The sequence below is a fragment of the Malus sylvestris genome, chromosome 3 (assembly GCF_916048215.2).
Source record: "Malus sylvestris chromosome 3, drMalSylv7.2, whole genome shotgun sequence".
NCBI classification, from domain to species: domain Eukaryota; kingdom Viridiplantae; phylum Streptophyta; class Magnoliopsida; order Rosales; family Rosaceae; genus Malus; species Malus sylvestris.
The window spans coordinates 9160842-9227139 of record NC_062262.1 but is presented as its reverse complement, the minus strand read 5'-3'; the positions used below and the strand labels follow the sequence as shown (position 1 = coordinate 9227139).

General features: G+C 38.7%; 4 protein-coding genes and 3 pseudogenes across 6 annotated transcripts in view; 5 read left to right on the top strand and 2 right to left on the bottom strand.

Annotated features, from left to right (window-relative positions):
- The window catches only part of LOC126617276 (kinesin-like protein KIN-5D), a 6473-nt gene extending 4525 nt beyond the window's left edge, over window positions 1–1948 (bottom strand). For 2 of the 3 annotated variants that reach the window (XM_050285301.1, XM_050285302.1), the window contains exons 1-5: window positions 1770–1948; window positions 1255–1447; window positions 1049–1178; window positions 640–795; window positions 69–545 (exon numbers count right to left, since the gene is read on the bottom strand). In XM_050285301.1, the coding sequence (XP_050141258.1) occupies window positions 69–545; window positions 640–795; window positions 1049–1178; window positions 1255–1427 (936 nt within the window). In that variant the 5' untranslated portion in view covers window positions 1428–1447; window positions 1770–1948. Of the gene's footprint in view, window positions 1–68; window positions 546–639; window positions 806–1048; window positions 1185–1254; window positions 1448–1769 lie in introns of those variants that run through there. The other variant, XM_050285303.1, reaches the window with a different exon arrangement.
- Window positions 1949–14410: 12462 nt separating this feature from the next.
- On the top strand, window positions 14411–15554 carry LOC126616160 (chitinase 2-like). The gene has a single exon (XM_050284169.1). It carries the CDS (start codon window positions 14440–14442, stop codon window positions 15349–15351), a length of 912 nt encoding a protein of 303 aa, XP_050140126.1. The 5' UTR covers window positions 14411–14439; the 3' UTR covers window positions 15352–15554.
- A 15420-nt stretch (window positions 15555–30974) lies between these two features.
- On the top strand, window positions 30975–34250 carry LOC126614384 (zinc finger protein CO3-like). The gene is made up of 3 exons (XM_050282040.1): window positions 30975–31476; window positions 32014–32235; window positions 33829–34250. The coding sequence occupies exons 1-3, from the start codon at window positions 31138–31140 to the stop codon at window positions 34018–34020; spliced, it is 753 nt and encodes a 250-aa protein (XP_050137997.1). The 5' UTR covers window positions 30975–31137; the 3' UTR covers window positions 34021–34250.
- A 13799-nt stretch (window positions 34251–48049) lies between these two features.
- Window positions 48050–50339, bottom strand: LOC126617459 (uncharacterized; annotated as a pseudogene).
- A 1039-nt stretch (window positions 50340–51378) lies between these two features.
- LOC126617461 (histone H4-like) lies at window positions 51379–52181 on the top strand. The gene is made up of 2 exons (XM_050285514.1): window positions 51379–51529; window positions 51628–52181. The coding sequence occupies exon 2, from the start codon at window positions 51654–51656 to the stop codon at window positions 51963–51965; it is 312 nt and encodes a 103-aa protein (XP_050141471.1). The 5' UTR covers window positions 51379–51529; window positions 51628–51653; the 3' UTR covers window positions 51966–52181.
- Window positions 52182–52814: 633 nt separating this feature from the next.
- Window positions 52815–58265, top strand: LOC126616387 (pentatricopeptide repeat-containing protein At1g12300, mitochondrial-like; annotated as a pseudogene).
- A 5568-nt stretch (window positions 58266–63833) lies between these two features.
- On the top strand, window positions 63834–66009 carry LOC126617256 (putative pentatricopeptide repeat-containing protein At1g12700, mitochondrial; annotated as a pseudogene).
- Window positions 66010–66298: the final 289 nt, after the last annotated feature.

The window sequence follows — 66298 nt, the reverse complement described above, 5'->3', positions numbered from 1 at the left end:
AAGGAACTCACCATATGCATGTGCTTTACATTATTATATTGATTTAGACAATTAATTTTGTGCCATACCTCTCTTGCACCAGAGCGTGAAATGTTCTCAGACCCAGCGAGGTCTACAAGATTCAGCTTCCCACACTTAATCATTTCTTCGGCCTCTGGAGTGCATTCCTTAATGTGAATTGTGATGGAAAATATTGAGTGCGAACGGCTGCTTTGTTTGTTGAGAAGTGTCTCAGCTGTACGCCTTTTTGCCGATCCCTTCTCCAAGATTTTATAAATTTCATTTGCTGTGCACACTATCTCTTCTTCCAAACCTCTTACAAAAACACCACCCTTTCCATCTTCCATGAGAGCTATGGGTTTCTTTGATTTGTCATCTACAAACTTCATGTTCTCATCAGGGGCCAAAAGATCACTTATCTCCTCATTGTACAGCTCTAAAAATGTGACTTTCATGCTATACTCAGCAACCTGAGCTTCTAAAATGTCAAAAATTTGTTTAACAGCTCTTGGGATAACACCCGCATCACTTGGAAACTCCCCATTCTACAAAAATCACAAAATCCAATTAGGATATTATGAAAAAGAATATCATAACGTAACATACAGAGTGCCGACTATTCTAAAGTCACAAACCAACCTTCTTTCTTGCTCCTCCTTCCATAGTGTATGTTTTTCCCGTCCCTGTCTGACCATAGGCAAAGATAGTGCAGTTATATCCCTCAAGAACTTCATTTACGATAGGCGCCACAGCTTGATCATACAGTTCCTTCTGTTGGGATGCCGGACCAAAGACCTAAACAACACTATCCAACTTTCTGATCACTTACCAGCGCAAAGAAAGAATATAACAAGTAGCATAACAACAGGAAACATATACCAATTGCGCTTAACTAAAATTTAGGATAAATCCTTATTTATATTTCGGAACTTTGGGAACCCAAAATCGATCAAAATCCATGAATTCCTTCATCTAATAAGACCCTAGTGCATAATTAGAAGGAGAAGACACACAAGAAATTTAAGTTTCACTATTCCAAGCCACAAACCTTGTCAAACGCAAAAGTTCTATCAATCTGCTTGTTAGCTATATTCTGAATTGCAGCAACTTCTCTTCTACTCTCATTGCAAGAAATCACGACCGGCGTATGCACTCTCATTTCATCTTCACTCAATGGCCTACAAACGCAAACTAATAGATTAACTCACTCACTCAGACAACATCTCACTGAACTCAACTCAAAATCCGACTCACCTGCAACGCACAAGGACCTGCACATTGACACCCTTTTCCTTCTCATGCCTGTTTGTCGAATTCGAATCCCCGGATCGCAGATCTCGCACCGACTTGTCGCTCGACCTTGGCGTCTGCGAGGGTGATAGTGACACCAATCCTCCTCTTCTCTGTTGGGACTGTGAGGAATCCATAGCTCTGTTGCTCTCTGAATCTGAAAACCTTCACTCATCAGTACCAGTGTACATACGTACATATACACACAGATATATATACACACACACACACATATATATAATCACTCAAGATGAGTCCATATTAATAGGATAATTTGAATTTCCTATCTTTGAGTCAACGATCGATCGCCAAACAAATTCGAGCAATGCAATTCTGAATTCACCCAATATACAGATTCGAATCGGAAAATGATCGAAAACGGAGGACCGAAACCAAAATGTGCGCGATTCAACCGAAGAAATCAGAAAACACAAACAAAAAAGCAGAATTAATGAAGAAAAAATGAAGAAGAAACTTACAGTGAAATCGAAATGCCGGCCGGACTGCAAGTCCAGAGAGGTCCTTGAAGCAATGGCGATGGCGGTCCCTAGAGAGAGAAAGTCGTAGTCGTAGAGTATAGAGAGAGAGAGAGAGCTGTGAGAAACAAGAAAGACTACGAGGGACTGTGTTTTGAGGGTTTCCTAATTTTGTGTTTGGAGCTCAAAAATAAAATAATAATATCTTAATTAAAAATATAAATTAGGCTAATTTTCAAGAGACGTTAACGGGAGCGTGTGAAATTCTGAGGACGGCATTGACGCGTCTATTTAACGCCGTCAACTAAAATAAATATCCGTTTGCAGAGATGGTTTAATTCCCGACCGTTATGAATCGACAAAGAGTCCTCACCTCGCTGATCTTTTAAAATAATTTGAAACGGAACCCGGTTTAAATTATTGCCCCTATTGTTACCAGATATTACGGATATATCCTTCCTTGTTTCTATTAACCTGGGTTTAATTAGTGTCGTTTTTTTAATTAGGTCAAATTTCAATTAATCTGCGCATTTAAACTAATTATGGGTAAATCTGGGGCCCCCCCAATTAAATATGATGGGCCCACTCAAATATTTGTCACTGTGAAGTGTATAATTTTGGGTTTTGATTACAAAATCAAGAAGAAAAATGACAAATGACGTATTTAGGAGTTGTTTAATTTTGAAATTTTGAATTTTGAAGACAAATAATTTGGCCTTTAAGAAAGTTGGTTCCAGTTTGATGGAGACTCCGGAAATCTGAGATGTTCACGGTTAGGTTTGTGCTGTAGTAGTCACCATTTGTAAACATATTAAATTTTGGTTAAACATTCAATGTATATCATATGGGTAACAAAAGCAAGTAATTAGGGATAAATTATAAACCCGTATTTCACGGGGTACGTTTTGGATTCAACTCAGGGGAGTCATTCTACCTTCGGAAGGGAAGACTGCCGTGGTGAAGCCATCAACTAGTCATTTTAAAATAAAATAAAAATCATATGGGTAATTTGGTTGAGGGCACAAAATGTTACTAGAAATAAAATTGGATCGATCAATATTTTGTGTTTTTAAGTAGAGGTCAATAAATTTTTTTAACAGGGTGTAATGACCTTAGAGGAAAGTTGTATATACTAATGGTGTGTTTACCAAACTGGAATTGAAATAAAGGAATCGGAATTGCATTGTTTCCAAGTCATTCCGTTGTTTACTAAAATGGTAGGGAATCAAAAACACATGGGGCCGATCTAAAATCCGGAATCACACTCCGGAAATTCTCGGATTTGGATTCCCAGAAGAGACCTGGTATTTGGATTCCTGGAGAAACTCTTCATCCGGATTCTAACTTTTATACCGAAACGACCCTCATGATTTTTGGCTAATCCGAAAGTACCCCAACAACTTCACCTTTCCAAACCATCACAGAGTCCTGCAATTTCGTCTTTATCAACTCACGGCGAGCTCCAACGGCGATGGCGGTGCAAACAAATACAAAACCACATACAATGATACAAATCAAAACAATCATGAGAATCAAGTTTCTAACAAAACCCAGAATGAGAGAGATATGGGTTCCTTCGCACCTTTGTTTTGAGAACCAAAGAGGACGGAGAACATTTTTTTTTAACCCCTGAGGACGGAGACCGTCCTATTTTGAGAACCAAAGAGGGTTCTGACCTCTTTTCTTCTTACTACTTATTGCAATTTATTTTTGTCTTTAATAAATTACTTTTATGAAATGTTTTTTTTCTTCTTAAAATCAAATAGAGATAGATGTGCTTCTACAGGGTAATAAAATGTAAAAACATTTGTTAAATGTTTGCCCTTCGATCTTAACTCCTAACTAAAATGTTATTAAAAATAAATATAGGATAAAATAAAACAAAAAACAATAAAGGCATTTCAGTAATCTTATTGATTTATATTCCGATTCATCTAAATTAGTAAACAACTTATATGAACTAAAGCGTTCATTCATACTCCGATTTCAGAACATTTAAGTAAACGGCTTCAACAGTAATCCGATTGTGACTCCTTCTCAATCCAATTCATTCTCAATTCAATTCCTCCTCAATCCAATTCCTCTATTTTGATTACGGTTACGTAAACACGCCATAAGTGGTAATGGGAATAAATGGTGTCAAACTCGTCATATACGATATTCGAATCTAAGATCTATTAGGTTACAAAGTGGCAGTTTTAATATTTTATGTTAGGGGAGGGAGATGAACCTAAAACTTCAAACTATTTGCAGCTATTAAAAAATTTATGCATTATACCTAAATCCATTATCTTAGCACGAGAATGAGAGGGTAAGAAAATAATGGGTGCTTAATTTTTTTTGTTAAATTATCAAAATAATCTTATTAACAAGTCAAAAACAGGTCGTGCAAGAGTTGCACATGAACACGTAAATAACCTAATTCAATGAGGCATGTTTGCAGAGCTGATATGTCGTAAATGAAGAAACCAATTTAATTTGTTGTTGAATAAAAGTGTCTAACAAAGTTCAAGTTTGTCAAATTTTCACCAACCATTTGATTTGGTAATTTATGCAATTGGTGGAATTGTTTAATAGTGATTAGTCAAGCGGAATACATGGTGATGAAACTGTGACAAGATTTGGGACAGGAAGGGAAAGCACAATTGAAGATGACGAAAAGGAAGACAAAGTGGGTATGTCTGTACGTGTATGGTGGCAAAGTTGCCCCACGTGATAAAGAGTGATGTGTGGAGGCACATGGTGTTGGTGCCAAATACATTCCTCGCGACTTAAAAAAAAAATAGAAATAAAAACAAATAAACTTTTGAAAAATGTAGGAGCGTTTTGAACGAGGGGTTTCGTTTTTCAATTTCGTTAATAAAACATTTGTTTCTTTTAATAATTTAATTAATGTTGTGGTCTATTTTTATCTGACAGAGAGACTAGGGCCGGCGGCAGAGAGAGAGAGAGAGGAGAGAGATGTGTGTTTGTAGAATTGTAGGGGAATGTGTGTGTTGTTATCCCTCCTACATTATGCCTTTATTTATAGTAGTAAAGGGAGAGAAGATATTCATTCTCCTCCAAGTAATACAAGTTGTAATAGGAAAGGATAACTAGAATCAAATCTAATCTAGGATTTACACAATCATACTTATTCTAGGAATGTTTACAATATTCCCCCTTGAGTGTGCAAATACTTAAGATAGATTCAGTATCATGCAGAAGTTGAGGAAGTCGACTCGTCGGTACTGATTCCAAGGAACAACGCTTATTCTCAATGAGGTAGGAACTTGCATAAGTAGTAAGTCTCACTAAAAAACCCTAAGGCTATGGCAAAAACCCAAGTAGGGACAAAATCCATAGTCTAAGGAAAAATGCGTGAGAAATGCAAAGTCAAAAGAAATGTCTACAGGACGTCATCAGGGATATGACCAACCCAAGGTGGGTGCCTCGTTAAAACCTAGTTAGGTAGCAAAAACCCAGTGGGAAAAATGCTCCTAATCGTAGGGAAAAAGAGTACATTAAGATCAAGCAAGTATCCAGAAGATACTCCCCCTTAGTTTGACATAATTCCAAAGAGAAATAGCAAAGTTACAACTCAGAAAGTTTACGCATACCAATTCCATGAACAAGCTTCTGAAACGTCGCCTTCGGTAGTGATTTGGTGAAGATGTCAGCCAGATTGTCTTGTGATCGGATTTGCGTGACTTCAATCTTCTGATGCTCTTGCTGTTGATGTGTAAAGAAGAACTTTGGTGCAATATGCTTGGTGTTGTCTCCTTTGATGTAACCCTTCTTGAGCTGTTCGATGCAAGCTGCGTTGTCTTCAAAAATCGTCGTCGGGGCATTAACGGCGGGATGAAGATCACAGGAGCTTCGAATATGGCCCATTATTGCTCTCAACCAATAGCATTTCCGAGTTGCTTCATGTAAGGCGAGAATTTCAGCATGGTTAGACGAAGTGGCAACTAAGGTCTGTTTAGTTGACCTCCAAGATATTGCGGTGCCTCCAACGGTAAAGACATAACCCGTTTGAGAACGCGCCTTGTGCGGATCAGATAAGTATCCAGCGTCGGCATAACCAACAAGGCGAGAATCAACCCGATTAGCATAGGGTGCAGCATCACTCGAGGATTCGTAGGGATAGAATAAGCCCAAATCCGTAGTACCCTTAAGGTAACGGAAGATGTCTTTCACGCCAGTCCAATGTTTGCGTGTTGGTGCATTGCTGTATCTTGCCAAAAGATTAACAGCGAAGGAGATGTCGGGTCTAGTGCATTGAGCTAAGTACAATAAAGCGCCTATCGCACTTAGATAAGGAACTTCAGGCTCCAAAATCTCTTCATCATCCTCCTTCGGACGGAAGAGATCTCGCTTTGCATCTAGCGTACGAACGACCATAGGAGTACTCGAAGACTTCGCTTTATCCTCATTAAAACGGCGCAACACCTTCTGGGTGTAGTTCGATTGATGTACTAAGATTTCATCCGAACAATGCTCTATCTCGAGACCGAGACAGTATCGAGTCTTTCCTAGATCTTTCATCTCAAATTCCGACTTCAGGTGCGAAGCAGTTCTCGCGAGCTCTTCAGGAGTTCCGATGAGATTCATGTCATCGACATATACTGCAACAATCGCAAATCCGGAATGTGACTTCTTAATGAACACACAAGGGCATAGTTCGTTGTTCACATATCCCTGACTAGTCAAATACTCACTCAGACGGTTATACCACATTCTTCCGGATTGTTTCAAACAGTATAGTGAACGCCTCAGCCGAATTGAGAGCGTGTTCCGGGGTTTGGAAATATTTGAACCAGTCAATGTAAGTCCTTCGGGAACTTTCATATAAATTTTCGTATCAAGATCCCCATAGAGATACGCGGTTACTACGTCCATTAACTGCATATCCAGTTTTTCGGAAACTACCAAACTGATAAGGTATCGAAAAGTAATCACATCCATAACAGGTGAGTAAGTTTCGTCATAGTCAATCCCGGGGCGTTGTGAGAAACCTTGTGCTACAAGACGAGCTTTGTAACGCACAATTTCGTTCTTCTCATTACGCTTCCGAACGAAAACCCACTTGTAGCCAACGGGCTTCACATGTGGAGGAGTAGGAACTACAAGTCCAAACACCTTACGTTTCGCAAATGAATCAAGTTCGACTTAGATTGCTTGTTTCCAGTTTGACCAATCAGCTCTACGTCGACATTCATCAACGGAACGCGGTTCAATGTCATCGCTCAACATGATCTCAGTAGCTACTGCAAATGCTAATGCATCGTCGACAATCATCTCATTTCTACGCCACACATCATCTAAGCTAGCATAATAGACCGAAATCTCACGATTCTAGGGAGGAGGATTCGTCTCTTCAAGGACGCTTCCATAATCTAGAATTTCCTCATGAGTTGGGTAAAATGAGTAAGCGATAGTCAGATTTACGGTAGGCTCTTCAGGACCTTGTGCCATGGTTTTCCTCTTCCGGGGGTGTGAATCCTTTGAACCAAGGGGTCTGCCACGCTTTTGTGTAGGGGCAGATGATTGGCTAGCCGCTAATGTACGTGGATCACCAGAATTGGCGTCCCGGGCTTCCAGGAGGGTAGTCCGTCGTACATTTGGTACATCTATCTTTGCAGGCGTATTCGCAGCTGGAATATGTGATCTTGTCACGCGCGCTAGATCGGTGAAAGCATATGGCATGCTCTGAGCTATGCTCTGGAGATTTAATATGCGCTACACTTTAGCTTCAGACTGAGTGGTGCGGGGATCTAAATGAGACAAAGTGGGAGTCGTCCACGATAATTCGCGTCGTTCATTAGGAACGTTGAGGTTCTTATCTCCCCCTAATGGCGGGAAAACTGTCTCATAGAAGTGACAATCCACGAAACGAGCGGTAAACAGATCGCATGTCAAAGGTTCTAAGTAACGAATAATCGAAGGAGAATCATATCCGACATAGATTCCCATCCTTCGCTGAGGCCCCATTTTTGTACGTAAGGGCGGTGAAATCGGCACATAGACCGCACAACCAAAAACGCGCAGATGCGATATGTCGGGTTCGCATCCGGTGACCAACTGAAGGGCACTAAATGGTTGTGTCGCAACAGGCCTCAGGCGAACCAACTTTTCTGCGTGCAATATTGCATGGCCCCAAGCAGCGATTAGGAGCTTGGTACGTATGACCAACGATCGAGCAATCATTTGTAAACGCTTAATGAAAGCCTCTGCCAGGCCGTTCTGGGTGTGAACATGGGGTACAGGATGTTCAACTTCAACCCCAACCGACATGCAATAGTCATTAAAAGTTGTAGATGTGAATTCTCCAGCATTATCCAATCGAATAGATTTGATCGGATAATCAGGATGGTGAGCCCTGAACTTGATAACCTGAGCCAATAGTTTGGAGAATGCAGCGTTCCTTGTGGACAACAAGCACACGTGTGACCAACGTGTAGAAGCGTCAACCAAAACCATAAAATATCTAAATGGTCCGCAGGGAGGTTGAATCTGTCCACAAATGTCCCCCTGAATTCGTTGTAGAAAAATGGGAGGATTCGAACGAATCTTGTCATAAGAAGGTTTAGTAATAAGCTTTCCCATAGAACATGTTTGACATGTGATTTCATGAATCGAACCTAAGCTTCGGGTTAGTGGATGCCCGTGTGAAGTTTTGAGGATACGGCGCATCGCTATTCGTCCAGGATGTCCCAAACGATCATGCCAAAGTGTAATTTCGTGCGCGGTCCCTGTGGTAGGGCTGGCCACATAGTGGCATTCGATGGGGCGTATGGTCGTAGTATACAGACCACTCGGGTTACGCTCCATCTTCTCTAGAATACGCTTCTGGCCATATTCGTAGGAAGTTACGCACAGAAATTCAACTCCGTTTTATACGTGGGTTTCAGCGTGGTAATTGTTATCTCTAATGTCCTTGAAACTTAGTAACGTTCTTCCGGAACGTGGAGAATAGAGTGCCTCAGCAATGGTCAAGATTGTACCATTGGACAACATTATACATGCCTTACCGTATCCTTCTATCAGGTTGCATGGGCCTGAGAGGGTTGTCAAAGGTGCATTCTTAGGTACGAAGTTAGTGAAATAGATGCGTTCACGCAAAACAGTATGCGTGGTTGCACTATCTACCAGACAACTAACTTTCCCACTAGTCATACCTAGAATGAAAAATTAATTTGAAATGGTCACATGCATAAAAGTTTATAAAAACAAGTATCAATTCTAAATAATTTCATTTATTCAAGGATTAAAACTGAATATCCAAAATAAATCGCCAACTAATAATCCAAAACATAAAGGAAAATTGTTCAAAATCAACCAAAAACAAGGTGGGGTGCGGCCACTAGGTGGAATTCGGCCCCAATTGTCTTATTTTAATTGAAAAATAAGTCTATGTCTAAGATTCTAATCTTCCATAGGAGTGGTATCCTCCTGAAAGTCAGAAACCTCCATCTTTGTAGTCTCTGGTTCGTCCACTTGCATGAAGTTTGTTTCAAACTTCTTACGACGAGAATGATATTCATCTACAACCTTCTTGGGAGCACGGCAAATACAGGACCAATGGTCCTTTGAACCACAACGATAGCACATATCGTCATTCATTGTGGCAGGTGTTTTGCCCTTATTCTTGAAGTTCGGGGCCTTGGGAGCGAGGTTTGGGCGCTTTTGGGCTTTGTTTCCTCCCTTGGATGAGCCTTGACTCTGTTGACCTTGGTGGGATGGCTTCTGGCCGCCCTTACCACGCCTCTTTTGGTGTTTTGGGTGCTGATTAGTGCTATAATGTGCTTCAGGCACAGCAATAGCCCCAGTAGGTCGAGCTTGATGATTCTTCATCAACAGCTGGTTCTGCTTTTCAGCAAGAAGTAAAACAGAGATCAAATCCGAGAACTTAGTGAACTTCTGAGCTCTATATTGTTGCTGCAGGACAATATTAGAAGCAGATAAGGTCGAGTAGGTCTTCTCCAGGAGATCCTCTTCAGTCAAAGTTTCATTGCAAAACTTGAGAAGTGATCGGATTCGACAAACTTCAGAATTATATTCATTCACGGACTTAAAGTCTTGGAAGCGCAAGTGCTGCTAGTCGTGTCTTGCTTCAGGCAAGAATATGTCCTTTTGGTGATCGAAACGATCAGCCAAAGCGACCCATAATGCACGTGGATCCTCCTCAGCAAGGTACTCAGTTTGCAGAGCGTCATGAATATGTCTTCGGATGAAGATCATAGCAGTGACTTTTTCAGCTTTGCCAACAGGTTTATCTGTTGCTTCTTCAATAGCAGGACGCAAGTTCTTTGCAGTGAGGTGGAGCTTCACATCTTGAACCCACTTGAGGTAGTTCCTTCCAGAGACCTCCAAAGCGGTGAAGTCGAGTTTGTTCAAATTCGACATGTTCCTATCACAAATAGATGGACAAGATGTGGTTAGTGTCATGGAGAAAAATCAATCCATTCACATAGGAGTAGAACATACAGGTTCTAATAGACATGTATTGGTTTAATTTTGCATGAAAAACTTCGGGTTTTCATGGGTGATATGTTTTAAGAGAAAACTTCAGGTTTTCAAACAAGGCATGTTTATAAGAAACTTCGGGTTTCAAAGTAATTATGAACTTCAGGTTCATATATTCCTGCAGGCAAACGCAAATATATATGCAAACAAATATGCAACAAGTATATGCAAGAAATATAACTTTTAGGTGTATAATTATAATTGAATGAATTTATTTGGACTTCGGGCCAAATTAAGATGTGGGGAAAATATGAAAACCCAAATTATTTAAAAAAAATTAAATAATAAAATCTCGGGGGCCTAAAGTATGGGCAAAGCCCACGGGTGGCTCATGGGTGAGCTGCAGGCTCACGGGGTGGGCTGCATTAACCAAACTCAGAAAAAAAAAACTTTTTTTTTCGCTCGGGCCACTTCAGGCTGGCCCCAAAAAAAATGTTTTTTTTTCCTTTTTTTTCGTATGGGCCGAGGAACAGGAGCCCACTAGGGCTCGAGTTTGAGGCAAAATAAACGTCCCAGCCGTAGCTGGGTGTGTGCACCGGGGAAGAACACCGGAAATTGTGGACGGCGTCGTGTCAAACGATCGGCGTCGGGACAAGGGTGCTTAATGGGTTGCCAAAACAAACCTTAAAATAAGAATGGAGATTTGAAAAAAAATCTCGACATTCGTAGTGAAATCCTAGAGTTTCGAATAGGATTTTCGACAAAATCCCCACGAGATTCAAGTGAATCTCGGCTCAATTTTCGACATGGGACGACTTCAGGTTGTCAGGGACATGAAACAAAGGTTCATGGTAGTGGCCGCAGGCCATGCCGTGGTCGGAGACACCATGAAAGGTGTCGGGATTCTGGGTTTTCTGGGTAGGAAAAGAGCTGCATGCCCTCGGCTTGGGGGTTTCGATGCAGGCTTCAGGCCTAGCTAAGGAGAAAGGCTGGGCCATCGCAAGCTGCGGGCCTGGTGGCTTGCGGCCTTGCAATATGCAAAGGCTTGGGTTCGAAAGAACCCTAATTTTTTCCGATTCCAATTTTTTTCAATTTTTTTCAATTAGATGCATATATAATTCAATGAATCACATATTTACTTTGATGCATATGCAAATAATAGTTTCAATGCATGTACATATGTAAGATTCAATTCATGAAAAATATCAAATTCACATAATTGTAGCAATTTTGCTGATGAAGCATACACAATTTATGTAGAATCTAAAATACGTTAAACGTAAAGTTGGGTCATGCATCATGGTGAATGTTCATGCTATCAGGGCTTGCAAAATATCGAGTTAAAAACCGTTGTTTGGAAAGAACATGATTGCGTGATGATATGGATGAACTGGTTTGATGCAGAAAAAAAATCTCCAACGTCAGATTCCTAAGCGCAGCGGTAGGAGCGTGTTGATAATGTGTTGTGGTCTATTTTTATCTGACAGAGAGACTAGGGCCGGCGGCAGAGAGAGAGAGGAGAGAGATGTGTGTTTGTAGAATTGTAGGGGAATGTGTGTGTTGTTATCCCTCCTACATTGTGCCTTTATTTATAGTAGTAAAGGGAGAGAAGATATTCCTTCTCCTCCAAGTAATACAAGTTGTAATAGGAAATGATAACTAGAATCAAATCTAATCTAGGATTTACACAATCATACTTATTCTAGGAATGTTTACAACAATTAAGTATATTTTCTACAATTTTTTTAGGAGTACGTTTGATTATACTGGTACGTTGGATTACCTCTAATATGAGTACATTTAATTTTGTCTTACATTTGGATTTCTAATACATTTAGCTTCTTGGCACATTTAAAATCCAAACGTACAAAAAATCGGTACGTTTATTTTCAAATACACCATAAGTCTTAAATACATTTTTTTATATAATTATACGTAAAATTTTAACAAATTAAAGCAAACCTAAGACCTGTCGTTTACAAGTAAAAAATAATATCATCAGATCGTAGTACTAAGTGGCAGTGATAATGAGCAAGTAGTTAAATTAATATTTTTAATAAAGCCACAAATTTAAAATTTCTAAATTGTAGATTTTTTTATTAGGTAGGAAATTAGTTGTTAGCTAGCTTAAGTGAATATATATTTATATATATATATATATATATATATATATATATATATATTAAATAAATAGAAAATTGCTAAGTTGACAATTGATTAAAGCATCTTAATCAAATTTTGTAAAGTAATATATGTTTAGTCTATACAAGTAGGAAAAAAATGTAAGAAATTCTAATTATTCCAAAAATGTAAAATGCTTAGGTTTTTTTATGTGTAATAAGTCATTTTGCTCTAGTGATAAAATAAGTTTTGAATACGTCCTTATAATATTTTGTAATTATAACGAGATATATTTGTACATGCATCAAACTGTAATTTACGATGAATGAGAAATTGTATAACCCTAAAAATTATTGTAGTCGCTCCCATTTTCCTAACTTGATCCTCCCTCTTCAAAGCTCCCAAGTCCCAAGTAGAAGTTGTTGTGCGTACGATTATTTGTCATTGTTTGCATTATAGAATTAAAGGAGCTTTCATGAAAAGAGTTTGAACTAAGTTTATTTTAATAAAAAAATCATGCTATAATTTTATTTAATTAAAAAGATTTAAATTTTAATGAAAAACTCTTAAATTTTAATAAAAAGGACAAAAGAACTTAAATGTTAATGAAAAAGACATAATTTTAATAAAAATGACAAAAAATCAGACGCGCGGACTCACGGTACACTGTTTATGAAATTTAGTACACTATTTATGAAACTTATAACATGTTCATGAAACTTACGACACTGTTTATGAAATTTACTACATTGTTTATAAAACTTAACGGTACTACATTGTTTATAAAATTTAACGGTGCTACACTATTTAGGAATTCTACAATGTGAGAAAGGTTTGGTGCAAGAGGCAGTCTCTATCATTCAAGGCCTCTGTAATAAACAAAACTGCCCCAGTTACGGGTTCTACAAAAACGTAATCTCAAGCTTGTGTCGCAAAGGAAACACGTTTCTTTCGTTTCAGATATTGTATGAAATGACCAAGCACGGTTTCACTCCAGATTCTTATACATATTCATCTCAAATCAAAGTGTTGTGTTTGGAGGGTGTGCTTGATGAGGCAATGGAGATTTTCAAGGTAATGGAAGAAAACAACCTTAGGCCTGATACCGACAATTTCAATGCGAATGGTGGAGATAATGTCTTAAAGACAATATAGGGATGCGAATGATGGGGTCCATCTCTTCAGATCAATCTGACGAGTAGGAAGATCATCATCGTCGTCGTCACGGTGGCAGATCACGTATTGACACAGATGTATGGAAATTGCAGGCTTTGTTGATCTTCAACTTCATTTGCTTGAATCAATAGGACTTTAAGGTCCGTTTGGATGTTCGAAAATTGGAGATTGAAACAAAGTTGAATTTTGAGAGATTTGAAGAGAGATGGACCTTTGATTGGAAAAAGATTACTGACTGATGGTTTGCAAAAATCCTTCCTCATATTGTTCTTCTCTGTAAGTGGTGGACCACGTATTGACAAAGGTGCAAGGTTTTAAATACCTTTTCATTAGTTTTCCTTAGAATTAAGGGAACTTTAATGAAAAGCTCCGGTATTGCTCTTTTCATTAGTTTTCCTTATAATTAATTGGTTGGTGCAACTGTGGTTGGTGATTTTTTAATTGACTTGTAGAATGACGCCATGGAATTACTTACTTTCAACATTTGTTACTTCAAACCTTATCAAATGATGTCACTAAATATATAAGCCATAAATATGAAATTTTTCAATGTGCTGGGAACACGATTTGGTACACTAAGTGTAATAATACAATAAGTTGTAAACTTGAAAAAAAATTCAACCAAATGTATTATTACACTTAATGTACCATACTTATGAATACAAAACTATAAATATTATACTGATATACACAATCTAGATGACTACCACAATTTTGTCTTTTGCAATTCCGCCGAGACAGAGCTCAACACAAAAACACAACTACTGCAACGGCACTGCACACGCTGCCTGATTAATCATCCGGTTTAATTTCCACATAATCCGTCTCACATTGAGTAATTAATGCACTATAAAACTGGAACATAACAAGATTCAATGTCACTCATCGCCACACACAAAACATCTAGCACTACTCTTCACTATTAACAATGGCAGTTCCAAAGCTTAAGCTCGTCATCGCCCTTTTCTTCCTTCAAGCCCTCCTCACATCCCATACCCAAGCCGGTCCGGCAAACTCCGATCTCTTTCGAGAATACATAGGAGCCGAATTCAACAACGTCAAGTTTTCGGATGTCCCCATAAACCCTAATGTCGAACTCCACTTCATCCTCTCCTTTGCCATAGACTATGACCCCTCAGGCTCCTCTCCCACCAACGGCAAATTCAATGTCTTTTGGGACTCCGACAACCTTAGCCCTTCCCAAGTTTCCTCCATAAAAAACCAACATTCTAACGTTAAAGTGGCCTTGAGCTTAGGAGGAGACAGTGTCGGCAGTGGCTCTGCCTACTTCAACCCTTCCTCGATTGATTCCTGGGTTTCAAATGCTGTTTCTTCACTCACAAGCATCATCCAGCAGTACAACTTGGACGGAATCGACATTGATTACGAGCACTTTCAAGCGGACCCCGATACATTTTCCGAGTGCATTGGAAGGCTTATAACAACCCTAAAGAACAATGGAGTCATCTCATTTGCTTCCATTGCTCCGTTTGATGATGATCAAGTTCAGAGCCACTACTTGGCCTTGTGGAAGAGCTATGGCCATTTGATTGACTATGTCAACTTCCAATTTTATGCATACGATCAGGGCACCACGGTGTCTCAGTTCATCAATTATTTCAACACTCAGAGCTCCAATTACAACGGCGGACAGGTCTTGGCAAGCTTTATCAGTGACGGGAGCGGCGGATTGTCCCCGGAGAACGGTTTTTTTAAAGCCTGCCATAGGCTCAAGAGTGAGGGCAAACTTGGTGGTATCTTTGTTTGGTCTGCTGATGATTCCATGAAACTTGGTTTCCGCTACGAAAAGCAATCGCAAGCTCTCTTGGCCAATAACTAGTACTATATATCGTTAGATCGATCTTATGTTTGCGTTGTATATGAGTGTGATTAAGAAGTAGGCTCTGGAATCGGATTCCAGAGTATTATGTTACTACTTATTATATACTGTACTATGTACTAGAGTTTATTTTACACATATTTCAGGTTGTCTTTGTTGAATCCCACATCATCCATATTAAAAGATAAGTAATAGTTTAAATATCCTAACTCCACTCTAACTAACACCGAAGCTTTTTGTGATAAAATCCCACAACTTACGGATTGTGCAGGTGGTAATTACCAAGTTGAGAACAATATCAGTGTTGTTGGAAATGGGCCATAAGGCCCGTCTCTCTAATAATTCTACATGGTATCAAAGACAGGGAGCTGGCTCGTACTGTACTACCAAGTTGGGGACAATATCGGTGTTGTTGGAAGTGGGCCGTAAGGCCCGTCTTTCTAATAATTCTACATGGTATCAGAGACAAGGAGCTGACCCGTACTGTACCACCACATGATGGGTGGGCCCCCTTGGCCCCACACAATGATGGTGGATCCCTTGGCCCCATGTGTAAGGTGAGTCCCCTTGGCTCCACTTTTGAGCCGTTTTCGAGCCAAACTACAACGAGGTAGCTATTATGGGTCGAATTTGGTTATGAAACGATTGAGTTACGAAGCTTTGAAAATTGTCCAAACTTCCAGCCAAGAGTTTCGGGACACTTAACGGAATGACCAAAATGATGGATGGTGGACAATCTTAGGGACCACTTTTATCGATTTGAAATGTTAGGGATCAAAGTGATGAGTTATGCAAATCTCAGGGATCATTTTGGCTATTTAGCCTAGTTTAAATATCCTAACTCCACTCTAACTAACATTGCGGCCTTTTGTGATAAAACCTCACACCTGACGGATTGTGCAGGTGGTAATTACCAAGTTAGGGACAATATCGGTATTGTTGGAAGTGGGGCGTATGGTCCGTCTCTCTAATAATTCTACAGTCTTATATATGTCAGAGAGCTACATTTTATAAAAATTTGCTTGTTTTCAATGAGAGAATTTTTAGTGTGCCTGAAACATGGAGCTGTACACCATATGTTATATATAAGTGGAGGAAAATTTTCGGACACATTGAAAATTTTCGTTTTCAACATGTGGATTTCTTGTTTTACATGCTAACTACTCTAGCATTGGCCTTTAAACTTTAATTACATAATTCAACTTTCTTCTTTTCATGTACTCTCACATCAAGATGGACTTTGAATCCGCAATACTCAAACCTACGTTTTTTGTTTTATCCAACGAGTGAGAGATATGAACAAAATAAAGAGTAAATGTCACTGGATCAAATGATATCAATGTTTGTTCGGCATTTTATCTGGTGGAACAAAATGAGAGATATTGTTTGACAGAAGGTGTAAGCCAAGTGAACATGGGAATCAAGCTCAAACGCAGCTTTTCAAGTGTGGTGATACCAACCCGAAAGAACAAATTTAAAGCAGCTTTTCAAATATGTTATAAACTTTTATCTGTATATATTTTCATCGGTCTAAGACGTACGCAGTGGGGCAAAATACATTTCATTGCTCTAAAACCCCACAATATAAATTTATTTGATCTATATTTTGTAGGGTAGGGCTCCTTCTTGGCTTGATTAGTCAATAATCTTCAAGTTTTCGTGCTTCCATGTGTAGAAGTACTCGATATATTTTGTCATGGCACTCTAACTAATTGAAACACAATTTGGGGTTTGATGATGGAAAGCATACATGGTTGGACCTTTTTATATATTTATTTATTCGTGGAGAGTTAAAGATGTCCTTTACTAGCTATTGAGCTTTGAGAAGACTAACCTGAGTATTAACTACTTTTTTTTTTCATTATAAACAAGTGTAGTAATGAGAATTGAACTCCAAGGTCTCGTTCTATAGAGATGATTAACTTGGATATGACTATTCACTATATCTAAGTATTTTAAAAGGGAGAAATAGATGACAATTTTCTTGTTTTGTCTAAGTTGAAGATTACTCGTGGAAGAAGTCTCTTTTAATCCTACCATTTTTGCAAGGACTAGTAGGGAAGTCTTGGTAGCCTTCAACTTGGACAAAACATGAAAGTTTCTCATCCGTTTCTTCCTTCAAATGCCTTAAAGTAGTTAATAGTCAAACAGAGCATGCTTCTAATGGGCTTACCTCATTATGAATCCCCAAAGATATAACCGAACTAACTGACATTATGGTTCAGTTTTGACCAATACCATCATTTGAAATTGATCAAATTAAATCATTGTGGTTCAATTCATTTAAGCCTATTGCAACACATAAATAAAAATGCGTTCAACATTTCAAGAGTTTTACTCTTCTAAATATCCTCACATTTCACACAATCCAATTTGATCAAAATAATGTTTTTTGGAACATAAAAATTCATCCAATCAAATAGAACTGAGTTTCAGTTAAATGAAATCTCATGCTAGCAAACGATTTATTATTTACAACCTCACATAAACATTAAGTACATATAAATATTATAATGCTCATTACAACTTATAATATGTTGAGACTTATAATATACGTATGGTAAGACCTCTAAATAATCTATAATATATATGTTGACATGTGTAAATTAAATGAACTAATAATTAAAGGATACATGATCGGTTTGGTTTGGTTTGTTTCAGTTGGTTTTCAAAAATATTAAAACCGAACCAAACTAAATGAAAAATAAATATCTCAAATTTGTTTTAATTAAATTGTTTTACTTTAATTTTTTCCTTGGTTGAAACCAAACGCAACCGATCAATACGATTTGAGACGATCCATTTGGTTCGGTAGGCTTGATGTCTACACCTAAAGACAACGACCTAGTAATTGGCTGTTTCTATTTGCTATGTTACTACCAAACCCTATTATTCTCATACACTGATTAACATTTGATCACCATATATTTTTTATCCAACAATAGTCTACTATAAATGAATTAAGTTACTATACTATATGTCATCTTTATCTATTTGAGTTGGACTGAGATTTCTCAATCATAAACAAAGAGAAATACATAGTACTACTTGATCTTACCAAACTTAAACCCAACAGTTCTTTTCCTCTTCACTAAAGAGATACAAACATCTTTTTAACAAAATTCAACAAATTGAAAATTGAAGATTTGATATAGAATATCTTATCATACTCGAAGCTCCTTACAAGGGGTTTCGCTAATATGGTGAATGTTGAACCCTTCGACTGGTCTTTGGTTTAACAATGGAAACCTCTCCAAATCATAGTGAAAGTGGTTTTCATTTGATGGGCAAAAAGACCTGACCAACTATATTAAGAAAAGTAATCTGCGAGTTGACCTTTGCTCTTCAATTTTCAAGGCCAAGAAAGTCCTCTACACTAATCCAACGTAGCCGATCATTACTTGGACACATAGATCGACTTGGTTGTTGTTCCTCTTGCATGAAAAGGACCATAATGCATGCCTTATCCTAACATTCTCTTTCTTTTGTCGTAATGATCAACTGTGACACTAAACCTCTGAAGACTTTTGAGTGAAGTGTAAACATAATTGACGTTGATGTGGAAACTCGACGCGGTATAAGTAGTTAAAAGTGCTATTCTTGTTTAGAAGTATGATTAATTTTTGCCAACTATATCAATCTCAGCAGTCTCAGTGTTGATCATTGCTCAAATGTGTTCTTAAGTTTAGGGTTTAAAGAACTCTCGACATAGTCATGTTGAAGAATAAGGATCTCACGTCCAGCATATGATTGCTATATGGAAGTTTCTATACCTAATATCTTTGAGGCATTTTGTAATCAAATTCAACACTTAATAATAGATGATTAAGTTAAGATAGTATCGATGATGTTGGGTATTGAACCATGCTAGTCCTAAAAAGTCTATCAGACTCATCCATTTCAAGTCATTATATCGACTTGGTTGTTGTTCCTCTGGACCATAATGCATGCTTTATCCTAACTTCTCTTTCTCTTATGGTAATGGCCAACTGTGCCACCAAACCTCTGAAGACTTTTTAGTGAAGTGTTAATATAATTGACGTTGATGTGGAAACTCGACGCGGCTTAAGTAGTTAAAAGTGCTATTCTTGTTAGAAGTGTGACTGATTTTTGCCAGCTAGGTCAACTATATCAATCTCTCAGCCTCAGTGTTGATCATTGCTCAAATGTGTTTGTAAGTTTAGGGTTTAAAGAAGGGAGTTTTAACGAAAAACCCACGGTACTGTTCACTTTAACAAAAAACCACATTTTTACACTAAAAAGTCAAACCTGCTACTATTCACTTTACCCTTTATTTTGTCCTTATCGTTAAACTCAAAGTTTTCAAGCCCTTTTCATTAGTTTTCCTTTTAAAGAATTGTTGAAGAATAGATCTTGCATCGGTTGTATGATAATATAATAAACAATTAATATAAGAGAGTTTTCATCTCTAATATTACCGAGAACTTTTGTGAAAAAATCTAACACATATGGTAATATATAGGTGGTTAAGTCCAGACAATACCGATGATGTTGATGGTGGCACATGTTAAGCCTAAAAAGTTTATCATGGTACCAAAGCAAGCTATTCTCTAGACGTCTTGGGCTCGAATTTGTCTCCTTAAGTTGGGGTTTCGAAAAGCTATGCTAGTTCTAGCTTAAGGATATTGAATGACTAGGCATTTAGAAAGTTGCGTTGGCTCTAGAGAATGAATGTTGACCGGATCTCGAAAAGTTGCGTTAGCTCCGGTGTACAAACTTGACTATTTCTCCACATGGGAATGAATTAAATATTGAAACATTTTCGTAAAAGAGTTTCACAAAGACTCTCATTTTTTCGTCAATTTTTTTTTCTTTTGTTATTATTAGATGGCTCAAACATTTTCAGTTTGGCTAATATTCAAAAATAAGAATCAAATATATAAATTGTTTTGGAATGAATTCATATGTTGCAAGAATAATCTATGAATGAAGAGTTAAAAGTAAATAGTTTAGATCATTGTAAAGAACGCATAATATGTTTCAAAACGAGTTTTTCACCCAAAAAATAAAAAAGAAATCCATTTCCTTATGATGAGGCGGTATTATACCATATATTTTACCCTAATCTTAGTATTAATTTTTTGGTTATTTTGGTAGAATTTTGATACTTTGTTATGTATTTACAATATAGGACATTCAACTTCCTCTAGAGCAAAAAGTGATCAAATAGATGAATTTTGGAGTGATTCCAATTGGAGGATGTTCATGTGCCTTTCAAGATGATTGTATCAAAATTCCATATTTTCTACTTAGCCGTTTGACCGTGGCGATGAAATAAAGGCCCAGAGTGCAGCTTTCCCAGATTGACGTTTCTAGATGTTTTGGGTATTTTGGAGGTCAATATGGTATATTTTGAGGAAGATTCATTCTGAGGATTTGTAGTGGACGTCTTCAGCTTTCAATGGTACCAAATCGGAGTTGATTTGGTCGGTCAAAAGTCTTCTTTTCTGAGAACTCCGAATTCTAGTTCAAATAGGAAACCTTTTATTTTCTATTTTATTATGTTTCCAGGTTTTATTCTAAGACCTTTTACTAGGAGGATTTTAATTAGAGTAGTATAAATAAGGTTTTTTAGCCATTAGGGTTGGAGAGAAGAAAGGGTTGGGGGGGGGGGAGAACGCACGCATTTTGGCTTTAGAGAGCTTTTGGATACAAATTTATTTTCAAGGTGTTTTCTCTCCATATTTTTAATAATATTGTTTTTTATGATTATTCATAACTAGTTTCGTTTGCTAGGGCAAAGCCACTAACCTTAGCAAGAATATGTAGTTTCTTTTCAATCTGCTTATGATATTATGCATGCAAGTTTTGAATTATTAATCACTGTGCTTTAAACTATCTAATTGTCTTGATGATTGGCCACCATTAGTATATTTAGAAATGTAATTTGATGCAATTTTGGCTTAGGGTTGTCCCTGAAATTGGCACTGGCTTCTTGTGGTTAATATGTGTAACTTCTTAGGATGGACGGCACGTCTTAAGGGTTATATGGTTTTTCAAAAGGATTTCACAAAACTTAATGAGTCTTGCATGTTCACATTCAATTTGGACGTCACGGACGGGTTGCATATTAGATATACATTCTATGTTGAAGGTTCCAAGTAGGATATACTTTAGGAAAACCTAATCTTCAAAATATGCATGTGTAATTCATAAGTAATTGGGAGAATTGCTTAGAATTGTTAAGGTGACGGCGGAACCCTAGTGCTCAAATTTATTTTTAAAACTATTTTCTTTTGGTTTTCTTTACTTTCTCAATTTATTTAATTGTTTTTAATTAAATTCGTTTTTAATATTTTAGGTCATTAAATCACCTTCTTCTAAACTTTGTTTTCAAATAATTAATTAAGCTTTGATTTTAATATAAATTATTCATTCAATCACTACGGAAAACGACCTTACTTGAGCTGCTATACTACGGTGCCGTTGCCGGGGATCGAACCTGGGTCACCCGCATGACAGGCAGGAATACTTACCACTATCTGGGAATAACCCAATTGGTTTTACAGTGAAACCTCAACTTTTTATGGTACAATTAGGAAAAACTAACCAAACCAGCTATTTTGGTTTGATTTAAATACTTTCTGAACTGAACATGTTCTAGTTCAATTTGGATTCGATACTTGTCTTCTGACGGTTCTGCTTCCAACCGAACTGAACACTTCGGCTCTGATATAAAATCAACATTTATTTTCCAAAAACCCTAGCTGTATCATTAAAGCAATCATGAGAGCTTCATTGACTAACCAAAATAATAACTCCCAAAAAAAATAAAACGACTAACCAAAATAAAGCGTAATATATCTGCAAGCCTACCAAAACCCTCACTATTATTATCCGACTTATGAATGTCAATGAAAATTGACAGAATGTCGTTCATTTTATTTTTTTAATGAACAATACTCTTTTATTAGTAATTCATAAAAAATTGTATTAAACGGATAATTTATTTTTTAAACACATAAACATTTATTAGACAAATAACCTCATTAAAATTAGCTAGTAATTGCAATGGAGAATCCCTTTACTTGAGGCTGATAACAATCACATGGTCTCAGAATCACTCGTGCTAGTGGGGAAACTGTTCTAATTTCTTGTTGACCCCATTGGATCACAAACCCACAACAAGCTACCTAATTTCGTTATCTAGAAGAAACCCCACCTGCATGTTCCAAAGGTCCACCACATGAATAAGAGCACAATTGCCTACTAGGTTATAGGCATGCATTATTTCGCTCTCATAGCCTAGCAGAACTTGGATACTGAAGATTCTTTTCTTTTCTTTTCTTTGCAAGTATATTCGAAATAAAAGGTGAAAAAAAAAAAAGAAAGCCAGAAGAAAATAATAGAAAAATTAGCAAGTCAATTAGCAACTTTGGTTTCTTAGAGTATAGATTTTGATATATTATTAGGGTTTTTTTTAGTAGAATGAAGACTATGATCGCTTTCATGTTTGTTGCAAGGTTTTAAGATTGCTTTCGTGAAATTTGTGTCAGTATTAGGTTTATTGATACAGTTCTTGTAATTTCACCATGTTATATCTGAGTCTGCGTGCGGCTTTAATATAAGTGCGATGCATTGTGTTATGATGAGTCTCACCCGATTGGTATCAAGGTCCCGCAAGAGTACTCGAAGAAAAACATCAAGATCCCTCTCATGTATTACAAATACATAATGCAAATTAATACCTGCAAACGTACGCCATTTATTATAAATTTTTTTTTAATGTTTTAGCAGTATAAATAAAATTCGAGGCCATGCATGCAGTTCTCTCATAATATTTGAGGCCAGCATGCATGCTTCTATGGAAATTAAAGTATTACCTAGACACACACACACACATAGATACAATTTGAGTATTGCACGGACTATATATATTATGCATATAAGCAAGTAATAATAGGAAAAAGGAAAATAAATCAGCGACATATGGGACAAGTACATCATGCAAGTTGGTAGAATAGTTCGATCCAATTGGCTTGGAATGGCTTCAACCTAGTTATTGACCAACCGAGGAACGAAACGTCTTGTTGTATAAGCCCTGCCCTGGCCAGTTGGTTACTTTGTGAACTGTGTATAGAGAAAAAGGACCTTGGATGCAATTGATTTGTTGTGACTCAGTTTTCTGAATAATAGATACTCCTTTTTGAAGTGATATGGATGATTCTCATGGACCTACGTTTCATTATATAGAAGATGCTAAAGAGGTCCCCTCTCTCTCGTATGGTCAATGTACATCTAAATTGATTACCTTGGGAAAGTTTTCAAAGTTTACATCATCATAAGAGATTTAAGTCAAGCATGCAATATCTCTGTTCCCTAGATTTCAAGAACATTGATCGGAGACAGAAATTTTAGTAAACTCATGCCAATTAAGCTTAGTGGTGATTAGGAATTACTGATTAGTTATGAAAGAATATGGTGGTGGTCTAGATCGATAATACTAAGTTTGGTATTAAGTTACACCAGAAATCTATTCAGAGAATGTCCTTTTCCTTATGCGAATAAAGTTAGACCTGTAGAACATAACTGGTTCATGCAGATCAAAACACCATAAGAAACAAACTTGTGAAGTCATCCTTGACGGCACAGTGAAGACGAACAGCAGCAAGAACTCGAGCTAGGGCTTCTGTACACTCACCACCACTGTATAACTCAGTGGCGGAGGCAGTTAAGGACTATAATAGTCCTAGGCCTACTCTCACTTAAAAAATAAGATTAGTCTACTACACCTATTTCTATTGCTTTGCAGCCCTTCTCAACAACTAAAACAAATTCAATCATTATCTCTTTTTCATCTCATAGATACCATCCCAAAAATAAGTATATATTTTAAATGGTCATTTATCACAAAGAGTAGTGCTATCTGCATAAATTTTTTTACCTTTAACACACTCTTGTTAATTTATGTCATTCGATATTCAATTCATTCAATCAGATGATCGCAAATTGAGAGGGTGTATGGAAAGCAAAAAGAGGTGTGTGGATAGCACAACCCTCTCACAAATCAATAAGATTAAATTAAAACCCATCATTCACTTTTAATTAAAATAAAATCGTCTTTCACTTATGCATGGGGAGAGTTTTTACCTTTTCTTATTGAATTTCATATATTTAGCCATTCTAAATCCCAAATTTATTGAATAAAGAACAAAAAGGTTTGTAATACTCTATTATTCACTATAAAACATTTGTTTCTATTCTATCCCACCTCTTACTTGAGTTTTAGGGTTTGCAAAGATTTTCATACTTCTCTCTATTCAGTTTAATAATTATTTAAATACTGTAGATGACGTTATGCAACTGTTTCATTGCAATTTGTCAAGAATAATTTTGATTACTATGGATAGATAAAATTATCTATGCATATGTTAATTTTGACTACTTAATTATTTGGATATGGAGTAATTAGGTTTTCATCCTTATTTTTACTACTCTATTGATTAAAACCTTATTACTTTTCAATTTTTGATCAAGGTCCTTTGTATTAATAATATCATTAATTATTTCAATAATAAAATATTTTTTATTTCTAAATATATTCATTTAATATTAAAAATATTACAATTAGTATATTTATATTTATGGCTAAATTTTTTATCATATATTTTTATTTTTAGTTTGTACCCATTTTTAATTTGCAACCCTTTTTTAATTTGTACCAATTTTCCTTTCAGTTTTAATTTGTACCCATATATTAATTTCTTTTTGTGCCCATATTTTTTAAAGTTTTATTTGTATTGTACCCATATTTTTTTATTTATTTGTACCCATTTTTATTTTTGCTAAATGTACCCATTTTGAAGAATGTACCCATGTTTTGATACAATAATTTTTTGGTTATTTTTTATGAATGTACCCATGTTTACACACACACACACAATAGTATATTTATATTTTAATATTTTTAATCCCAAAAATTATGGTTTTTTATTTAAAATCTCATTACTATAAACAACTATAAATTTTAATTTTTAATTTAAAAAATATAGTAACGTACATAGAAATAAATTATCAATTAATTTCAGGGACTTGGATCAAAAATTGAAAACCAACAAGGTTTCAGTCAAAGACTATTCATAACTAGGGACCGCATCCAAAGTCTCCCTAAATATTATGATGTTTTGCATTAGTAATTTTATAACCACTATTCGTTTTTTCTTCTTCTATACTTGTTTGAGGCCCCTCCTCACAAGAAATCTTGGCTCCGCCACTGGTATAACTTGAACCTATCCTCAGTATTTATACTGACTTAACACTAATGAACCTTCCAATAATGATATCATTAGGATTCTTCGCAGTCAAGGATTTGATCCACCTAATCTCATTCCAAATATGATAGAATCAGGAGCCCCTTATTCTCCAAGGAAAACCGGAATATTAACTGTACTTGAGGTATAAGCTATAACTATTAACTAAACCCTAACCTTACTTATACTCCATGGAAATCCTTAGTAACTGTCTAAACCTATTAGCCGTTGGAGGGTCTAAGTCCAACAAGACTAAGAAGACTGAAGGAAGTTTGAAGGGGTTCAGTTTGTTAGAGTGAGAGAATTCAACTAAAAAACAATTGGTAATAGGTGAAGAGGTCAGACAAGCACTTAATTTAGAATTTATCATCAACATGAAATATTCTCGTTTGTTTCAAAATCAAACTGCCCTTTGAACTATTTCAAAGTAAAGTCAAGTTGATATATATACTCTGATGTTAATTGTTAGTCTTGGCATTATTCGTGTCGCAAAGTGCATTTAATTTTAAGGCCTAGCATTTAATTTTTTTTAAACCAAACTTCAAATAATACTGATTTCTCTAAAGCATGCTTTTGAAAAATTTCTTCTTCTGCACATTTTAATTATGTAATATTTGACAGTCACGTAATTTTCAAACTTCAAAAGTATTTACAAAAGCACTTCCGATAGGAGTAGAGAAATGCGTTCACTGCAGAACATTGAAATAAATTTCTACTTTCAGTGGCAGGCACGAGGGATCCAAGTGAAAAAAAAATCAGGTATATTTGTAATATGTTTTTCCAATAGTGATTATTTACAAGGAAGACAATGATACTTCGATGATCATAGTTAACAGGATCTTAACTATATATGTGATATCCTTCCTAGCTAACAAGAGGGTTGGTGCTTATGGGCTTGTTTGTAAGTGCTTTTAAAATGACTGAAAATGCTTTTGGTATATATTTTTGGAACCAATACTTAGTAAAAATACAAGTGAACCCTAGAAAAGCACTTAAAAGTTTTTCTTGGAAGAGGTAGAAAGCATTTCAAGTGTTTTTGGAACCCAATTTTTTTTTTATTTAAAAACACTTTCAATCATTTCAAAAGCACTTCAAAAAGAACCCTATGTTTTTAGAATATAACTAGCTATGGATCATAGCATTTTCCTGTCATAAAATCCTAATACAATGTTTTGTGTCCAAAATTTCCACTATACTTCAATATTCATATGATTGGGAGTACTTTATGCTCCTCACATGGAGCTAGATGTGTTAAATAACTCTCTCACTCTGTAGCTCTCATGTGGATCCAAGTAGTGGTGGGGTTATTTATTTATTTGTTGTCAAATGCAAGTTGGGTAAAGATTTTCTAGATTTCTCACAGGAAATGTCTTGGACTAAACAGGGAGGGGAGTATATATGTGTGTGTGTGTGTGTATTTAGGACCAGTTTGAAAAAGTTCTGCCCAACTCTTGCCTTGCTACTTGCTTGCTACTACACTGTTTGACCGAATGTTCCAATTGGTTCATGCATTCACAAATTCATGAGAAAATATTGCAAAATATTTTTTCAAAGGCCTTGTCTCCAAAGTTCAGGTCAAGAAATATAATTAAAAGTACGGACCTCTAAAGTGAATATTATCTTTAGCCAAAAATATCATAAATATACAAAGGCTTTTTAGTTAAAATGGTCACTGAGATTGAAAATCAATAGAAATGGTCCCTGAGATTGTCCACCATCCATTATTTTGGTCATTCCATTAAAAACTCTGTTAAGTGTCCTGGAGATCTTGACAGGAAGTTTAGGCAATTTTCAAAGCTTCATAACTCAATTGTTTCTTAATCAAATTCGACCCATAATATATCAAAATAAAGATAAGAAAGTGTAGAACAAGATTATACCTATTTGAAAGCCCAATGGTTGCTGGAGATGGCCAAAAAATAGCCTGAAAGGTGACTGGTCCGTAGGAAAACTGGAAAACTGGCCGGAAACTGGATAAACTTTAAACGTTCAAAACTTCTTCAATACTTAACGGAATCGAGTGATTCAAAAATGAAAATCATACTTCTCAACGAGATGAAGAGCTTGGTACCTTTCTAGATGGCTAGTTAGCCGTGGTTTGGCCGGAAAATGGTTCGAAAGTGGCTAACTTGAGACCAAGACAACCACTTTCGAGCCTTTTTTTGGCCAAACCACGTCGATTTAGCCATCAAGAAAGTTACCATTCTCTTTGTCTCATCGAGAAGTATGATTTTTATATTTGAATCACTCGATTTCATTGAGTTTTTAAGAAATTATGAATGTTTAAAATTTACCCAGTTTCCGGCGAGTTTTCCAATTTTCCCGTCGATCAGTCACCTTTCAGGCTATTTTCCGGCTATCTACGGCAATCATTGGGCTTCAAAATAGATATAATCTTGTTCTACACTTTCCTATCTTCATTTTGATATATTATGGGTCAAATTTGGTTAAGAAACGATAGAGTTACAAAGTTTTGAAAATTGCCCAAACTTTCAGCCAAGAGCTCCGGGACACTTAACGGAATTTTTAACGGAATGACCAAAATAATGGATGGTGGACAATCTCAGAGACCATTTCTATTGATTTTCAATCTCAGGGACCAAAGTAATGTGTTTTGCAAATCTCATGGATCATTTCGGCTAAAAAGCCATATACAAATGTGGGGGAGAGGGAGAGAGAGAGAGAGAGTCAAATGTAGGCTAGAAAAATTGATAGCAACCTGGATAAAATTGGCAGACCATCTGTATCGACGATTGACAGATATATAGAGAGAAGGCAGGTGAAAGTTTTTGACAGCTAAAATGTAATTAAGTGATCATTATTGCATGCTATATGGTGCTTGTCCTTTTAATTCCTGTATGTTTAGAAGTCTTGACAAGTAAGTATCCAACACAACCAGGCCAACAACCTAAAAATATCTAGCCAAGCAATTGAGTAACTAAGCACATCATACATGGATCCGCTATTAATAATTGGATGGCAATAAATCAATACCAAAACATTGGTAGGAAGTAGATTGATGAGTCGATATTGTTTTATATTTTTACCGTAAGTTTAGTTATAATTTATTTATCATTTTGAGAGAATTTTGATAAATTTGCTTTATATTTCAATTGCAAGACATGTAAATCTACTTTGGCCAAAAAGCGATAAACTGAAGGAACTTTGGAGTAATTCTAGTTGGAGTGGATTTGTGTGTTTCTCAAAATAATTGTATCAAAATTTCAGATTTTATCTCCAAGCCATTTGATTATGGTGAATTAAAGAAGGCTGACTCTGCAGTGCTGCCAGTTTGGCGTCTTGGGCTATAAGTCATTAAAGATGACTTTTTTGGGAAAGTTGCTTCCGCTAAATTGCAGAGGACGTTTTTATCGACAACTTCCTTCGTAATAGGCGGAGTAGTTTCAGGAGGAGGATTGTCTCCCCTTCTAATCTCTCTCCCTTTCTCTCCCCTTTTATTTAAACGGTTACGATTAAGTCACGTCAACATCTTGTATTGATTTTTTATTAGAGAGAGAAAGACAAAAAGAACACCATGAGAAGAGGGAAGGGAAGGGAAGGGAATGGAAATATGAGGGGAGAGAATCCTACTCCATAGTTTCACTACAAAAGAGGATGGTCTCTCTTTGCAGGATATATACGTTCATTATTGATGCTTGTCCTATTGTGAGCAATAATACAAAAATGAACCTTAGAGAAGAGAAGATTAAACTCAAGACATCATAAAGATGTCTACACCTGCAAGTGTCATCATTTATATTGAAAGCTAGGGTTTGTTGCAGTTAGAAATTTCTGCAGTACGAAATTATAGGAACATTCAAATGTGGTTAAATGCTTAGTTGATTCGATCACTAGATAATGATATTGTTAGGGTTTTCATGTGAATCATAACAATCAATTTAAGCTTTAAACTCGTTTCATAAAAAAAAAATAAAAAAATAAATAAAATTTCTAGTCGGGTCTCAATAAGGTCATGAAAAACATTTCTATTTATTTATCTTTTATTTTACATATAATGGATTTGCCTGGTACGTACTTGTAAAGAACTCAAACATGACAACGGTCTGATAATACGATATGATGACAACGTTGCGATTGTTATTGATCAAGAAGGAAATCCAAAAGGAACCCCAAATTTTTAGGATTTTTATAACAATTCCGCCGCACTATTATAATTATAATTCCGGCCATTCTTGATGCTTCATCTCGTTCATGATTACTTATATTTTCCGTAATTGACTTGTGCATGCTTTATCTTAATGAAATAAACAAATGAATACTTGAATTTTTAAAGTGCTAGTAATTAACATTTTTTTAAAGTGCTAATAACAAAAATAAATATAAAAATTGCCAACCCAAAAACAAAATATCCAAGCCTGCCAACCCGAACATAGGTTATGCAAAGGATGGCTCTGTGGACACTGTACAAATCGTTGGACACACTCCCCTTCCTTTGTACTTATCTCTCTTCCTCCCTCTAGAATTAGGCCCCAATGTGATTTACTGAAGTGATTATTTTAGCCCTTGAATATTCATTGTCCTTCAATCAATTAAGATAAATATAAGCAAACCGTCAGTTGGATATATGCTATTGCCTATTGGATTTACCAATATTATGTATTTGGAGAGCCATAAATCGTTTTCTATATTTTGACAATGTTCTTCACTCATTTTGGCAATATAAGATGGTAGTACGACATGTATTTGGAGAGCCATAAATTGTTTTCTATATTTTGACAATGTTCTTCACTCATTTTGGCTATTTACACACCTTTTATTTTACACATACCTTGTTTGTCTTTTAATTTTATTCAGTTCATTTAACTAAAAATTAAAAAATATATGTGAAAGATAAAAAAAATGCAGATATATAGCACCTACAAGAGAGGTTACTACCTAAAACCAGTCTTAAAAGGGGGCCATTCAACATTGTTGTGAGAGGTCATGCGTGGACGCTTTGTGAGTACTGGTAGGATAACGTCTCATCATTCCATGTCCCAGACCCCAAACTCCAAACCCTAACAGTAGCAGGAGTAAAACCAGGTCAACCCTTTCCCTAAAAGCATGACATCATCATCCACGTCACCATGCAGTCTCTCCAGTCATCTCCTCTGTTCTCTATGGCCCCCACCCAGTAGGATCATCCAATTTATGAGGATTACGAGGATCCTTCAATTACATTCGTTCATTGTACATAATACGGTCAGAAATGATTGTAAATTTTTTTATTTAAAATTGAATATAAACAGTACCTGACAAAAATTAACTGTATAATTTACGATAAACAGATGCAATTAAAGGATCTTGGGAATCCTCATAAAGAGGATCCGGCGAAAAGGATCCTCACTCCCACCCCCCTTGCCTTCTTCCCTTTAAGTACCCCCCACAAAGTCCCAGCCTTCCATCCGCGTCCGTAAATCTATCCATCTCTCCAAACTCTCCAGTATTCGCTCCACTCATTAGAACAGAAACTCCAAAAACCTTCCCAAAGCCCTACTACACACCTCACGCGCCAATGTACGGACACAACAGCACCGCATTCCCACGCGCCCCCGATTTTCAGTATCATCACGGCTCGCATGCGGCTCTTCCGTTGCCATATCATCACGACCACCTTGTCTCCGCCGAGTTCAGCAACAGCTGTAGCAGCGGCTCCAGCAGCTACGGAGCCTCGCCGATCAGCAACGGGGCTTACGAGTGCTACGGAGAACCGGACCCGAACCTGATTCAGCGAAGCGTCAGCAGCCATTCACTGCAGAAGACTTGCGGGATCCACAAGTTGGTCTCCGACTTGCTGGAGTCAGAAACCGGCCATGTCCGCCGGGTTTATAGCACTGGGGACTTGGATTTGCAGGTTCGATTTAATATGGAGAGTTGGTTTCTTACTTAGTTGCTTAGATTTTAATGACTTAAATGCCCACGGTTATTTCTTACCTGCCATTTTGAATCGTCACATTTACAGAAACTAATCTCCATGCAAATTGAGTTCGTATAGTTTCATACCACACCGTAAAATACTTATGTTCCGAGACTATTATTACATTGATAGACAAAAGTTAACATAATTTCCTCAGTTCCATTCCAAAAACTTACATGATCATTGCTCATTTGTCCAAATTTACTTCTATATGTTACTTACTGCAACTGTGCATTTAGATAAGAGTTAACTTGATCAATAATTCGAGGTGATTTACTCTTTGTTCGTTTGGGCGTTGGTGGTGGGACTTGCCCAAATAACGTGAGGGTTTAGGGCTAACACAATGTGACAAGAGAATATTTTGTATTTTTGCTCTCATGTGTCACTTGTCGACGTTGTCGGGTTGTAGCTAGGGTTTTACTGGAATTAATATAATTTTGTGTATTTATGTTACAATATTGTGGATGCATGCAGACAATTAATAGCAAGAACAGTAATGGGGTGCAAGTAGTGCAGCAATTGCAGTATGGTGGTTATAATAGAACATCATCAGAAAGTAGTCTGCTATCGAGTGAGACCAGTATGATTATAGAAGGGATGAGCAAAGCCTGTCGGTATAGTCCCGAGGAGAAGAAGGAGAGAATTGAGAGGTATAGAAGCAAGCGCAACCAAAGAAACTTCAGCAAGACCATTAAGGCAATACCACTCTACTTCAATTAATTAACTATTTAATTATTTGCTTTGATTTGAACATTGCTCTGCACCTCATAGTATATGGATACTTTATGCAGATTACAATACACAGTTGTCGTTTCTTCTTAACTGCCAATGTCTGGTACATTTATTAAAAAGATTATTAAGAAAGACTATACAAAAAGCAGTTTTTGTACTCATATCAAACTGTATTTGTCCTTAAAAAGAGGGTGGTCTACTTACATATCTATTTTTATTTCTCACATACTCTTTGTTTATTTTTTGTTTTTAATCTTCTTCAATTCAGTTATCTGATGGCCAAAAATTAAGAGTATATAAAAGGTAAAAATTGATGTGTGAATACCACCACCCTAAAAAAATCTTCTTAAATGGGAGGAAACCAAGTAACTTTTGCCCTCTTATATATCTTTCTTCTAAGTTGCTGCTTCACCCGACCCACTAGCTAGTGCCACTTTAAGATTTATGTATATGGTGGCCTAGTTCTTGTTGCTTTTTGGCCCACGATTTCTCTCGTGTAAAATTTTGGCTACTTTACTCCTTTTGCCTACTATGTATGATTCCATGGTCTGCGTCTGTCACATCCTACATTGTTTCTATTTCATTTCAAATAGTGGAAAGGATATGGTAGTGCATTTTTGACATATAAGTTTTTGGGAGCTAGCTTGGCCTAGCTCTATAATGGACTAATGGAGTGGTTGTTTGAAAAAACTGAATGAAATGACAATTAAAATGTACACTAGTTGAATCATTTGTGCATGGAAAAGATTAACTCCACGGGCAAGAGTTAAGCGGCACCCCATATACTCAAACTTTTGAGTGCGTACAACTTATGAAATAATCATTTCTACGTAGTTAAACGAGTGTCTATCGTAATTAATTGTGAAATTCATCACGTATATATTATTTGAGTTTTTTTTTTGTACATGAATAAAATAGCAAGGTATAGATGTGGTGGCATGTCATGCAACAGAGTAAGTTAATAAATTATTTTTTATACAATGATAGTTTACACTAAATTTATATACTTATATCAACGTCATTCCAAACTCTTTATCTTTCTGTTGGCCAATTTTATTTTCAATTTCATAAATTCTTGATCCTGTCGACATATCAACTTTCATTCCATCTGTATGTCTATGCAGGTCCTATATTAACAGACGTTCAACATTCTATGTCTTACTCTTGGACGTCTGTTTGAAATTGTAAACTTTTCCAGGATAGAGTGATATATTTATTTTGGTTTTTTTTTGACGCTTAGATCATCAAGTTCTTTTACTTGGAAATTAATTTTACACATTGCCTAAATGCAAAAGCATGAAACCCATTTAATTGAAGAAACTAAAGTGACCAAGTAGCCACAAAATGTGTCTTAGTTAATTAATTAACCACTTCTGCTGATGAATCCTTCATATCTTAAGAAAAGGGTACTACTCACTTATAAGTAATAAAAGTATACGGAGCTTATGCTTTATTACAATATCACTACATTTGAACCTCAAACCTTTAATTTCCTTCTCTCCCTTTTCTTTTCCTTAATGAAGAAGCACTAAAACTTGGCATTATTTATGTGTTCAGTACGCTTGTAGGAAGACATTGGCAGACAGCCGGCCGCGCATCAGAGGCCGGTTTGCAAGGAATGATGAAATTGAGAAGAGTCCTAATGTTCAATGGAGCAACATGAGTGGGGAAGAAGATGAGGAGGAGGACGATAGTTGGTTCAACCTTCTCGATGCATTTTCTTCAATCGAATCTAATTCTGTAATCTAGCTAGCAGCATAAGACCACCTCTAAGTCCTGATGATATTTAGCAAGTAGCTACGCAAAATTTGGGCTTCTTGATTTGAACTTTAATTATTGTTATTATGCAGAATGCAGCTCTTTAAGCGCTATTTAGCTTGAAGTACTAGTTCATGTAAATATAGGTCATTGTATTGTTAGAATTAATGACAATGTTGAACTTTAAGACTTTAATTAATCAAGGGTGAAGCTTTTAGTTATCTACATATTTATAATTTGCTTTTACATAATTAAGGTCGTGCTCAAGCTTCACTTTAGTTTTCCAGGATAACACAGTACGTGACAACTGATTGGAAAAGATGAAAATAAAGTCACTTTCATTCAGAAAGAACAGATAAAAACAAAAGAGCTGATTAAACAGGACCACAACTCTCAACTTTATGTTTTGTTAAATTAGTTCGTAATTGACTTCATAAACTGTTTGGCTAGTCAATTTAATTTAGGGTTAACAGCATTATTTTACACCCTCAAGATTTACGGTGAATTTCAAAATGAACCACCATATTTTAATTTTTTCACATTGCACCATGATCAGTTAAAATCGTATTTAAGCCCTCTAGCTATTTGACCTCGTAATTCTTCATTAAAGGTTCAAGTTTGTTACCGGGGGATGTCCTACATATTGCAGAGGCTTTTACTGCTTCTATGTTTATTTCCGTTTCTAGGAATAATAATAGTATTGCTCATTGTTTAACAAAGGTTGCATTGTCTGTTGAGACAAACATAGTTTGGGTTGAGGAGCCTCCTAGTGTTATTCAGGATATCCTTATCCATGATATTTTGTAATTTTCCTTTGTTAATGATATCATCTTTTATTAAAAAAAAAAAATGTAGCCAAGTTTTCTTGTGTATTTACTGTAAAAAAATTATTCAATTTAGATTTTAATAACATTTATTATAAACAGTAATTGCTTGTGGGTTCGAAAGAACAACTCAAAAAATTCCGGCATGCAGCACAACGCGGTTAATTATTTAATTAATTTTTTCTTCTTTGTATCCATTGTTCTTGGTCTGGTATTCTCTTAAAGAATCAACACCATAATTGTTTTGTTTCAAATATTTCGTGATGAAAATCAACTGAGGTCTAAATAAAATTACGTCTTGAACAACTTTGTAGTGTTGGACCAAAAAAATCAATTATTTGCAGTGTACGCTTTGATCATGATATTAGTTGCCGATTTAGATAGACATAAGCCCAACCAATATACCTAGCAAATCAATCAATCATATTGTTTGAGGCTATCGAGGAACACAAGAGATTTTTAATGTATCCTGCATACGGGATAGTATGTTTATGTTATTATACGATTGAAGATTTTTTTTTTTCTTAAAATGTCCCTCTAAGTAAGATAATGACATTATAATTTCTGAACACATCGAAAAATTGCTCATTCAGCACATGCAAGTTTCCTAATTGACTATTGGAACGTGATCATCAGTTATATCATCATGTGTGGTGTCTCAATACACAGAAGAGTTGCCGTCAACAAAGAATAAAATTGGGCATGATAAGTACTTATCAATGTCATCTCAATCATCCTCATATTTTCAAAATGAAAAGAGAAGTTTAATCTATTCAACCTGCTAATTAGTAGTGTATACATTCGTCAACGTGCGAGTGAAGTCCAAAAACAAAACCTATATATCTAACTAGGAAAAAACCTCTTTCAAGCAGTGGCGGAGCCACTAAAGGGCAAGGTAATCATGGGCCTATCCTGTAATTTTTTTTCCCTTTTCTATGTATAAGATATAATATAACCTCCTTTTATTTCTGATAAGTTTAGTTGCAATCTTGAAATTCATGGATTTGAGATTCTCTTATTCTAGTTATAATGATGTAGCTTCTTCAACTTGTTAATTACTTCACGTTCATCTTTGGGCATAGGAGATTAATTTAGGTCGAAGTTTTTGACCGCGGTAATTGAATCTAATTATCAAGATTTATCACTTACTCTAAGAACGTTGGCTGATATTTTTCTTTATTGGCTTGAACTTCTAGTCCATCTGCTCTTAAATATTAGTTGGATTATGTGACTATATGGTTGATGCGTATGGGTATAATCTACCTCTATCTTGCATATTAACCTAATGGTTGATGCGCGGTATGATATTTTTCTGAGTTGAGATAAATAAATCGAAATACAACCAATCTATCTCGTATTTTAGGCATTAAAAAATAAAGTTTCATATTTGTGAAAACCCCCCCGTGATGTAAGATCTTGGCTCCGCCACTGCTTTCAAGTCTATAAAAGTGTTTTAGACAATAAAAAAAACATTTCTAACATTGTTTGACAGAAAAACTTAGTAATTAGAAAAAGTACTGGAATATTTTGACACATCTCTAACTTAATTTCTGAACACACCGAAAAATTGCTCATTCAGCACATGCAAGTTTCCTAATTGGCTATTGGAATGTGATCATCAGTTATATCATCATGTGTGGTGTCTCAATACACAGAAGAGTCGCCATCAACAAAGAATAAAATTGGGTTTGATAAGTACTTATCAATGTCATCTCAATCATCCTCATATTTTCAAAATGAAAAGAGAAGTTTAATCTATTCAACCTGCTAATTAGTAGTGTATACATTCGTCAACGTGCGAGTGAAGTCCAAAAACAAAACCTATATATCTAACTAGGAAAAAAACTCTGTCAAGTCTATAAAAGTGTTTTAGACAATAAAAAAAACATTTCTGACATTGTTTGAAAGAAAAACTTAGTAATTAGAAAAAAGTACTGGAATTTTTTGACACATCTCTAACTTAATAGCACTTTTAGAAGAAATTCTTATAACCATAAGTGCTTGTCACAGAAGCAGTTCCAGAAAAGCTCTTGACTATCTCTAAATTGGGGCTTTTAGTTATACACTTCTTAAACAAGTCCTTTATAAGGAGCTAAAGTTTAAGACACCGACCCAATAACAGTAAAAGCTAGAGCATGGTCAAGGCTCAAGCAGCTCCATAATCCACTTCCATCCTGTGGAGCAAAAAACGATCACAAAGTGACACATGGACTTTGGGACAAAAGAAGACAAAAATACCCTTGAGGTATAACGGGATTCCTACGCGCAAGTAGTGGGTAATCATCCTCAACCAATTAAAAAATGCTCCAAAAGAGGTAACCAATTCCAAATTATCTCATTTTAGGTAATTATTTCCAAAACTTAATTTCTCTAATATATTATTTAGTTAATTAATTATCTAAATAATATATTCTTCCCATATCTCCTAAAATCATCCCTTAAAATCATAAATAATTGATTAATTAGGGGATCAACTCAATTAATCCCCTAATTGTCAATAAAGTGACCCAAATTAGTAGACAAAACCGGCCACCTCCCTTTGCTCCATACCTTTTCTGATTTTCTCCACCTTATTACCCAAATAAAGCTAGTCATTCAATTTGGTAACTTCCCATTTATTTTTCTCATATTTAATTAAGCCAATAAATTGGCTAATTACATCACAAACTCACCAAAAAACATACAAAGTGGCCGGCCACTTTCTTGGAAAAGTGGACCAACCTAGTCCTATAAATAGTCACCCATTTTTACCAAACACTCATTCCAAACCTCTTGCAAAAAATCCCAAATACTCTAAACACTATTTCTCTCTAAAATTCTAACTTTGGCATCGGAGGTTCTTCGGCCAAAGCCCCCCCCATTCATCGTGGGCGCGTGAGGCTTTTGGCCTTAACCTAAGGTGCTAGTTGTTTTGTAGGTGCAAAATCGTCCAAGATCGAGGAGGAGAAAATTTGCATCTACAAATTGGTGCTTTCATTGAGAGTTGAAATCCATACTCGTAGAAGACTCTCGCACAAAAAGGTTTTTTCTTTATTTTCTAGTCCATTTGAATATTTTTCATACGTTCTTATTATTAGAATTTTTTACTTGCAAAGGTTCTTTGATAAAACGTATAAGCAAAATATAATGGCTAGAAATTTAGAAAATTCCACAAGTGAAAATATTAATGTTCAAGAAATGGGATTGCGGAGATCTGTGAGGCTAAATGCGACAATAAGTGGAGTAGCACCACCACCACGAGTTTCCACCATGGGAACCACCACAGTGGCTACCTCGGTAGCCACCTGTGGCGAGGTCCATAGTGTCTTCACCACGGCTCGAGCCATGCCATCCAAGGCTAACGGCACCAAGGCCATGGCCCAAGCCATGTCACTCCAAGCCCAACGTGAATTCAACGCGTTTCCAAGCCAAGCCCAAGTCTCGCACCTATGTGCATCACACTCTGAGCAGCCTGCTCCCGACGAGCAGCCTACTCCAGTGGTCCAGCCTGCTCCTGACGAGCAGCCTACTCTCGTGGCCCAGCCTGCTCCCGACGAGCAGCCCACTCCTGTGGCCCAGTTTGCTCCCGCCAAACAACCTGTTCTCGCAGCCCAGCCTGCTGTCGTGACCCAGCCTGCTCCCTACGAGCAGCCCACTCCCGTGGCCCAGCTTGTTCCAACCAAGCAGCCTGCTCTCGTGACCCAACCTGCTCCCGACGAGCAGCCCACTCCCGTGGCCCAGCCTGCTTCCGTCGAGTAACCCACTCCCGTGGCCCAGCCTGCTCCTGCCAAGCAGCTTGCTCTCGTGACCCAACCTGCTCCCGACGAGCAGCCCACTCCCGTGGTCCAGCCTGCTTCCGTCGAGCAGCCCATTCCCGTGGCCCAACCTGCTTCCGTCGAGCAGCCCATTCTTATGGCCCAGCCTGCTCCTGCCAAGCAGCCTGCTCTCGTGACCCAGCCTGCTCCCGACGAGCAGCCCACTCCCGTGGTCCAGCCTGCTTCCGTCGAGCAGCCCACTCTCATGGCCCATCATGCTCCAGTGGTTTTCCAAGCAGCCCAAGTCGGCCCAAGACTATCTCAACCATCCGGACCTACCATCGAGCCGGGGGCATTCTCACCACATTTTTTCGTGAATTTGACATTTCCCAACTCAAATCTCGTGCCCGGAGTCTACCACTCTTCCATTGCCCAAGGAGGCACATTCCTTCCAAGCTCTTCCAACCCAAATGGAGAATAACACTTGTCACGATAGGTCATAGAGTTGACAAGCGTCCTCGCACAGCAGACGACCTTGGTGAACCGGCTCTTGCAACGCACCGAGATGCAACGTGCCCCAGACGAGATGTTCTGAAGTAGGACAAGGGCAGACAAAGAACCTCTCCAGCAGCGTCCCGGTAAACAGCCACTCGACCAGCCACGAACGGAGCGTTCAGGCAGTATACACTCCTGATTGGGCCCCCGAGATAGCGTATACTCCCGTCTTAAAGCATGGAGGAGCGTGCACTATCGACTAGGCCCACAAAAGAGCATACATTCACGGTTAGGGTCACACTCCGATAGTCAACATGAGCAGCCTTCCAGGTGAAGTGTTCATTTGCGGCTAAGCCCGCAAGGAGCATCATCCACCTCACATCAGAGTAGGCAACCCGACGGACGGAGAGAAGCAGTCACTCAATCCAACTCAAGTTCAACCAGCAGCCTGCGAAGAACTTGTTCGCCTGCTAGGAACGCACCATATGCACTGCATCCGCGACATAGACGAGCCAAACACATGGAAGAGCAGCCTAGACCAGCAAGTCATGGCTGGGGGCAGCCGAGAGCTCTGCTACCCCAACAAAGGCAAATTCAGGAAGAAGTAGAGAGACTTTTGACCAAGCGATTGCATGATTTCCAACGCAACGAGGTCACCGACGAGGCACTATGATAGAACATGACCAACATAAGCAGGTTACCCTTCACAGACGAGATCGAGCAGGCAGAGCCTCAACGCGATTTCAGCATGCCACATTTCACATCTTTCAAAGGGGATGAAGACTCGGAGAGACGCTTAAAGCACTACCGAAGCGCAATGATCCTTTATCGAAACAACGATGATCTCATGTGCAAGATATTCGCCACTACTCTACAAAGGGAGGCGCAAGATTGGTTCTACACCCTGCCGCCACAATCCATCCGAAATTTCTACGAACTTTCTTTGGTTTTCACCAAAGAATATTCATCATATCGTTCGATCAAAAAGAAGTCTGACCATTTGTTTGACGTCAAGAAGAACCCAAAGGAGTCGCTTCGCGACTATGTGAGGAGGTTCAAAGTAGAGAAGGCAAAAATAGTCGGATGCAACGACTCGATAGCTAGAGCAGCCTTCCAAAAATGACTTCCAGCAGACCACCCGCTATTCGGAAAATTGATCATGAAAGAAGATCTAACTCTGGCAGACTCTTTTGCTTTGGCAGAGAAGCATGCACTCTGGGATGAGGCTCGCCAATGCACATTCAAGGACTTGAAGAAGTACCCGACATCACCTCCATAGTAGCAACGGATGACTTATTCGCATGTTGACGGTATCTAAAGTAGCAATAAGCTCTACCATCATGCGAGAAGAGCTGGGGGCCCGACTACCTGTATTCTACAGTTACCTGTATTTTACAGTTCAAAAGCTCTTCTCGATGCTATTAAAAATTCAAAAGCTAACTTTGGCGATAATTGTTGTAACCCAAAAGCTTAAGTTTTACCTTCAAACGCACGCAGTCATCATCATGACGCATTATTCCGCTGAATCCAAACCTGCGACGATAAAGGCATAGACCCTAGCAGATGCAAAGTTTTTTGACGAACACAACAACTCGGCCCAAAAGACACACCAATGGCAGACGAACACTAGAAGGAACACTCAGAAGCAAGTTTTGTCCTCGTCACCCCAGAAGATTCAACTCTAGAGTGGCCTAATACCCCGAAAGTTGAGCATCTCTTGCTACATGTAACATGGCCCCAGCTCCACGGCTCCCTACCGCGCCTTCAAGCCTAGCCTTGACAACGTAACAGAACGGCCCAACGGCGCCCCGAAGGCAGCTGAGCACACTTTAGCCACACCTGCTCCCTCAATGGAGATTTCTGGCATTTGCATGACGATGGCGCATCCAACTACAAAAGCTCGTGAGCAGCCGTGGTTCTTGCCACCCCAGACGTTTCAATGCTCGAGTAGACGATCACTCTAAGCTTCAAAGCATCTAACAACGAAGTAAAGTACGAAGCCCTACTAGCAGGCCTTCGAATGACAAAAGACTTGGCGGTGAAAAGCTTTCAATTTATTCCGATTCCCAGCTAATCACCAGCCAGACTACTGGGGGCAAATGCATGACGATCGTGGCAACCGACTACTTCACCAAATAGGTAGAAGCAAAGCCCATGATGACCACGATTCAGACGGACATAGAGCGTTTCATATGGAGGAACATCATTTGTCAATATGGCATCCTTTAATCCATCGTCACCGACAATGGCCCACAATTCATGGGCAAAGATTTGGCGAAGTTTTTCCAAAAATATAGCATCAAGCAGCACATGTTTATGCCAAGATATTCTCAAGGCAATAGGCGGGCCAAAGTATCCACTAAGATGATCCTCGACTGTCACAAGAAATCCCCCACCAGTAAGAAAAGAAAATGGCCAGATGAACTCCCTAGATGTCTATGGGCATATCACACCACCAAAAGACGAGCAACCGAAATGAGATGGCCACAAGCTTAAATCTGGCAGAGGAGAAGTGCGAGTAGACTTCACTCGCATCGCAGCTTACCAGCAGCAATTCCAGCCCAGAGATCTAGTCCTAAGAAAAGCCTTCATCATTGCCCATAGAGAAGGTCCGTACAAAATCAGCAGAGTAGGCGGCAAGAGTAATTACACCCTCGCCATCATGAAACGATAAAATGATCGAAAAGTAGTGGAGCGCCTACAATCTGAAGAAGTACCGTGTGTGACCTCCCACTACATCAAAGCTCGAAGACTCAAAAAGCTCGACGGGCACCACCTCACAAGCTGAGGACTATCCAGTTGTTATGCAATTCCTACCTTACAACTAAGTTCTCGTTCGTTTCATTCGTTTTTCAATGAGGAATTTAGAAGTAATCACAACTTGGCTCGGCTGCATGCTTACAACAACTAATCACTCATGCACTTCAAAAGAATACTGCGCCCTTCTTAGGGACTCATCGCAGGAATTGCGCCCCCCGAGGGACTAACCATGCTCTCCAGTGCGAGAGGGTAAACCAATTCCCCGACACCTATATGGGTTAGCTCTCCAAGACGGGAGGATAAACTTTACACTCCGAATATCCAGACGTGGATGAGCCTGGCTGCCCTAGTGTAACTAGATGCGCGATGGCTTGCGCCGGGATTCCTAGAAGTAGCCACAATGGTCTTTTTTAAGGCTTAGCTAACTGAAGGATTTTAGGTCTCTTGGCCTAATCCGCGGGGAACCGAGCCCTAGAGACGGAGGGGGCACATTACGCAATACGCCCTATAGACAGCTGCCCTGGAACCCTAAAGCTGCTACCGAGTGTACTAAGGTAGCCTACGGATTCCGGAAGATTGCCTACGGCTTGCCCTTCGAGCAGTAAAGCAGCGCTAGACTTATACAACCGCACATTCTTGTGAAAGGATAAACAAGCTAGCACGCATATACGAAGTTTTATCCATTGCCGACATGCTACGTAGTCGATAAGCTTCACCTCTGCCAAGCGCGGAACAACCTACACCAAGTCCTAAAGTGTTGTGATACTTGCTAAGCAACCTACGGAATTGAAGAAAGTCAAGGTTAACAGCCTAGTGGTTACGCGGACTTGTCTGCTTCTGTAAGTAAGGCATCCGGCTGCCAACCCTATGGCTAACAACTTTGCAAAGTTCTACACCAACACATACGGCTACATAGGCTACGCGAGCTTGTCTGCTTATAAAAAAGTAGCATGCCTGCCACTGGTCTATCAAGTCTAAAGGTTAGGGCATGAACAAAAGAAGCGAAGATGAAGAAAAACGAAGGAAAACATGTTTATAAATAACTAGCAAATGCCGAAGGAGTTCAAGCAAAACAAGAGCTACAAGGAAAAACAAAGAAAATCCTAAAAGCTACCTAGAATACTACACTACAGCAGCTTGGACATCCCACGACTACTCGGTCGCCACACCTTCAGCAGCCGTAACGCTCTTAGCAGCGGCATCATCCGGTGCTTCACCCTCGGCTGCCCCAGCCTAGGCACTAACTTCTCCAACTACTTCACCAATGGAAGCCTTAAAAGTAAAAGCAAGCAAGTCTTCCAGAGAAATAGAGAAGGTCTTAAAACCTCAAGCCCATCCTTCTCACCCTTCAGCTACTCATTCTTCTTAAGCAGACTAACACGGACGCGCTGCAGCTCATCCACTCCCTTCTTAGCATAAGCAGCGAAACGAAGCTCAGAAACTGCAAACTTAAGATCTTGAATCTGAGAGAAGTGGGGGCAGAAATATTAGACCCCTTCAAAGCAACGAGCTCAGAATCTGCCATAGTATTTGCCATCTTCTTAGCAGCATTGCTATATTTGCATCATAGCAAGCAGAGCGGTCCTTCTATATTGGGTCGTATGCTTCGCAAACGAGCTTGGGCAAACAACCTTTCTGACGCCATCAACAAACTTGGCACAAGCATCCATGTTTTCAAGAGATCTGGTTTCAAAAGCACATAGATCTCAGCAGCCTCCCCAGAAGCAGGTTTAATGGATTTCTCACAGTTGCCTACGCGACCAGTCTCTTCATTCCCAACAGGCGAATCAGTCTCAGCAGCTAAGGAATGGGCATTGGCGCCACTTTAGCAGTAAAGTCCACCTTATCGCTTTTCATAATAGCAAGCCTCTCCAAAGGTGAACCAGACTTAGCTCCAAACAGACGTCTTTGTACAGATTTCGGCACTGGGGGCATGATAGAACCTTTACGCTGAGCAATCTTATCAACAAACGTACTAGCCATTCTCGGCATGGAAGGCGCCACAAGCTCAGATCTAGCAGCTTCATTTTTCTTTTCATTGGAAGAAGTCATGCCAATCACAAGCCTCTCGGCAGCAAACGGATCCTCACGAGAAGCAGAGGAAGTTTTCGATTTTTTTTCTCAACCAGCATCTCTTGTGTAGGCAGGAGGCCTGCATACCCAGCATTCCAGTAGCCCATGAGGCCCACAATCTCCTCATTTCTCTCAATCGCCAGCCTGGTCCGAGTCAGGTCCAAGAACCCAAAGGACATGAGCCATGTGGCTCGCCTAGTACTGCGCCCCAACGCCACAATCCGCGACCCCAGCAGCACAAACTGCCCTTGGCTCAAGCCAAGCCAAGCTGCCCAAGCAGTGGTCCCTGCCACGACATCTCCTCGGTCCATGTCGAGCTAACTCCTGGCCCCTGCCAGCCGACGTGCCGCACCACCCCGACGACTGCCCTGCAATAGCACTATCCAAGAAGAGGCAAGAAAAATTAAATTTTTCTTACATCGGTGCGGCACAGAGAAGACGAAGAAATCAACGGAAGACGGTCATTTGCACGGGCAAGATGTAGAAGATTGCTAAAGGAGGGGGAACAAATATCCTCTAACTTTCTCTCTCTTGTTGGATAGAATAAATCGCTCTCCAAAGTTGATTTAATAACCCACTTAAGGTGGACTTTAATAGGCTTGAGAGAAATTTATTTCCCTTTCCTAGAAGGATCTAATTTCCTATTAGAAGAGAGAATCAACAGCAAAGAGGGAAACAAATTCAAAGTTTCCTAAAGCAAGAAAATCTCTACACCTGTTGCCCTTTTTTGCGAGCAGCCCAACATGTGTGGGGGCATTTGTGGAGCCAAAAACGATCACAAAGTGACACGTGGACTTTGGGACAAAAGAAGACAAAAATACCCTTGAGGTATAACGGGATTCCTACGCGAAAGTAGTGGGTAATCATCCTCAACCAATTAAAAAATGCTCCAAAAGAGGTAACCAATTCCAAACTATCTCATTTTAGGTAATTATTTCCAAAACTTAATTTCTCTAATATATTATTTAGTTAATTAATTATCTAAATAATATATTCTTCCCATATCTCCTAAAATCATCCCTTAAAATCATAAATAATTGATTAATTAGGGGATCAACTCAATTAATCCCCTAATTGTCAATAAAGTGACCCAAATTAGTAGACAAAACCGGCCACCTCCCTTTGCTCCATACCTTTTCTGATTTTCTCCACCTTATTACCCAAATAAAGCTAGTCATTCAATTTGGTAACTTCCCATTTATTTTTCTCATATTTAATTAAGCCAATAAATTGGCTAATTACATCACAAACTCACCAAAAAACATACAAAGTGGCCGGCCACTTTCTTGGAAAAGTGGACCAACCTAGTCCTATAAATAGTCACCAATTTTTACCAAACACTCATTCCAAACCTCTTGCAAAAAATCCCAAATACTCTAAACACTATTTCTCTCTAAAATTCTAACTTTGACATTGGAGGTTCTTCGGCCAAAGCTCCCCCCATTCATCGTGGGCGTGTGAGGCTTTTGGCCTTAACCTAAGGTGCTAGTTGTTTTGTAGGTGCAAAATCGTCCAAGATCGAGGAGGAGAAAATTTGCATCCACACATCCTCTTTAGTCTTTACAAGCCATTCACCACATCATTTCTTGTTTATAATTAAGGCAAGATTTTATAACTAGTCATTATGCTAATCATTTGGTCGTTCATGTTACTGAATGATGGAAGATGCTTACTATTATTATTAAAAATAATTTAGAATGATCAGAATCCAATTATCCCACCTTTTCTTTTAACCAAAGGCTATATATATGGTTCTTGAGGCAAAACTCTAGGACGGCGCTCTTGATTTTTTGTCGGCCGGCCGCCGGCCGTGGTTAAACCATTAATTATGTTAAACACTACGGAAAATCATACATAAAAAATAATATCTTGTTAGCTCCAAATCCAACAAAGGAGCTGCCACTTGCCAATCATTGCCCTGCCAAAAAACATGATGTACCTGTAAGTTGAGATTAAATCTTCTGAACCCAAAATGGGTGTGATTTCTCTATGATTCTAATTGTTGACCGACATGTATTTATAAACTTATTTTTTCTTAATTTTATTGTCATATACTTAATATGTATCAGATAATGATTGGGACCACAGAGAGACCACACCCAAAATGGATGCAGAAAATTTAATCTCGTAGGTTGTAGCCCAAACAGTTGAGTTCAAATTTTCTCCACTACTTTGTGTGTGACCTCTCTATGATCTCCATCATTGATTAAGACATGTTAAGTTTATGACAACATGGTTAAGAAGGATTAATTTTATAGACATGTGTCAGAGATGCCACATCGACACCACACACAAATAAGTACACAAGAATTTGAACCCCAAAAGTTCACTCAACACTCTTTGAGCAAATATTTGAAAGCTGAAATTTACTCTACTAAATTTATAATTGGGTAAAAGACTGTTTACTACCCTCATGTTCCATGGTTTTCAACATTTAGTACATCAAGTTTTTTTCGTCTCAGATTCATACCTAAAGTGTAAATTTTGGGACAGTCTCATACATCCGTTAGTCAAACTGTTAAATCTGCCGTTAATTGTGACGTGGTGCCCATGTGAACAATGACTGGACGCCACGTGTCATTCACATTTTTGTTTTTTGTTTTTTTTATTCTTTCTTCTTCCTCCTCCTCCTTCTTCTTCTTTCTTCCTCCGACTGCAACTTTTTTTTTTCTTCCTTCCTCCTCCTTCCTTCCCCTTCTTCCCCTTCTTCTTTCTTCTTCCTTCTCCTTCTCCTTCTCCTTCTCCTTCTCCTTCTTCTTCTTCTTCCTCCGAATCTGGGGAAGTTTTTTTTTTTCTTCTTCCTCCTTCTTCCTCCTTTTTCCTTCTCCTTCCTCCTTCTTTCTTCCTCTTCTTCTTCTTCTGCCTCCGAATCTGCCCAAATTTAGTTTTTTTTTCTTTCTTCTTCCTCCTTCTTCCTCCTTCTTCTTCTTTCTTCTTCTTCTTCTTCTTCTTCTTCCTCCGACTGCAACTTTTTTTTTTCCTCCTTCTTCTTTTTCTTCCTTCCCCTTCTTCTCCTTCTTCTTCCTCCGAATCTGAGGAAGATGAAGGATTTTTTTTTTTTTTGAGGAAGTTGAAGAAGAAGGAGAAGGAAGAAGAAGGAAGAAGGAGAAGAAGGGGAAGGAAGAAGGAGGAATGAAGAAGGAGAAGAAGGGGAAGGAAGAAGGAGGAAGGAAGAAGGAGAAGAAGGAGGAAGAAAAAAAAAGTTGCAGTCGGAGGAAGAAGAAGGAGGAAGAAGAAGAAAAGGAAGGAAGAAGGAGGAAGAAAAAAAAAAGTTGTAGTCGGAGGAAGAAGAAGAAGAAGAAGAAGGAAGAAGAAAAAAAAAACGTGGATGACATGTGGCGCCCAATCATTGGTCACATGGGCGCCATGTCACAATTAACGGCAGATTTAACAGTTTGACTAACGGATGTATGAGACTATCCCAAAATTTACACTTTAAGTATGAATCTGAGACGAAAAAAACTTGATGTACTAAATGTTGAAAACCACGAAACATGAGGGTAATAAACAGTCTTTTACCCTTTATAATTTTATTTGAAGTTTTTACAAACACTAGTGTTGACACATAATTGACCAATAAATCTAACCATGCGGTCTTCAGTCTCTTAGTTTAAGTCATTTATCTAATTCAATAGTCAATATAATATATGGTTAAAATTCAATATTACATTGAAATAGGCTCGAGAAAATTGATCATTTTAAAAGTTTCTTTCGGCCGGTAATTGAGTGAAAATGGCACAAATAGAATTGGTGCCCCCGACTGGATTGGAAAAGGGAAAGGCAAAGCTTAATGATGGCGATCATGGTGGGATGATGAATCAGCAGAAAGACAAGAAGGGTCTTGTCACCACTGTAAAAACCACGACATTTGATAAAATAACAGAAAGAAGTGCATTTTATAGCACATGAAGAGCAGTAACAAAAATTTTGCACGCACAAGGTCTCTAGATTCTGAGACTTAATCATAGATTTTGCATAGCGCCTTCAGGATAATGCCTCCAAAAAGGTCCCCTTCGCACTAGCCAATGTGAACACAAAATATACACATATTTTTCGGATTTAGTTCATTAGATTTGAACTCAAAACTCCGTTTAAGAAGGCGAAGTATGATCAGATAAATATCTTGGCCACCCACTTCATTCATATTTTGGCATGGAAATGGAAAGCTTAACGAGCCGCTTTCAAAAACACGAGAACTATGAGGCTCACGTTACAACAAACACAGTTGATTCACTCACCTATTTTCATATGCCAAAGCTAATTTTTGATAACTCACTATGTCGACCGATAATATAGAAAATCTTTGCAGTCATGCCATCTTATTTTTCTTTTTACTTTTCCGAGCCTTCTTCAATGGTATAGCATGCAACAATCGCTTAAGAGGACAAAACTTCACTTGATGAGGAGCCTTCCTTTTTGGTCTGGATTTCCCTACATCGATGTATAAGAAACAATTAGCCGAGCCTGGTAGTGCATGTTTGTAACTAAGCAGGGCATTAAAGCGATTGATGGGTGATGGAATCTTGGTTAAGCGAGGTCATGGTGTTTGAAATCTGTTCACCACTCTTGTGAAGTCACTTTAAGCATGCCCTAAGCCCCTCGGGTTAGTAGGGGCACCCCACCCTTACAAGGGGTAGCAAACAAACAAACACACATGTATACGAAACAATTAAGCATTACTCCAAAGGTGCAGATGAACTCGGGGTGGACGTTATAGAAGGTGAAACTGATGCAAATTTAAGAATTAACTTGCCAAAAACAAACGTTGGCAATCGATAGATAGCTAAAGAAACAATATCATCCGTGAAGGGTTGAAGCTCGCGAGCAGGGGTTGTGCTCATCTGCAGGTGGAAATGGATTCGCTAGAAGCCGTGGCTGCTTGTGCTGGAGGATTGGCAGATCTCTCTAGTCTCGGTTTCATTGCTGCTGATATCAAGGAGCTGTTGGCTGAGTTTCCCAGGTGTACGATTTCGTATATATCCCGTAGTTGTAATGGTGTGGCAAATCGCCTTGCCAAGCTAAGTTTATCTTGTAGTGACTATGTTGTTTGGTTTGAGGAACCGCTGGATTCTATTTGGGAGATGCTCAACCAAGACTTGTGTTCTATTTGATCATTTCAATAAAACTACGGAATCTTCATTCAAAAAAACAAACAATATCATCTAGATGACTCGTTGAGCAACGAAACCTCCAACACTCAAACCTTAACAGCTAAATTCATGTTTTTAGTTGGTTAGTCAGGAACACATTCTCTTTATGAAATGGTGAGTCCTGGCGAGCGAACGCAAACAGATTACTAACTGTAACAGGCCCATCTTAAGAACAAAAAGCCCCCATATCCAAGCAGATCAGAACACTTAACTGCCACATATAATCAAACGAAAAGAAAAGGCGTTGAAGAGAGGACATGCATGCTGAAGAAAATTAAATCGTACCTGATATAGATTGAACCGAGTCTATATCAGCTTTCCCGTCTTCGTTCTCTTCCATTGTCACTTCCCTTGATCCATACCTTGCAACTGAATAATCATCAATCTCTCGCAGGCGCCGCCATACAATCATTAGACTCCAGAATAGGAACCTGGTTTGCAAGTACAACTGTATCATCTCCAGATTCCCTATGTAGTTCCTTTTTCTGAAATACGCAATGACGATGAATTGAAATACAGATATTTTTCTTCTTTACTCTCCACAGGTAGCATTTTAAAAATTTCATCCATCACATCAATTCGTGTATCAGAACCATTCACACGCAAAGCCTCTTCACTGGGAGGAGTAGGAATATCTGAATCCTGGTAATTAGTGGAAACTTCAACTTCAGAATTAGCAGTACAAGTATCATTCAACCCAATGTTTAACGCTTGAAATGTTAAATTATACCATTAGGTGGCACAGCATCCAATTCCCGATTAGTCACGCACGTCTGTGATTGCGAATCATGAATCTCGTTCACAATCAAGTCAATATTCCCATCTGTACTATCTACATTGTTTGGTTTTGCTTCAGAGGTTAATGCAGGAGCTTTAGTTTCCACAGCATCAATATAAGCTTTCACAGTATGACAAGATGGATATAAATTCTGAGGATTTTCAGTCAAAACATCTCCACAAGACTATCACACAAACAAGATTGACCTGATCGAGGAAAAGAAGCCCTATCAGGTTGTTCTGATACTACAGCAGTCACAGTCGATTGTTCAATTGCCTCAGAAGCAGAAACGGTGTTTTTACAAGTAGCCATTGATTGGGATACAACCAAATCATTGCCAGATATCAGATCCTTGACTTGAAACCCAAGTAACGGCATTAGATATTACGGTCCTGCAAGACATTAATCGTAAGTGTTTTTGAATGAGTTAGACAACAAATCTTCGAGACTGAGATTTATGAAAGCTATCATACCTGCAATTTCTTGAACTAGACGCGAAGCAATGACATTAAGTGCTCATTTGGATGTGCTTTTAAAATGATTGAAAACGCTTTTAGTGAAAATGTTTTTGGAACCAATCCTTAATAAAAATGTAAGTAAATTTCGGAAAAACACTTTTCTGTAAGAAGCACATAACTAGTGCTTTTGGAACAAAAAAACATTTTCTTTAAAAGCGCTTTCAGTAATTTTAAAGACACATCCAAATGAGTCTTAAGTTTGCAACATCATATGACCCCGTAAATTCATTTGCAGTCGGAGCAAGAGCAGCACCGGAAATTATTAGATTCCTTCCTCGAGTCCAATCTACCAGCAACTGAAGAACAACATGGGAGATGATGAGTAGTTGTATCCATCAGAAGCTAACATATATACCAACAATTACTCAATACGGGAGATGATGAGGAAGTGAAATATTACGACGTTCTTGTAAGATTTAATTTCAAAACATCATGATATTTTTCGTCACGAAAATGCAAATTTTTGTTGTTTATTGCTTCGGATATGCAATATCAATATAATAATTTCCAATTAACTTTACAAAATCCTCACCTTAGCATTGGTTACTATTTGCTTTCTGGATTGAACATCGGCAATGATATCACATGCGATTTCAAAATACACTGGGCCTCACAAAGCCCATTCGCAAAACAGCGGTCGAGTGAAAGATGTGTAAACAGCTGGGCCTCACAAAGCCCACTGAGAAACCAAAAGAACCACAAAACTAAGTGCTGTTGACCAACAATACGAACGAGAATTATTTCCGGATTCTCTTCGTGAGGATTTCGATGATCATTCAATTACATTTGTTCATTATATATCATGCAATCATAAATTATTATAAAATTATATATAAACAATATTTAACGAAAATTAAGTACACGACGTATGATGAATAGATGTAATTAGAGAATTTCTGATTTTTTCACAAATCTGGAGAGAATCCTCATTGCAAAAAAAACAAGCGCAGGAAACTTAAAAACACCCCACGTCATCGATCCTCACTTCACCTCCATCTCACCGTCAGTGCAAATCCATCGACGGTCCAAAACCTTCTTCTCCAGCAAGCACACGGATCGAGCCTCGTTCTCAAAATCCCACATTGCCCTATAAATGCCCTCAGAATCCAAACAACGTCATTCATTTCGTAAAAGCAAACCATTGTCTCACTTACTCTGCAACTCTCAGGTCATTTTCCGCTCTCTAACATCTCATAACTCTGCAGTTTCACAAATTAGGGTTTCAAATTCTCTCTCGGACTTCTAATTTTTGAATTTTGTGTTCAGATTTTTGAAATTTTCGGCTCGCAACAATGACGGGACGTGGAAAGGGAGGCAAGGGACTGGGCAAGGGAGGAGCGAAGCGTCACCGTAAGGTCCTCCGCGACAACATCCAGGGCATCACCAAGCCGGCGATTCGCCGCCTGGCCCGCAGAGGCGGCGTGAAGCGAATCAGCGGCCTGATCTACGAAGAGACCCGCGGCGTCCTCAAGATCTTTCTCGAGAACGTGATTCGGGACGCCGTTACCTACACGGAGCACGCCAGGAGGAAGACGGTGACGGCGATGGACGTTGTTTACGCTCTCAAGAGGCAAGGCAGGACTCTGTACGGGTTTGGGGGTTAGGGTTCTGGTGGGGAAAAGTCTTGCTGTCAAGAAAGGACTGGTGATTTGGTGTTTGTATTGTTAGGGTTTAGGTTTCGATGGCTGATGCTGTAATTAGTGTCGTAGTTAGTGGTGTTTTTCAATGTTGGTTCAATCTCAAAGTTGCAATTTGTAATTCGTTCTCTGGATTCTAATTTCTGAAGAAATTAATAGAATTTTGGTTTTGGTATGTGCAAATTATGAGTGTTTTTTTTTACTCTTTCTGAAGATTTTTGGTTTTGTTTGAATTTTGATTATTTGTTTTTTCTTTATACGTATCTTTTAACCATTAAAGAGTACAGTAATGTTTTTTTTTTCTTTCAATATAATATAAGCGATATTGTATACGTAAGGAGTTTTAATTTAGGATACAATAGGGAGGGGAAGATTTCAACTACCAATTTACTATTGTGCAAGTTAATTGTTTTTTTTTTCTTTCTAAAAGGAAACTCATTGTAGCGAGAAATTATTCTTCGTGATGGAAATATGAGTGGTATATTACGTGTTTTTATGTAAGTGGTGAGAAATTTTATTTTTTAAATTATTAACTTTTGAACAAATATATTGTACTATTTGTATAATGACATGTGGTGTATGATCACATTGAAAAATCTCTCCATAGTAGCGTCATGAATCGAATTCAAGGTGAGCTATGTGAAATACTAGTCTCAAACTCTCTCGGTTCGTTGGGCCACCGTATGGTGGTTAATTATTGCTTACTTGAGCATAACAATGGAGCTATTCAATTGCTTAAGTGGAAGGAAGAGGTAAGTTGCAAGCCTATCATTGTTTCCTATAGCACGATCATCGACAATCTTTTGGAAAGATAGTATGATTGTTAATGCAATGAACATTTTCTCTTAAATGATGAGTAAAAGTATTGACCCTGATATCGTTACCTATAATTCTTTGATCATGGAGTATCCAAATTAGGGGAGTCGAAAAAAGCTAAGGGGTTGTGTTGATACACAAAACCGGAGGTCTTGGAACAATGTAAATTTAATCGTGGATCTGCAAGTAATGTAAATAACACAAGATGTATCGTGGTTCACCCCAAGGTTTGGGCTACGTCCACATTGATTATGTATTTATTTGAGGGAGAAAGAGCTCTGAGAGTGGGCGCTTTGAGAGGGGGTGAAAGGGCCTATGAATTGGCCTTCGAAATGGCCTTCCCCAATTGTGAGGGTGAAGAGTCCTTTTATAGAATAAGGACTCCTCACTTATTACATATTTGCCCCTTCCTTTATTACATAATTACATTTAAGTTCCTCGAGTATTTGTACGAGATCTAAATACGAGGCCCTAAATATGGTATAAACAGTAGTTCCCCAAGTCTTCAGTCAAGAGAGTCTTTTGGCTGGAGACTTGAAATTCAGTCCATGTGTGGGCCGAAGTAACTAGATGCTGTCTTGAACTGAAGCTCGATATGAGGCAGTGCTCAATCTGAAATGATGCTCAACTAGAAGTAGCACACGCTGCTCGGCTGCTCGGCTAGTGGCTTATGTTGCCTTGGTTGGCCCGGCTTTGTGGCGTAGGGAGTCCCTTTTATAGAATAAGGGATCACTCCTCAACACATGAATGATGGGTTATGAGTGATGCTCGCGGCGAGGCGGTTGCTCAGCTGGCGGCGATGCTCTTTAACAAAGGTGAGGGAGTCCCTTTTATAAAATAAGGGCTCGCTCCTCAATACATAAGTGATGGGCTAAGTCCCCCAAGTATTTTTCATGAGTGTTCTCTAATGAAAGTGAGGGAGTCCCTTTTATAGAATAAGGGCTTGCTCCTCAGTACATAGATAATGGGCTAGAGTTGATGCTCGCGGCGAGGCGGTTGCTCAGTAGGCGGCGATGCTTTCTAATGGTGGTGAGGGAGTCCATTTTATAGAATAAGGGCTCGCTCCTCAATACATAAGTGATGAACTAGGAGTTATGCTCGCTGCGAGGCGGTTGCTCAGCTGGCGGCATTGCTCTTTAATGAAGGTGAGGGAGTCATTTTTATAGAATAAGGGCTTGCTTCTCAATACATAAGTGATGGGTTAGGAGTGATGCTCGCGGCGAGGCGGTTGCTCATCTGGCGGTGTTGCTCTCTAATGAAAGTGAGGGAGTCCCTTTTATAGAATAAGGGCTCGCTCCTCAATACATAAATATAGGCTAGAGTTAATGCTCTCTAATGGTGGTGAGGGAGTCCCTTTTTATAGAATAAGGGCTCGCTCCTCAATACATGAATGATGGGCTAGAGTTCCCCAAGTATTTTTTATGAGGCCCAGTTAAGGCCCAATATATGGTACATAATGTAGTCCCCAAAGTCTTCGGTCAATAGAGTATGTTGGCTGGAGACTTCAAATTGAATCCATGTATGGGCGGAAGTGGCGGTTGTTCGGAGGCGGTATTTGTATACCCTGCACTGAAGCTTTGTAGGTGAAGCTTTACAAGTGAAACTTTAAATCTAAAGCTCTGTAAATGACGCTTTTGAAGCTAAAGCTCTGTAAATGACGCTTTTGAAGCTAGAGCTCTGTAAATGAAGCTTTTGAAGCTGATTGACATGAGTAATGCTCATGAATGTTTATGTTGATTGACATGAGTGATGCTCATGGATGTTGTCATGAGTGATGCTCATGAATGTTAACATGAGTGATGTTCATGAATGTTGACATGAATGATGGTCATGAATGTTTATGTATGATTGTCATGAGTGATGCTCATGAATGTTTATGTATGAATGACATGAGTAATGCTCATGTATAATTTGGAGTACTGAGCGTACTTTTGATCACATGGTTGGTGGAATGAAGGAGAGTACAGGTTGTACATTTCATCACCTGGTTGGTGGCATGAATGGCTAGTTGCTAAATGATATTAGAGTACGAGTTGTACATTTCATCACCTGGTTGGTGGCATGAATGGCTAGTTGCCAAATGATTTTAGAGTACGGTTTGTACATTTCATCACCTGGTTGGTGGTAATAGCAGCAAGTTGCCGAATAATTGTGGAGTACTGGGCGTACTTTTGATCACCTGGTTGGTGGTAATAGAGGGCCTGGGTTTTTTGGGCATATGGGCCTTCGCCCATGACATTGTAGCCCATTATTTTGGGCTTTTTTTTTTTTTTTTTTTTTAACCCTCTGATGGGGTTTATACATATATCTTCGAAAGATAGGAAAAATGCGTCATAAAAATAAGAAAAGTAAATCACATCATTCTGGTGGGGTGTTTACTCATTGCTTTTGCTTTCTTTTTCCCACTGCGTTTCTTTGCTCAAGTAGACATATCCTCTGGGCATTCAGAAAGTGATTTCACATGGCTACCACCATGTAAAGAAGATGCTCCTTGAAGCAGGAAAGCAAGAGTGTTGTTCGGATATGGGCACATGCAAGCTTGGCATAGTTGCAGCAGATAATTACAGTGGAGATAATATATATAACAGGTGAGTGCATGGTTGGAGTTCATGGAGGACCCGTTGGTGGTGCCCGTGCCACTGCTAGTGGATGATTGCTTTTGCCTGTTTTTTGATAATGGTGTTTCTTTCTTTTTGAGTTGGTGGTCAACATATTAATTCGTCAGATAAAAAATTCTTATCTTCTTTCATCAGCTTTCTCTGTCCACCACGACATTGAACCTCAGCTCCATGATATGGGTCCATCTGAAAATCAACTTGGGATTGATTGTATGATCCGAAAGCTACGTCGTTTAAGCTGGGATTGATTGTATTCTTCGGTCATCAGCACTTATCAGCTCCCCCAAATCCAATCGAGATCTTCCTGGGTCCTGGTAGAGCAGCAGCCTTCGGGTCGTGGCCAACCAGACATTCTTTGCGGCCCTATCGTAACGGGCACCCAAATCCGACTTGTCGTGGTACCAACCGATCGATTTCTGTGCTTCCAGAACAATCTGCGATATACCTTGCTTAACGGTCTGTTTGTTTTAGCGGATCTCGTGGATGGTGGCGGAGATTTTCTAGTAGAGAGGGCGTTGATTTACGCGGAAGCCATTTTCGAAAGCCTTCAGGTTGTGCAGAAAACCCTAAACCTTCCCTGGGGATTGGGAGAATGAGAAGAGCGGAGGAGAGAGAGGCGAAGTCTTTGATGGCAAATAGGGTGGTATTCGGTTCGTGTTTCCGAGATCCGGAGCTTGGGGCTTGGGATTCTACTTCTGTAGTGGTAGAGCCGGTGCCAAGATCGATGACCATGTCGGACTCAACAAACCCGACGGCCTTGTAGGCGGCGATTTTCTTTAACTCGTCCTGGGTTGGAATCACAGACGACGTAGGAGGTGATAGGGAGGCGTTGCCACCGGAGACTTGAAACATCGACGAAGTAGAAACTGAGTTGTCGTACCCTTAAGCATGAGGGAGGCTGCAACTTTAGGATAAATGGAAGGAGGAACATGCATAGCTCTGTTTGTAGGAAGGATCTGCTTTTCCGCATCTGAGCCCATTTGTTGACCAGCATAGGTTACAAGATCTCCAACTTGCTTGCCCATTAGATCTGGTCCCACAGCTATCACGACTCCACAAGCCTCAACACCTAGGGTGTAAGGAAGTGTAGCAGCCTTATAAAAGCCCTTGCGGTAGTACACATCAGTGAAATTAATCATGATGGCTTTCTTCTTGACGCGAATCTCGCCCTCATTCGGCTCTCTTACTTCCACATCTTCCCATTTCAACACCTCAGGACCACCATGTTCATGGATTTAGATGGCTTTAACCATCTTTGCTGCAGGTGGTGATGCTGCTGCTTCTGCGACATCGTATTAGTCATTTTCAAGGGCTTCCTGTATCTTTCCTTGCAGCCTTCGGCAATCACTTTTCATCCTGCATCTGAACCTGCATATGGGCTAAACCCACCACTCTTTTTCGCCTGACCTCTCTCTCTTTCTCTCTCTCTCTCTCTTTTGTCACGCGTTTAGTGAGGTTTCCCGTGACATAGAGGAAAGAGGGGAGTCATTTGATTGGCTGGGATGAGGTATCTTATTAAAAGCGTTGTGATGTTTATGCTCTGGGTTTGGGTTTCTACAGATCCATGGTGGTTGGAAAAAAATGAAAGAGAACCGACATGATTTTTTGTGTCGTTTCCCACAGACGGTGCCAAATGTTGCACAAAATCGGAAGGTCTTGGAACAACGTAAATCTGACCGTGGATCTGCAAGTAATGTAAATAACACAAGATGTATCGTGGTTCACCCCAAGGTTGGGGCTACGTCCACACTGATTATGTATTTATTTGAGGGAGAGAGAGCTATGAGAGTGGGCGCTTTGAGAGGGGGTGAGATGGCCTAGGAATTGGCCTCCGAAATGGCATCTCCCAATTGTGAGGGTGAGGGGTCATTTTATAGAATAAGGACTTCTCACTTATTACATATTTGCCCCTTTCTTTATTACATAATTACATTTAAGTTCCTCGAGCATTTGTGCGAGATCTAAATACGAGACCCTAAATATGGTATAAACAGGTTGTTTAATGAAATGGTGAGCAAAGGTATATTTCCGAATCTGCACACCTTCAATGTCTTGATAGACACCCGTTGTAAAGAGGGTTTGGTCAGGGAAGCAAAAAGTATGTTCGAAATGTTGACTGAAAGAGATATCATCCCTGACATAGTTACTTATAATTCTCTTGTGAGGGTTATTGCTTGAGAGGAGAAATGGGTGAGGCGAAAAAAGGTTTTGGACTAATGCTCAGCAAGGACTACACAGTTGATGCTTATGGTTACAACATAATCATAAATGGCTATTGTAAGCATAAAAGGATAATGAGGCAGTAATGATTTTTAAGGAAATGTCTCGTAGGGCAGTCGTTTAGGATGTCGTTGCTTCTAACACTCCCATGGACGGTTTTTGCAAAGTAGGGAGAATACAAGATGCACAAAAGTTGTTCACTTAGATGCAAGAACTCCTAATGGCATTCAAACTATTTCGTGAGATTGTAGGTAAAAAGTTGGATCCAGATATTTGGAGTTACAATAGTCTCATCGAAGGCTTGTTCCTTGGTGGTTAAGTTGAATATGCAAGGAATCTCTTTCGCGGTTTATCATCAAGAGGTCTTCAACCGGATACCAGGATGTGTAACATAATGCTTGGTGGATTTTGTAATGGAGGGCTAACAAGTGAAGCGGAAAAGTTACTTAAAGAAAATGGAAGAGAAAGGTTGTTCTCTAGATGGTTGGACCTATAATATAATCATCCGAGGTCTTTTCCATAACAATGAGTCATCAGAAGTGATGGAACTTATTCAACAAATGGTAGAGAAAGGTTTTTCTGCAGATGCATCAACTGCCGAATTGATAATTGATTTGATGTCTAAAGATAAAATAGATCCTGTTTTTTTTACCATTGATAGGAAGACCGTAATGAAATTAATTTCTATCTTGGAAAGTTGAAACAGATCCGTCAAATGTTGACAGTTAATTTTAAAAAGTTTCACCTTTCAATGCATCATCTGATAGAGAAATTTATATGTTACTAATATGAGATTGTGAAATCTATTCGAGTAGCATGGTATTTGAGCTGAGTCTTGAATGTTGAAGGAGAAATAAAAATATTGAGGTAGTGTTCTTCAAGTCACTCTATGGATGCCAAGGATGCTGATTTGGGAATAAATATTGGTGTGTGACCTTCTCTGGAATAAGTTTTTTACGGGTTATTCTATGATCTCAGCTAAATCGTCTATAGAGTCTCTCTTCTGATTATAACACTACGCATACATTAGAGCTAAAGAAAATGACTGACCCCCTGTTTTTTTTTTTAATTACAATCAATGTTAGTGGAGGTACATAGCGAGAATAAAAGAGCGACCCTAAACCAACAATGTGCGAGGGTCTGGTGTGGAGAGAACGTCTATCGTACGTAGCATTACCTTTGCTTTGCTTTGCAAATAGGTTGTTTCCACAACTCAAGGGTCATAAAGGAGCACCCATGACCTTTCTAATAAGGGTAAAATTGTAAACAATTGAGTTTGTTCTAAGGTTGTTATAACATTTTTGTAATTAACTAGTGATTAGTTAGATGAATATGTAATTAGTTGTTAGCGCAATTGAGTTAGTCACTAGTATATATACACCAAATATGTAATCTTATTCTGTCATGAAATGAAACTATAACTTTCCTATTATGGTATCTCTGAGAATGATCAGAACATCTTGATTTAGATTAGTTCTACACTCTCGAATTCTCTCATTCCATACACTGCTGTAGTCAATTCGACTCATGAGCTATGGTCAAAATTGGAATCATTACTCGCGACTGCATCGCAATCGCGCATTCATAAACTTCGTTCTCGTCTTTGTAACATCACGAATGGTGATTCTACGACTGCAATCTGTGTTCAACAAATTGAAGAAATTTCTAATGCACTTGCAAATGCTGAAGCTCCGATTGAAGACTTTTAGTTGATATCTATGATTTTACATGGTGTGCCCTTTGAGTATGAATATTTTATTGATGCAATCCAATTTTGGCTTGGTTCCACTACCATTGATGAACTTCATGGCTTTCTTTTAAGCAAAGAGCTTCAATTAACTATTCATAAGAAAACCTCTTCGTTGCATCAATTCAAGCCTTCCATTCTTCTGTTGGCCTTCTGCTAACACCGACTGGTGATTCAGGTTCTCATGCATTCTTTACTCATAGTGGATCCAACTTTAATTCCTATGGTCCTCAACATCGTGGCAATTTATCCAACCCTAGGAATGATAACAATCGTGGAAATCAAAGGTATAATCAAGGCTTTCAGGGTAATCAAATGTTTAATCGAGGCAATCAGGGTAATCTTGGTACAACCGTGGCTCTCGTTCTCAATATAACAATTCTACCAGAAATATCTCTTGCCAAATTTGTCACTGAATGGATCATGAAGCTGCAGAGTGCCCTCAACTCATGAATCTAACTTTTAGTACTAAGAATTCTCAAACTGCACACAATGCAACCACTACTTCTACATGGCTTCTTGATTTTAGTGCTAGTTTTCACATGACTAATTCCTACAACAATCTACAAAACCATGAGGCATACAATGGGATGAGCAAGTTTATATTGTTGATGGCAAATGTGTGCCTATGCTTAATTCTGGATTATCTACACTTAATATTGCCTCTCATTGTTTTGATCAATGTCTTGCATGTTCCTTATCTTAAGTAAGATTTGATTTCTGTAAACCAATTCATACTTGATAATTGGTGTTCTATTCATTTGTATCATTTTCACTTCATTATGAAGGATCTTTCTTCGGAGAAAACGCTCTTTAAAGGTCATGTGAGAGCTGGATTCTACCTATTTCATACATCTCCTATTGCTGGAAATCAATAGGCATTTGCAACATATGGTAAAGCTTCACATGATACTTGGCATCAAAGATTGGGCCATCCTGCATTCAAAATACTAAATAAGCTAGCATCTAAATCCTGTATTTCAGTTTCAAGTTTGTTTATACCATACTTAGGGCCTTCGTATTTAGATCTCGTGCAAATACTCGGGGGACTTAAATGTAATTATGTAATAAATAAGGAGCTCTTATTCTATAAAAGGACTCATCACCCTCACAATTAGAGGAGGCCAACTCCTAGGCCTGAAGCCCTTCACCCTTTCACATCCCCTCTCACATTACAAAGGTTCTCTCCCTCACAATCCTTTCAGAGAAATACAATAATCAGTGTGGACGTAGCCCAAACATTGGGGTGAACCACGATACATCTTGTGTTATTTACATTTCATGCAGATTCACGGTCGGATTTACGTTGTTCTAAGACCTTCGGTTTTGTGCATCAAAATTTGGCGCCGTCTGTGGGAATCGATAAAAAAAGCTATGTCGATTCTCTTTCATTTTTTCATCTCACCACCGTGAGACCTCACCACACTCCACCTTGAATTTGCAAAACCCACACAGAAACACAAACTTTACACACTGTGTTATTTACTTTGCACACCCATTCGATATCTTCACCGACAAGATCATCCACGCCATCCTTGACCACCTAGACGACGACCCATTTACCAGAAGGTCATCCCATGTGTCCCATGTGTAAAGCCAAATGGCAACACGCACTCCACGGTTGTGTTGTCCATGTGTTAGGCGCTCCACGTCACCATGTTGTGTTGTCCATGTGTTAGGCGCTCCACATCACCCTGTTGTGTTGTCCACGTGTTAGGCTTGAAAATTCGCCGCATGAGAATGAGTCCCACATTTATGGGAGGATGGACCTAGTTTGCTTCAGCAAGCATATTGATAAATGCCTTCGCCTAGAGGAAGGTTTTGTGCTTCCACAACCTTTTTTTTGCTTCTTTTAGTCTGCTTTTTCTTTTTCATTTTCTATTTTATAGTAGTTTTGTTACTCATAGCTTGAATGTGTTTGCCAAATAACTGATTTACGTGATAACACTGTCTTTATTGCCTGTATTCCCGCAATAGATCTTTTACTCTTTTTGTTTTATAAATTTCTTGTATAAAAAACTAGCTTCTGGATCTGATGCTGTATCCTTTTGTTGGCTAGAAAAACTGACAACGAGATCAAGAATTTATGGAACATGCACATGAGGAAGCCCCATGTTATCCCGCAAATGCTGCTGGAATTCATCCGAATGATGTTCTTGTTATCCTGCAAATGCTGCTGGATTTCATCCAAATGACGTTTGTTTGGATGAAAAATTCTGGGATGTTTCTGTACTATTTTTTCTTTTTTCTTTTTATCTTGATGATTTGAAATCCAATGCACAGTTTACAACATGGTGTACACAAAGCACTCCAAATCTGAGTTTTGCGCTATAACAAGCAATGGATTATTGATCCTGTCATAGGTAGAAGCGCCATATAAGTACTTTGTTATCCGTAGATAAAGACTTCTTCACAAAGTGGCACAAGTGCTTAGGGGCAGGAAGGAAGAAGATGATATATGGTCGATTATATATTGACTGCATATCGAGCGTGGAGATTGACTATAGTGGGATGCATCTCAATCACAATTTTTTTTAAAAATTTTAATATATTTAGGAGATGGATGAGAGCTCGAAACTATTATGATAATCACAGGACCTTATCGTGGTCCTATCCTCTTTTTCCCATCGAATTGAGTTATGTTATTTCTGGTAATGTGATCACGGTTTCATTACCTGAAAAAGTGTACCCTTTTTGTCTAATTTGTTTGTTTCTCTCTAACGATGGGGAATCTCAAGAGCGATTCAAGTGGTGGTTCTTTTGAGAGAGAAGAGAATTGAAATTCAGCTTTAAAATCATTCTCAACTAGTCAATAACAAGTGGTCCCATTTTTTTCATCGGGTCGGGATAGAGACCAAAGGTCTTGAGCTACCGATTTGGAAGAACAACTGAAAAGATATTCAGCTTTGGCCGGGAGCAGAGAGATTCCACTTGTAAGCGGACTAGGACGCTCCACACCATCAGAATGATTGGGTCCACTCCAATCAGGAGGAGCAAAAGGTTGGGTTTATTTTTTGGACCTGGATTGTCTGCCCTCCCATTTCGGTGCCCTCCCCGTGCCCTCCTATTTTGTGTGGTCACGGTTAAGCCACGTCAACATTTTATATTGTTTTTTATAAAAATAATAAAACAAAAAGAAATAATAATATAAAATGTTGACGTGGCTTAACCGTGACCACACAAACAGGAGAGCACGAGGAGGGCACCGAAATGGGAGGGCAGACAATCCAAGTCCTTATTTTTTTTTTATCTTCTTTCTTCCTAATTAGGAGAGGGTCTTGCTTACCTCATCTAGAGTAGGGCTAGGCACGGGCAGGGCCAAACCCAATTTTGAACGGACCGGACTGGACCCGAGTTTAAAAGAAACGGGCCAGGGCGGGTACAACATATTTTAATATAGGAACCTGACCTAACCCGGCCCGATACAGGTCGGGTCCACAGGTCCTTTTTATTTTTGGGAAAAAAAAAACTATATTTATTCAGCAGTAGCACAGGAAACCACGATCCCAAATTTTTGTGCTCCAATTTTCTTGTCCTTAATGGAGTTTGGGGATCGTGGGTCTTTTGGGATGGAGAAGAAGAGGGTCTGATGGTGGATGACATTCTTTCCAAACGGGCAAAGTCGGCATGCAAATGCAAATGGTGGAGGTGGTTCTGCTGTCCACACCCAATATAACATCTCCGGCGTCGACGGACGCTGGCATTTGGTGCTCAAAGTCCCAAATTTCGCCATTCCTGTAGCGCTTCATCTAGGTTTTCACAGTAGTCCAATTAAACTGTATTGGATCAAATGGGATTGGAATTCGACGTTTGTTTGGAGGAATCAGAGGGGTTAAAAGGCGCCAACAGAAGCTCGGTCTTTCTGCATCAGAGACAAATGGGGATAAACATAAAAGAACAAGGAGGAGAGGTTTGGGGAGTCATATGTTTTGGGAGTTTGTTGTGTGTAGTACCACGCCAGATAAACTGAATGGGAATGGGAGAAACAGGTCCGGCCGGGGCCCTGTTTCTTGGGACTTTTGGACCCACCCCTCCCCTTAATTTCTTGAACCCGCCCCACCCCACCCATTTTGTGTTTTACAATTTTCCGACCCGCCCCACAGGTCTAGTACCCGTTTGCCCACCCCTAACCTGGATTGAGTGTGGTATGATGTGTGAGAGGGAGATGAGACCAAATGTGGACCTATGTCGAATCCGGACGTTAGAATTTCTCTTTAATTTAGAGGGTTTAGAACATTAGAATTTCTCTTTAATTTCACATTGTATTTAATGGTGCATAGCAGTGATATGAAAAATAAATGGTTAAGATCAAACATAAAAGATTTAATAATTGTGAAAATCAAAAACATTTAAAACATTCGTAACACACTTAGTACCGGACTTCATAAACAACACGCTAAAAATTCTCTGTTTGATTGGACATGGCCTAATCAAGGTTTTGCTAACTCTAAATTACGATATTACCTTCTGTGTTCACACAAAATTGATAAGCGGAAGTAGCTGACTGATTGACGCGGTGAAACTCAATGCGGAAAGCCATTTGGTAAAGTTTTGCACTTTTCACATTGAAATCTCTTCAAACAAATTTGTTGTCAGATAAGAGCGTATCTTATATAATACGACTTTCCTCACTCCCAACCATTGAAAGAAAAAAAAATTCAAAAAATAAAAATAACGGAACATCACCGGAAAAAGGGTTCGATAAACACAATCAATTGGTCATCTTCTTACTGATTAGCCCAGATGCTGAACATGATGCGGGCGACGACAATGGCTGCTTCGACTTCTTTCAAGGTCGATCTCGGCATCGGCAGCAGACTGAGAGGGAGAGGTATGCCGCCTGTGTCTTGTCTAGTTCACAACTCAACTCTTTTTCTATTGCCCAACTGTTACTTGGCTCCGTTTCACGCTCGACCTTCTTAACCAACCAAATCTAAAAGCACCCAATTGCATTGGTGTGTGAAACTCAATAATCTTGAGGATGCACTCCATGTGTTCGACGAAATGCTTCAAATGCGTCCTCTGTCGTCCGTTATCCGATTCAAGTCTTGACTCAAGTCGCCAAATTGAAACATTATGCAACAGTCATCGTGTTGAATGATCAAATGGGCCTGTTGGGAATTGGTCCTAATGCTTACACTCTAAACATTATCATTAATTGCTTTTCTCATTTGAACCAAATCGGGTTTGGTTTGTCCGTCTTGGGAAAATTCTTCAACACTCTAATCCACGGGTTCCTTCTTCAGAATAGAGAGGCCGATGCTGTTGGAATTCTGAATAAAATGATGGAGAGTGGTACTTGTAAGCCCAATGTGGTTACTTTCGGCACACTAATAAAGGGCCTTTGCATGAAAGGTAACAACACTGGATCTATCCAATTGCTTAAGAAGATGGAAGAAGCAGGTTGCAAGCCATAGTTGTCTACAACACGATCATCGACAGTCTTTGTAAGGACACTATGCTTGTTGATGCGATGAACCTCTTCTCTGAAATGATGAGTAAAGGTATTGACCCCGATGTCATTACATATACTTCTTTGATTCATGGAGTATGCAAATTATGGGGGTCGAAAGAAGCTACGAGATTGTTTAATGAAATGGTGAGCAAAGGCATATTTCCAACTCTGCACACCTTCAATGTCTTGGTAGACAGCCTTTGTAAAGAGGGCTTGGTTGGGGAAGCAAAAAGCATTGTCGAATTGATGACTCAAAGAGGTATTGAGCCTGACACAGTTACTTATAATTCGCTCATGGATGGTTATTGCTTGCGAGGGGAAATGAATGAGGCAAAAAAGGTTTTGGAACTAATGCTTAGCAAGGGATCCATTGTTGATGCTTATAGTTACAACATATTGATAAATGGCTATTGTAAGCATAGAAGGATAGATGAGGCGGTGTTGCTTTTTGAGGAAATTTCTAGTATCAGAGTCATTCCAAATGTCGTTATTTACACCACTCTCATGGACGGTTTTTGCAAAGTAGGGAGAACACAAGATGCACAAAAGTTGTCCTCTCAGATGCAAGCTTGCGGCCATTTTCCAGATGTTCAAACCTATGCTGTTTTATTGGGTGGCCTGTGTAAAAACCAACAATTTCCCGAGGCAATACAATTGTTAAGAGATATGGAGAGTAAGAAGTTAGAGCCAAATATTGTGATTTACGCTATTCTAATTGGAGGATTGTGCATTGGTGGGAAAGTTGAATTTGCAAGGGATCTCTTTCGCAGTTTATCATCAAGAGGTCTTCAACCTAATACCAGGACATATAACATAATGATTGGTGGATTTTGCAACAGAGGGCTAACAAACGAAGCGGTAAAATTACTTAAAGAAATGGAAGAGAAAGGTTGTTCTCCAAATGGTTGGACCTATAACATAATCATCCGAGGCATTTTCAATAACAATGAGCTATCAGAAGCGATGGGACTTATTCAACAAATGGTGGGGAAGGGTTTTTTCTGCATATGCGTCGACGGAATTGATAATTGATTTGTTGTCTAAAGATAAAGTAGATCTTGCTTTGTTGCCATTGATAGACAGATCGTAGTGAAGTTAATTTCTATCTTGTAAAGTTGAAACAGATCCTTCTAATGATTATTGTTAATTTTGAAAGTGTTGCACCTTTCAATCCCATAAATGCATTATAATACTATGCATACATTGTAGCTTAAGAAAATTACAGACCCCCTGCTATTTTTTTTATTTTTTTTAATTTTATTTTTATTACACTCATGTTAGTGGAGGTGCATATCGAGAATTAAAGGGTGACCTCAAGCTAACAAGGCTCCCTACTTTGTCCGGGGGTGAAAATGTCTATCGTACGCAGGCTTTTGTTTTGCAAAGAGGTTGTTTACATGACTCAAGCTTGTAACCTTTTTTGTCACAAAAGAGTAACCCTTTC

Coding starts and splice junctions, on each gene's coding strand:
- LOC126614384 (XM_050282040.1), top strand. CDS start 31,138: ATGTACGGACACAACAGCACCGCATTCCCACGCGCCCCCGATTTTCAG. Junction 31,477..32,013: donor CTGGGGACTTGGATTTGCAG/GTTCGATTTAAT, acceptor GGATGCATGCAG/ACAATTAATAGCAAGAACAG. Junction 32,236..33,828: donor ACTTCAGCAAGACCATTAAG/GCAATACCACTC, acceptor TTATGTGTTCAG/TACGCTTGTAGGAAGACATT.
- LOC126617461 (XM_050285514.1), top strand. CDS start 51,654: ATGACGGGACGTGGAAAGGGAGGCAAGGGACTGGGCAAGGGAGGAGCG.
- LOC126616160 (XM_050284169.1), top strand. CDS start 14,440: ATGGCAGTTCCAAAGCTTAAGCTCGTCATCGCCCTTTTCTTCCTTCAA.